Below are 72,089 nucleotides of genomic sequence, written 5' to 3'. Positions count from 1 at the left end.
GAATCAATATGACTAGATAGCTGGTGTTGGGATATAAAAGAATAATGAGGAGCTAGCTCGAAGGTGTCTTCATATTTTTCTATCAAAGTTTAATGGATTGGTAACTACCCTAAACACTTAGGTGAGACCCCAAGATTTAACACTTGAGGAATTTAATGAAGGAGGAGTTGCATCTTAAAGCCGGAGAAGGTAGTGTCAAGATTCGTGTGGTGGGGCGACTTGCTTGAGCTGTGGCGCCAAACACAAACTGTGTACACAAGAGTAAGCTCACTCAAGAGCACAGGAAGAGAGATGGAGGCCAAAACATCTTCTTGCTGATTTCTTCATCTTCTTCCACACACTATACAATGTACACAAAGTATAGATAAGATATAACATAAAGGAAAGTGGCCTTCTAAGTCAAACAATGCATAACCGACTACACTAGTTGACTAGCGCTATAACTATGCCAGCTGTAAATAGGTGTAACAACCTGAATATAATAAGTAATGAGTCAGTGGCCATGTGAGAGTCATAATGACCACCGATGTGCTAAGTGTAGACATGTGGACCCATCTAACCAGGCGGTCCATCATTAATGTCCGCATGTGTTGAGCTTGTCATCTCAACACTCCTCCTCAAGCTCAACTGCATCTCTGCAACTCCAAGTAAGCTTCAAAACTTTTGAAGCTTCTGTGTACACAATGCCTTCATGAAGATGTCAGCTATCTGATCCTATGTGCTGACATACACCAAGTCAATCTCACCTGCTAGTACCTTCTCTCTCACAAAGTGGTAGTGTACCTCAATATGTTTTGTCCTGGCATGGAACACAGGGTTCCTAACCAATTGTATACTGCTCATGTTGTCACAATAAATGACAACTGGACCTTCCACATGTCCATCTAAATTAGCCGATAACTTTTGCAACCATACTACGTCACATGCTGCAATAGCAGCACCTCTATACTCAGCCTCTCTGCTCGACAAAGCAACTGTAGATTGCTTTTTGTTGCTCCAAATAACTATTGCACTACCACGAGAGAACATGTATCTGCTGGTAGATCTTCCACCAGACATACTACTAGCCCAATCTGAATTTGTGTATCCAAACACATGTACATCTGTACCTGCCTCATAGAAAAGTCCATAATGTAATGTGGACTCCACATATCTCAATATGCATCTGACTGCATCCAAATGTGGCTTTCTAGGTACTTGCGTAAACTGACTCACAAGACCAACAGCGTAGCTCAAGTCTGGCCTTGTAATGGTCATGTAGATCAAACTCCCCACTATTCTCCTGAACATAGTAGGGTCTTCTATCTCATCCCCAACATCAGCACTCAACTTTACATTCTGCTCCAACGGGACTGAAAGTGGTTTGCATGTTGTCATACCATACTTGGACAACATATCCAAGCTATACTGTCTTTGGGAAAGCCATATACCATCATCACATCTTATCACCTTAATGCCAAGGAAGTACCTTAGCTCATCTAAATCCTTCATCTCAAACTTCTTCTTAAAAAATTCCTTGACTTCAGCAATCCCACTATCACTATCACCTGTAATAATCGAGTCATCCACATAGATGACTATGATGACCAAACCTACATCTCCCTTTCTCACATAAAGTGAGTGATGAGCATTAGAAACATAAAAGTCGATATTGACAAGATACTCTCTGATCTTGTTAGACCATGCTCTAGGTGCTTGCTTGAGCCCATAGAGTGCCTTCTTCAACCTGCACACATATGTGGGATGCTCTAAATCTTCATAACCTGCTGGCTGATCCATATATACTTCTTCCTGCAAATCACCATTCAAGAAGGCATTCTTCACATCCATTTGCTGCAACCTCCAACCTTTGGCTGCTGCCAAAGCAATCACACATCTGACAATTGCCATCCTAGCAATTGGACTGAAGGTTTCTTCATAATCTATGCCACATGTTTAAGCATAGCCTTTTGCAACCAGCCTAGCTTTGTACCTACTAATAGAACCATTTGCATTGTGCTTAGTCTTATGAACCCGCTTACATCCAATAGCTTTCTTGCGCTTCGGCAATGATACTAGATTCCAAGTCTTATTGGCCTCTAATGCAGCCATCTCCTCATCCATTGTTGCATCCCAATGAGTATGACCAACAGCATCCTCAAAACAAGTGGGCTTAACATCCTCAACTCGTTTCACCATATAAGCATAATGGTGAGCTACATAACCTTCAAAACCAAATCTTTTAACAGGGTATCTGACCCTGCTAGATTTGCGTACCATCGGATCACTCAATGGAGCATTTACATTACTATGAGCTCTTTGTACACCTGGTGTCCTGACAGAAGGAATACCAAGATCATCATCCAAGCTCTCTGAGCCACTGGAGTCTCCATCAAGAACTGCATCAATTCCATCTGATACTTTATTATTTCCTTTGTCTTTACCTGTAGTGCTACTAGATGCACTTGAAGATGTAGAGCTACTTCTTAGTCTCCCAGACCAAGGACTACCAGATGATGTCTCTGGTCCACTAAGAGTCCGTGATTCTTGCTTTTCAGCATGCACATGAGTGTCATGATCATCATAATCATCCAATGCATCACCACTAGATGCATACCAAATGCTCATTTCATCAAAAATGATATCCCTGCTCACTCTGAACTTACATGTGACAGGGTTATTACAACGATACCCTTTCTACTCTAAGGAGTATCCAATAAAAACACATTTTTTTGCTTTGGATCAAGCTTCTTCTGTAGCTCATCTGGTACATGAACGTATGCAACACAGCCAAATACCTTCAAGTGCGATACATCAGGCTTCTTGCCAGTAAAGCATTCTTCAGGAGCCATACCGTGAACTGCAGGTGTGGGAGTTTTGTTCATAATATAAACAACAGTATAAAAAGCCTCAGACCAAAAATTCTTAGGCATATTCTTTTCATCCATCAAGGTGCGTGCAACTTCTGCAATATGCTTGTTTTTCCTTTCTCCAACCCCATTTTTTTGTGGGGTATACCTGGATGTGAACTGTCTCTTTATCCCATGAGACCTCAAAAAATCACTGAACTCATTCGAGAGGTACTCTCCCCCTCCATCTGACCTCAAGCACTTTACTTTCAAGCTTGTTTATCTTTCAACTGCAACCTTGAAAGTTCTAAAGTGCTCAAACGCTTCACTCTTTTCCTTCATAAAATATACCCACAGCTTTCTAGAAAAATCATCAATGAATGTGACAAAGTATGAACTGCCTCCGAGAGATACATTTTGTGTAGGCCCCCAAATATATATATGCACAACATCAAGGATATTTTTGCTTACATCTCTGTCATGTGAAAAGGGTTGTCTTGCCTGCTTACCAAACTGACATGCTTCGCATACCTTATGAAATTCTGCAACTCTAAATGTAGGCAAATGTGTAACCAACCCTTTGGATTGCATTAATTTCAGCCTTTGTATATTTGCATGTCCAATGCATTTGTGCCAAATTTCAATATCTACAACAACACCTTTTCCTTTAGCATACATAGCAGCATTCATAGTAGGAATTCCAACATCCAGAGTAAATATACATCCAACTCTACTTCCCTTTGCCACCAACCTGCACTTGTCATTGAAGTCTTCTACAAAGCAGCCCTTTGCATTAAATCTGACTTGCAGCCCTTGCTCTACCATCTGATCGACTGACACCAAGTTCTTTGTAATAGATGGCACATGTAATATATCTCAAAGACTCTTTGTCTTACCATCATGCAAGGACAATGGAAGTTTTCCAATGTGTGAAAGTGGATGGCATGAATCATCACCCGTCAACACATAGCCCGTATTTTGCAAATATCTTGCATCTCTCCAAACCATTCTGCATGGTGGTCATATGATTAGATGCACCTGAATCAACATACCAAACATCATCATGTGTTCCATTTCCTGTAATAGCATTCAGCATATGCTGCATAACAAACAGACGTTCATTTTTGTCTTCATTCTGTCGTGAAGACGATGCATAGTTTCCTTGTTGCAACTCACCACTGCGAATATCATCTTTCTTAGGATAACATTGTGCTGCAATATGACTTGTTTTGCCACAATAGTGACACACAATACCAGAGTTGTTAAAGCCTCTGTTTTGCCATCCACCTCTTCCTCTAAAGCTCCCCCTACCTCTTAAGTTTCCTCTGCCTTGAGAAACCTACATTTCACCAAACTATTGATTGAACCTATTTTGCTGGTTATCGCCAGCACGTCCCATACGACGGCCTCTTGAAGAGGATCTTCCACGTCCTCTTCTTGAACTCGAGTAAAATGCTTGGACCTGTTCACCATTTCTTTCAGAGGAATCACCCTGCATATTGATCTCTTCAGTAATCATGAGAGAGATCAGCTCATCAAAATCTGGAAATGGCTTCCGTACATATACTGAAGTAACAAATGATTTCCATGCCTTCTCATTGTTAAGGCCACTCAGAGTGGATGAAACCAAATCATCATCATCTGGCATTGCATCAATCGTTGCTAAGGCATCTGCAATGCTTCTCACCTTCAAAACATACTCATTGACAGACATTTTTCCTTTCTTCTCAAGGAATTCAACTCTTGCTTGAGTTGAATCTTTTGTGCCTTTGTATTTACTGAAAACATGCTCTCAAAAATTGTCCAAGCTGCATGTGAAGTTTCTGCATTCTTGATATGTCCCAGTATAGTATTATCAATTACCACAGATAGCTAGTACATCATCTTTTTGTCTTTCACATTCCACTCTTTCCATGCTTTTAACTCATCTACAGTCGTGGAGGGATACCCAGCTCTGGCTCCTTTTCTTCACCTGAGACAAACTCATAAATGCCCTTTCCAATGAGGGAGTTCATCACACGGAACTTCCATGAAGGGTAGTTGTTCTTGTCGAGCTTCTTAATAATGGGATTTCCATTGTTCTCTGATATTATCACAAACAAGGATATAACACAGCAAGCTAGTCTTCTGCAATCTTCCACAACATGTGCACAATAATACACGAAGCAACCTTTTTCACCGATTGCTCAACAGTTTATGTAATCTGCAACCTGTTTGCAGATAAACCTTATGTTTTCTTCATGCAAACACCTCAAAAATTACAGATTCGCAATCTATAACCTGTGCACCCACTTTCGGTCAAAATAGCCGAATTCACAGTGTACCCTGAAACTACTGTCCACAATCTTGCGGCTCTAAAACGGGGCTTGAAACGGCCTCAGACGCCCAAAATAACTGCGGAAAGCCTTGAAGGGATAATCTGCAGAATATATAGTGATCTACTCACACACCAAATCTCACAACAATCTGAGATTTTCGTTCGACCATGCTTCCGGTGCCTCCACAGGCACTATCCCAGAGAGAGAATTGAAGAATGGGAGAGCTTCTTACCCATTGCTTGCTTGCTCAAACCTTGCTTCTTCTCCTTCACTTCAGCCTTCGAAATCAGCCTTTCTCAGTGGCACGGCTCTGATACCATGTCAAGAATTGCGTGGTGGGGGGACTTGCTTGAGCTGCGGCACCAAACACACACTGTGTACACAAGAGGAAGCTCACTCAAGAACACAAGAAGAGAGATGAAGGCCAAAACGTTTTCTTGCTGGTTTCTTCTTCTTCTTCCACACACTATACAATGTACACAAAGTATAGATAAGATACAACATAAAGGAAAGTGGCCTACTAAGTCAAACAATGCATAACCGACTACACTAGTCGACTTGCGCTATAACTATACCAGCCTAAATAGGTGTAACTACTTGAATATAATAAGTAATGAGTCAGTGGCCATGTGAGAGTCATAATGACCACTGACGTGCTAAGTGTATATATGTGGACCCATCTAACCAGGCGGTCCATCATCAATGTCCGCATGTGTTGATAAAAAGAAGAAGGGTGGGAAGAAATTTTTTTAAGGAGAGTGCTTCTATAAGAAAGGCCTATATAGTTCTATGAAGCCTCTGCAAGAATCAATCACTATGACTTTTGGAGATGATGCAAAATTCCCTATTGAGGGCATAGGTACCTATTTCCTTTATTGCTGCAAATGGTAAACTCAAAAATCTTTCAAATGTATTGTATGTTTCAAAGATCAAGAGGAATCTGTTATCATTTGTTTCTATATATCTTGGCCATGAGGTGAGGCTCATTAAGAGAAGTGGATAGTGCTTGCAAAGTTATTAGCAATGGATAAAGAAGCAAAAACCTATATGAGTTAAGTGCTCTTACATCCACCATTGGTATGGGCACAAGTAAACTTTGGTATGAAAGATTTGGTCACATTGGTTTTGTAGTATTAAAGGAGATACATAAGCAAGGTATGGTTATTTACCTACTAGCTGCCAATAACTAAAATAAAGGAACCATGTGAAGCCTGTATGATGGGCAAGCAATAGAGAAGAATTTTTCACAAGAAAGAAAGAATAGAGTGAAGGTTCCCCTAGGGTTAAGGCATGCTGACTTATGCGGTAAAATGCATGCAGAGGCCTTGGGGGGATCTTCTTGTTTTATATTGATCATCAATGACTACAGTAAAAAGATGTCGGTGTACTTTCCTTATGATAAGGATCAAATTTTGGTAAGTGTAAAGAATGGCTAAAAGTTCTTTTGAGAATGAAATAGGGCAAAGTGTGTGTCAAGAATCGCGTGGTGGGAGACTTGCTCAAGATGCTGCACCGACGAACACACACCGAATGCACAAGGAGAAGCTCACTCAAGATACAAGAAGAGAGATGGAGCCCAAAACGTTTTCTTGCTGGTTTCTTCTTCTTCTTCCACACACTTTACAATATACACAAAGTATAGATAAGATATAACATAAAGAAAGGTAGCCTACTACGTGAAACAATGCATAATCGACTACACTAGTTGACTGGCGCTATAACTATGCCAGCCGTAAATAGATATAACAACATGAATATAATAAGTAATGAGTCAGTGGCCATGTGAGAGTCATAATGACCACTGACGTGCTAAGTGTAGACATGTGGACCCATCTAACCAAGCGGTCCATCATTAATGTCTGCATGTGTTGAGCTTGTCATCTCAACACTCCCCCTCAAGCTCAACTGCATCTCTGCAACTCCAAGTAAGCTTCAAAACTTTTCAAGCTTCTTTGTACCCAATGCCTTCATGAAGATGTCAGCTATCTAATCCTGTGTGCTGACATACACCAAGTCAATCTCACTTGCTAGTACCTTCTCTCTCACAAAGTGGTAGTGTACCTCAATATGTTTTGTCCTGGCATGGAACACAGGGTTCCTAACAAACTGTATACTGCTCATGTTGTCACAATAAATGACAACTGGACCTTCCACCTGTACATCTAAATTAGCCAATAACTTTTGCAGCCATAATACCTCACATGCTGCAATAGCAGCACCTCTATACTCAGCCTCTGTGCTCGAGAAAGCAACTGTAGATTGATTTCTACTGCTCCAAGTAACTGCTGCACTACCAAGAGAGAACATGTATCTGCTAGTAGATCTTCTATCGGACATACTACTAGCCCAATCTGCATCTGTGTATCCAAACACATGTACATCTATACCTGCCTCATAGAAAAGTCCATAATGTAATGTGGACTTCACATATCTCAATATGTGTCTGACTGCATCCAAATGTGGCTTTCTAGGTACTTCCATAAACTGACTCACAAGACCAACATCGTAGCTCAAGTCTGGCCTTGTAATGGTCATGCAGATCAAACTCCCCACTATCCTCCTGAACATAGTAGGGTCTTCTATCTCATCCCCAACATCAGCACTCAACTTTACATTCTGCTCCAATGGGACTGAAAGTGGTTTGCATGTTGTCATACCATACTTGGACAACATATCCAACCTATACTGATTTTGGGAAAGCCATATACCATCATCACATCTTATCTCAAACCTCTTCTTCAAAAAGTCCTTGACTTCAGCAATCCCACTATCACTATCACCTGTAATAATCAAGTCATCCACATAGATGATTATGATGACCAAACCTCCATGTCCCTTTCTCACATAAAGTGAGTGATCAGCATCAGAAACATAAAAGCCGATATTGACAAGATACTCTCTGATCTTGTCAGACCATGCTCTAGGTGCTTGCTTGAGCCCATAGAGCGCCTTCTTCAACCTGCACACATACATGGGATGCTCTAAATCGTCATAACCTGCTGGCTGATCCATATACACTTCTTCCTGCAAATCACCATGCAAGAAGTCATTCTTCACATCCATTTGCTGCAACCTCCAACCTTTGGATGCTGCCAAAGCAATCACACATCTGACAGTTGCCATCCTAGCAACTGGACTCAAGGTTTCTTCATAATCTATGCCATATGTCTAGGCATAGCCTTTTGCAACCAGCCTAGCTTTGTACCTACTAATAGAACCATTTGCATTGTGCTTAATCTTATAAACCCACTTACATCCAATAGCTTTCTTTCCCTTCCGAAATGATACTAGATCCCAAGTCTTATTGGCCTCTAATGCAGCCATCTCCTCATCCATTGCTGCATCCCAATGAGTATGACCAATAGCATCCTCAAAACAAGTGGGCTCAACACCCTCAACTAGTTTCACCATATAAGCATAATGGTGAGCTGCATAACTTCAAAGCCAAATCTTTTAACAGGGCATCTGACCCTTCTAGATCTGCGTACCACCGGATCACTCAATGGAGCGTTTACATTACTATGAGCTCTTTGTACACCTGGTGTCCTGATAGAAGGAATACCAAGCTCATCATCCAAGCTCTCTGAGCCACTGGAGTCTCCATCAAGAACTGCATCAATTCCATCTGACACTTTATTATTTCCTTTGTCTTTACCTGTAGTGCTACTAGATGCACCTGAAGATGTAGAGCTACTTCTTAGTCTCCTAGACCAAGGACTACCAGATGATGTCTCTGGTCCACTAAGAGTCCGTGATTCTTGCTTTTCAGCCTACACATGTGTCATGATCATCATCATCATCCAATGCATCACCACTAGATGCATACCAATTGCTCATTTCATCAAAGATGATATCCCTGATCACTCTGAACTTACATGTGACAGGGTGTGGGAGCTTTCACTCAACCGCCAAGACCCACGGACCGCTTATTGATTCAAGCATTCCAAGCCGAGCACTAATGGCTACCTCTCACATAGCCGACGCGCCATCCATATCTACGGGCGTAGTGAGCTTACCTTGATGCCGTTCGAGTTCCCTCCTCTCCCACGCACTTCGGTAGCTCCACGATCCAAGTGCAAGCTTCAAGCAAGCTCCATCCTCAAGCTCCATGCTCCAAGCTCCATTGCTGCGAGCAAGACAAGAGAAGAGAAGAGAAGAGAAGAAGAGAGGAGACGATGGAGAGCTTCTCCTCCTCGGTCCCTCACCCCCACACACTCACTCCCTCACACTCTCACACTCCCTCTCTCAAGCACAAGCTCAAGCAAGCAAGAAGAAGAAGAAGAAGAAGAAGAAGAAGAGGAGAGCTACTTTTGGCCACACACAAGAATGAGCTTCTCATTCACTTTTCAACTTTATATACAAAACCCTAAATCCCTTTTGGACGGTCATCCCCTTTTCCCCTTTTTACATGGCCGGCCATAACCTAGGCCATTTTTCCCATTGTCCTTCTATCTTCCTAGCTTCCTGTCCACCGCCCGTCTACATTTACAAATTGCACGGGTGAGAGCCCGGCGCTCTTTCACAAGATTTCAGGGTGCACCTTTTTATTTTAAAATGCGCCTTTCCCCTTTTGCCTTTGCCTTGGACTTTTAAGGTTGCCCTTGCACTTTCGGCCTTTTCTCCTTTTCTTTCTTCAGTCGGGATACCTTTTTTCGGCCTTTGCCCTGCGTCTTTTCCACTTCCTTTTGCTTTCTTCGTGTTGGGGTTAACATTACCCCCCTCCTAGACGAGTGCCAGTCCCATGGCACTCATCGTCGTAAGTAGCAGGTTGTAGCATGCACTGAAGACGTGGGTGACAAGGACGCCAGTGGTTTCCGTGGAGGAGTGTTGGTGGTGGTGTGGCAGAAGGTCCTGGGGGCCTCTTGGTGGCCAAGGTGGCTGGTGGAAGGTTGTTGGAGTTGGTGGTAGGGCTATGCTGCGTTGGGGATTGCATTGATGGCCAGCACAAGTGTTGGTTTGTTGGGGATTTTGCACATGACGATTCTTTGCGGGCTTGTCGGATGGTAAGGGACAAGCATTCAAAGTTGAGTGTTGATGAAGAGCGAAAAACACCTTATACCTGCAATTGGAAAACCTCACATGTGGTCTCTCCTTAAGGGGTAGTGCTAGGCTTCTCATCGTGCACAAGATATATTTTGATTAGTTTGGGAGACAGGTCGAACTCTAAGCAAGCCTAGAGTATTGTCCTGCACTTGAGGACCCAAACTGTGGATATACTTCGGTGCAGATATTATGTGAGTGCTCGTGCATACTTAGATATTACATAGTTAGAAGACTGTGGGCTAGTTTCTCATAACAATGCGTGGATGAAGCAAAGTTGTCCATGTGGAGAAGGAGTACACGTGAAGGTATATGAGACATCCTTTGCATTGTGACTACACGATGTAGCATAATTGAATACAAGGACACCGCACTTTCAGTAGCTGGAAACTATTGGACTTGCTTGATGAGTACGGTGTACTTTTCATGGCCAATCGTGTGGTGCTTATCACCATTGATTGCAATGGTACTAAGGCAGAGTGCAAAAGAAAATTGTGCAAGTGGGTCAGGGTGATAGGTCTAACCCTAGGCGAGACAAGCTCCCCAGGTATGTCCTACCCTTGATGTGCCCTGAACAATTGTAGGTGATTGTAAGGGGCTAGGGGACTAGGGACGAAGCCGGTCGACCAAGGTCACCAGACGTACCTAATTTGAGGACCCCTAGGTGTTGTGCTATGATCGTGGGTGCTTCTTATCTTTCCATTCATTTCTTTTTCTTTTCTTTTCTTTTTTTTTCTTTTTTTTCTTTTCTCTTTTAAAAAAAAAAAAAAATATTTACCTGAGTACAACCATTACAATATGTTGAGGCTATTAGCCTTTCAATGGGCTGGAAAATGTCAAGCTTCGAAGGCTCAGAAAATGGATAGTACAATGATGATTGTGCCCTAGCCTCGTCGTTAGAGAAGCAGTTGGCGAAAGGGGGAAATACACTTGAGATATTGCAACCCTCCTTGTGGCACATGCGGTGTGGGTACAATTGAGGTAACGACTGTCGTGAGCCAACTATAGAGCTTGACCCAGAAAGGGGGCGTGGCCCAGGAATGTGTTTTGGGCCATGCAATGTGGGCGGTTGGCAAGGGTGCTTTCGTCAGTGTGGCTTTGCCGCGGCTCGTTGTGGGGTTGTTGGTGTTGTAGTGATTGGGCATTGAACATTTTCGCACAAGGACCTGTATTATACTGCATCCACTTGTCGCTTCATGAGAGTACAAGTATGGCATATGCCGCAACTATAATAAGCCAGTGCGATGCAATGAGACATCACTGATTTGAATTCTATGGTGTTGACTTAGACATTTATCACCTGCGCTTGATTAGCTTTTTCTTTTGCTAAAGGCGTAGCATATATTAAACGCAGATATAATAAGTTCATACAAGTCAGGAACATGTCAACACTTAACAAGTCGGGAACACTTAACCATTTAAAAACAAAAAGTCATGGCTAGTTATCATTTGATAAGCCCTTTATGCATTATGGGCTACTCGATTTGTACGAGGCGGGGCGAGTCTGGATGGCCGGGTGATTGGGGCTCTGCTGGTGTGGGGCTCCTGTGGGGGTGAGCAGGGAACATGTCGGCCGGGACATGAATGGTATAATCCCATCCCGCTACCATCTCCAGAATGTCTTTAAATAATTCATTAAATTCCTCTCTTTCTCGAGCTGCCCTTTCTGCCCTAGAGCATCTGGGGCCCGAGCGGGAGCTGGGAGTTTGTACCACTAGTGCTGTCACTGTTGCGCGTTTCGAGTCTCGACTTTCTTGACTCGAGGATTCTTCGGCCTTCGCCCTGGGCAGTGCCACTTAGGGCCTTGCTTCTTGGCATACCTCTTGATGGTGGGCACATAGCGCTCCGGTGGAGGGGCGCGTGCCACATGCTCCCGCCTTCTGCAAAGAGCGTCTTTGCATGCTAGATCTCCATGATTCTCCATGCGTTCCGCCACAAAAGGAAACCTGCAAGACACAATCCAAGGGTTTAGACCTTGATACAGGATACAACTGTTTGCATGGAGGGGATTTCAATGTGGTTTATGAAGGGCATATGACAAGAAGGGGAGGGGTGAGGCATGCAGTGTTTCGTCGTAAAGGGATGGCCCCCATGATGATGTTTGTTTTGCCTCCAGCCATTAGCCAATATTGGCTTATGCTAAGTTGTGTGGCCCGGTTGTCATGGAGTGGGATAGGGCATATCCTCGGAAGGATAGACCAAAAAGGGAAGAAGGTGTATAGAAAGGGACTGCACCCTGTCTACACCATCAATGTTTTTGGTCAAGGCTTCCTATGGTGGTAACATGGGTTGCATGCCCTTCACTTGGAGGTGGAAATGGTCACACAGCTTTTAAATGTGTGATGAGAAGAGGACTTGAGGAGGTTAGCATGTTAGAACCAACTCTTCTCCCTGCGCTTGACTATCATTACTTGTGTGTGTTGACATTGTTTATACACGCTGACACAAAAAGCAGTGTTTATTTATATACATATTTATGAATCCATGTCACTTTACGAGGATAAGAACCAAGTGTAGAACTCGAGGTTGTACCGGAGCGTGGCACACACATCTAGTATTCGTGGTAGCTGACTTAATACTGATAGATATTTTGCCACATCGAGTAGCATGGAACCTTGACCGAGTCTACTGGCAATATGTAACTCCTCTTCAGTGAGAACCTTATCAATCAAAGGGCCCTGTAGCCTAGTCCCAGCTAAGTTCGTACCCCGAATGTTAGTGAGCACTCGAAGGGAAGTTGGTGCCACGTAGATTGGGTCTCTTTGAGACCGCCATTTGGCCAATCGCTCTTTTGAGACCATCATGATCTGAGCCCCTAGTTCAGCCATTACAACGCGGCTTTCGCACCAATGCTGCTCAAATTGACTCTAGCCTGCTGACAGTCGCTTTAGTAGCTCTATGTCTACGAGATTCGGTCGGCAGAGCACTTCATTGAACGTGACGGTTAAGCGTAGTTCGTCAGCCTCCTCGTTAGGGATGAGTCGCATATGTTCATGCAGGAGCCTGTCGTAGTGCCCGTTAAGATGTTCTTGTTCTTCCCATGATAGAGGAAAGGTCAAGTAATCTCCAAGCTGCTCCTTGGGGATCATGCCCACGTCAAGGCATGTGCAATGCTCCTTACCTTCAGTGCATACTCATTGATAGAAATCTTTCCTTTCTTCAATGTATTCAACTCTTGCTTGAGTTGAATCTTTCATGCCTTTGTATTTACGGAAAACATACTTTCAAGTATGGTCCAAGCTGCATATGAATTCTACACATTTCTAATATGTCCCAGCATATTATTGTCAATTACTACAGATAGCCAATACATGGCCTTTTTGTCTTTTTCATTCCATTCCTTTCGTGCCTTTGTCTCTTCTGCAGTTGGAGGATCACTCACCTTCGGCTCCTTTTCTTCACCTGAAACAAACTCGTAGAGGCCTTTTCCAATAAGGAAGTTCGTGACACGGAACTTCCATGAAGGGTAGTTGTTCTTGTCAAGCTTCTCAATGATGGGGTTTCCATTGTTCTCTGCCATTATCACAAAACTAATACCAAACAGCAAGCAAATCTTCTGATACCCTCGACCTGTAGTGCACAGCCATACAGCAAACAACCTTTTTCACTATCTGCTCAACAATACATGCAATCTGCAACCAGTTTGCAGATAAACCTTGTGTTTATTTGCTAGTAAACAACTTTGAACTTACAGATTCCAAATTTGTAATCTGTGCATCCACTTTTGGTCAATATAGCCGAAGTCATAGTGTACCCTGAAACTGATGTCTGCAATGTTGCGGCTCTAAAACAGGGTGTGAAATGGCCTCAGATCCCCAAAATAACTGCGGGATAGCCCTAAAGGGATGATTTGCAAACTACACAGCGCTCTTCGCGTACACTAAATCTCACTACAATCTGAGATTTTTGCTTTGCCATGCTTTCGGTGCCTCCACAGGCACTGTCCAAGAGAAGAAGTAGAGAATGGAAGAGCTTCTTACCCGTTGCTTGCTTGCTCGAATCCTTGGTTCCTCTCCTTCGCTTTAGCCTTCAAAATCAACCTCAATCAGTGGTGTAGCTCTAATACCATGTCAAGAATTGCGTGGTGGGGAGACTTGCTCAAGATGCTACGTCAAACACACACAGAATGCACAAGGAGAAGCTCACTCAAGAGACAAGAAGAGAGATGGAGGCCAAAACGTTTTCTTGATGGTTTCTTCTTCTTCTTCCACACAATTTACAATATACACAATGTATAGATACACATAAAGGAAAGTGGCCTATTAAGTCAAACAATGCATAACTGACTACACTAGTTGACTGGCGCTATAACTATGCTAGCTGTAAATAGGTGTAACAACGTGAATATAATAAGTAATGAGTTAGTGGCCATGTGAGAGTCATAATGACCACCGATGTGCTAAGTGTAGACATGTGGACCCATCTAACCAGGTGGTCCATCATTAATGTCTGCATGTGTTGAGCTTGTCATCTCAACAGTGTGAGGAAGTTTAGAATAGATGGCGGTGGTGAGTTTAACTCATAGTGCACCATTGTGAAAATGGCAAGGTGTATGCTTAAGGGAACTAGTTTTGGATAGAAGCCATTAAAATTATAGTCTATATTCTCAATTGGAGTTACACAAAGGCTCAAAAGAGAAAAACTCCTCGTGAGGAGGGCTCTTATGGTAAGAAACTATCTATCTCACACTTTGGAACTTTTGGATATGAATGTTATGATATGTTCCAAAGGGTAAGAGAAACAAGTCAAAATCAAAAAACACAAAATGTATCTTCTCGGATTATAGTGATGATAAAATGCTTACAAATTGTATGACCAAGATGTAAATAAATCATAGTGAGCCATGATGGTTGGCATTCAAGGAGGAGCCACATACAATGGAGGAGGAGAAAATAAGTTCTTCTAGTGAAGCATCTAGTGAAGAAGTTATCTACTATAAACCTATTCCAAGAGCTATCCCTACCCTCAAGGAGGAGGAAGTATCATCTTTGAGAAAAAAAGTTAATCAACATGCAATTGGAAAAGCCATTGCCCTGATAGGTGAAGCAGATCTATGATCACAATAATCCTATACCTATCATTGTTGAGGAAAAGGTAGGTGGGCCAAGGAGGTCTCAATGATGAATAGAAGGGCAAAGGAAGGCTTACACTCACATAGTCAATATGGCCCTGATGGTTGAGATTATGAGAGAAGACAAGGAGCCAATAGACTTGGAAGAAGCACTTATCGATCTAGCATGGAGAGCAACTATACAAGCTTAGGATGACAACAATATAAAGAATGATACTTGGGAGCTAGTGGATCAACCAAAAAAGAGGAAAATTATTGGTATCAAGTGGGTTTGGAAGGTAAAGTACAAGGATGATAGAAGCTTAGAAAAATACAAAGCCAAATTAGTTGTACAAAGATTTCCATAGGTTGAAGGACTTTATTTTCAAGAATCATAAGCTCTAACTGCTAGAATGGCCACTATTCACACAATACTTGTGGTGGCCACTCATATAAAGTGGCTAGTTTACCAAATGGATATTAAATTTGCGATCTTGAATTGTAATCTCAACAAGGAGGTATATGTGGTTCCCTATTGAGAGAAGAAAGCTTATAAGCTAAAGAAGTGATTGTATGGAATGAAACAAGCCCCTAGAGCATGGTATCAGCAGATAGATAAATTCCTTTTAGGCTTGAATTTCAACAGATGTGCCTTAGATGCTAGCTTTTATGTTTATAGGGATGATGAAAAGTATATAGTGATTGTCCTCTTTGTGGACGACCTTCTTATTATAGGTGACTATAAAGATATGATCCATCAGACTCACAAGACTTTGAGCTTTGAGTTTGAAATGACAGACTTGGGCCTATTACACTATTGCTTGGGGATTGAAGTTTGTGGGATGAGCTTGGCAAAATCTTCATATCTTAAAAAAAGTATGCATCAGATATCTTGAAAGCATTTGGCATGAGTGAGTGTAATGAGATAGCTACATCTATGGAGGTCAATGTAAAATTATCCATTGAGGATACATCAACACTAATAGACATTGGGAGGTAGAGGAGGTTGGCTAGTAGCCTCTACTTATGCAACACTAGACTAGATATTAGTTTTACCATTGGTGTTTTGAGCAAGTTTTCAAAAAAACCACGAGAAAGTCATTAGAAAGTTGGGATGTAGGTGCGAAGATACTTGAAGAGAACTCTTGACTATTGTATCACATACAATTCTGGAAGTGCTCTTGTGGAGAATTCTGACTCAAATTGGACAAGTGACAGTGATTCCAAGAGATCATTTTCTAGATATTTTTTCTCTTTAGTTTTAGGAATCTTCTCTTGGATCAGCAAAGAACCAAACAACTATGGCATTGTTTTCTACCGAAGTAGAGTACAAGGCAACTTGTTTTGCTACATATGAAGTAGTATAGTTAAGGAGGATCCTATGGCATATGGGAGTATAGTATAAAGATCCAATAATGCTAATATGTGTCAATTAGAGTTGCATCGCCATTGCCAAAAATCCAGTTTTTCATGTACACACCAAACACATTGAGATCCAATATCACTATGCACGTGACTTGATCGAGGATGGGATAGTAGAGCTTGTCTACTATCCAATAGAGAAGAATGGAGTGTATATATTCACCAAAGCTCTTATGAAAGATTTTCTTCAAGTTCATCTTTACTAAGAGACTCAATGTTGGGTCAAGGATGTAGTTCACCTATCGGCGGACATTGAGGAGGGGTGTTAGGTATGCTAAATACTCCACCCTTGTAAGATGCCACCAATGATTCATGGTGCTCTAGGTTGTAAGACTCCTATTATGAGAAGAAGTTATATGTAAGCATGGATAGGTCTTGACTTGTATGTCAAATTAGGTTTATGTGAACTGATGGCAAAAATGTGATCTTTGTGGATCTAGCCTTTGGGTTAGATAGAGTAGTTTTCTCACCAACCAGGGAAGGTTCATAATGGACATGCCAAACAGATAAACCTTCTGGGATATAGAAGGAAGAGCCCTCCAAAGCCATTGTCAATTTATTTGTCACCCAGTCAGAGTTTTTCCTACTACCCTTAAGTTCTTTGCCCATCATCTATCTGGATTACCATCTAAGCTTCATAGTGGAAGCACACTGGTGGATAAAGCCATATTTATATCAGCTCATTTGAAATCAAAGTAGTTTCTATTCTTCTAATTATTTGTTGTGTATTCTCTACTCCTTGCTCAAATTTTGTCCACTACATCATGTAATTTTTACATTGATTGCCCTCCTTAAAGAACACACACACACACACACACACGCACACACGCACACACGCACACGCACACACGCACACACACACGCATACGCACATGCATACGCACATGCACATGCACATGCACACGCACACGCGCACGCACTGAAAGAAGAGAGGAGACAAATAAAGGATTCAAGTCAAGAGGTTCATTGATGCTCGTGGGCTTGAGAGGCTACATTAATTCTTTTTGTACTCATTCCCATTATCCTCATTAATATTTCTTCCTTCCCACTTACCTCTACTATCTTCCATTTCTTGGATTCATTATCTACTCCCCTTAACTTTGAATTGAAATCGCCATCAAATTCCACCTTCCTATTCCCTTGTAGCTTACCCTCCACTCTCAACCAAGGTATATTAAGCTTCATTTCAATATCTAAGAAGTACACTTGCTCTCCCTCTCGAGTTTATTTTCTATTTCTCCCTATTTGTGTGTTTTTTCTCTTTATTTCTCTCCCTTCCTATTATTATTATTCTCTCTCTACTAGAGTAAGAGAAAGAGTAGGGGAGTCTCATATGTTCTTTGAATGTAGGTGTGGTACCACACTTGCAGAGAGAGAGAGAGAGAGAGAGAGAGAGAGAGAGAGAGAGAGAGAGAGAGAGAGAGAGAGAGAGAGAGAGAGAGAGAGAGAGAGAGAGAGAGAGAGAGAGAGAGAGAGAGAGAGAGAGAGAGAGAGAGAGGTAGGGGGTACTGCCATACCCTTACTCAAGGGAGTCTTTAAACAACTTTGAATTAGAGTGTGGTATCAACCCTCATTCAAGGGAGTTTAAGAACTCCCCTAACTAAGGATATAATGCTACACTCTTATTCAAGGGAGTCTTTTATCTCCCATGTATGAGAGTGTGGTGCAATGTCAATTAGGAACCTTTATTGGAGGTTTATCCTTGTGAAAATGAGGTAGAGCTTTCCCTACGAGGGTAGAATCAAGTGATCCTTGGCTATGAAGTTAAGATATTCCATGGGATTTTTGGATAGAATTGCCTAGGTATCTTACTTGATGGACTACCAAATTGCTATGGATTCATTAGATAGGCATGTCACACATGGTATTTGAGTGAAAGAAATTTGAGAGGGAAGCAATGGTGGGATGCAAGGTATAAGATATGGAGTGCAAGAGGGTTGAGAGAGAGAGAAGAACACAAGAGTTATATGAGTATAAAAGGAATGGTACCCTTACTCTTTGTTATCTTCACTTACATAATATGACTCTACAATGTGTATATATAAAAGGAGTATCCACTTGGCTATTGGCCATTGGCCTTTACCACAACAAACGCCCACTTAAAGGCCAATGCACATTTATGGATTTATAAAAAGAAGGTGCACTATCTAATGCCTATTAATACTTTGTAGTGTACAAAGTACTCAGAAGTAAACTCTTAGTGAGAAGATCTACATGGTTATCATCCATATGGATCTTGACAAGCTCAATGCACTTATTCACAAGAACCTTCCTAATGAAGTGATACTTCATCTCAATGTGTTTTGTCTTTGCATGAAAGGGTTCTATGCCAACTGAGTGGAACTCTAATTATCATAGTGCAATGTAGGTACCTCTCTTGCAATACCCAAGTCTCCCACTAGGAGAGTAAGACATATAGCTGTAAAAAATTACACAATGCAGGGAATAGAATCTGAGAAAGAGATAGAGAGTACACAACAGATAAGAGGAGAATAACAAAATTTATTTATCTCTAAACAACTGATACAAAGATGGCTTTGTCCACCTGTGTGCTTCCACTATGAAGCTTAGATGGCGATCTAGACCCCGCAACTCGATGCAATGTGCCTCGAGTTACTACCAGCTTAACTACTCTGTGTAACCCAAAGATTAGACCCAGAACGGTTATCTTTTTGCCATCCGGTCACATAGACCTCATCTGACATACAAGTCAAGACTCAACCAATGTCCGGGCTCACATATGGCTTCTCCTCATAATGGGGGCCTTACAACTTTGACCACCATGGATCATTGGTGGCACCTTATGAGGGTGGGGCATTGAGCATATCTAACACCCCCCCTCAATGTCCACCCGCAGGTGAACTATATCCTCAGCCCAATGCCAAGTCTCTGAAGATAAACTTGAAGCAAATCCTTCATAAGTGCTTTGGTGAAGATATCTGCTCCATTCTCCTCTGTTGGACAGTAGATTAGTTCCACTATCCCATCCTCGATCAAATCACACACATAGTGATATTGGATCTCTATATGCTTGGTGCGCGCATGAAACACTGGATTTTTGGCAATGGCGATGCAACTTTGATTGTCACATCTCAGCACAGTTGGTTCTTTATCTTGCACTCCCATATGCCATAGGATCCTTCTAAACCATACTACTTCACATGTAGCAAAACAAGCTGGCTTGTACTCTACTTCGGTAGAAGACAATGCCATTGTTGGTTGCTTCTTACTAATCCAAGAGAAAATTCCTGAACCTAAAGAGAAACAATAACCACAAACAAACTTCCTGGAATCACTGTCTCCTCCTGCCCAATCTGAGTCACAATTCCCCAGAAGAGAAGTTCCAGAACTGTATGTGATACCATAGTCAAGAGTTTCCTTCAAGTATTTGAGCACCCATATCCCAGCTTTACAATGACTCTCATGAGGTTTGTTTGAGAACCTGATCAAAACAACAACAACAAAACTGATATCTGGTTTGGTATTACACAAGTAGATCAGACTGCCGACCAACCTCATGTACCTCCCAATGTCTACTAGTGCTGATGTATCCTCAATGGATAACTTTGCATTCACCTCCATAGGTGTAGCTATCTCCTTGCACTCGGTCATGCCAAACACCTTCAAGATCTCCCATGCATACTTCTTCTGAGAGATGAAGATCCTTCCTGGCTCTTGCCAGACTTCAATCCCCAAACAATAGTGCAGCAAGCCTAAGTCTGTTATTTCAAACTCAAAACTCAAAGCCTTTCAAGTTTGGTTGATCATATCTTCATAGTCACCTGTAATAAGAAGGTCGTCCACATATAGGACAATCACTACAGACTTTTTACCATCCCTGTAAACATACAAGTTAGCATTTTTGCACATCTTTTGAAGTTTAAGCTTAAAAAGAACTTATCTATCCGCTGGTACCATACTCTGGGGGCTTGTTTTAGCCCATACAATGCCTTCTTCAGCTTACACACTTTGTTCTTAAAATGGAGGGCCTCAAACCCTGCTAGCTGAGCCATGTACACCTCCTCCTTGAGGTCACCATTTAAGAGTGCTAACTTAACATCCATTTGGTAAACTAGCCACTGATTTTGTGGGTGGCCACTGTAAGTATTGTGCGAATTGTGGTCATTCTGGTAGTTGGGGAAAATGAGACTTGAAAATCAAACCCTTCAACTTGTGAAAATCCTTGGGCAACCAGTCTGACTTTGTTCTTTTCTAAGGTACCATCAGCCTTGTACTTTACCTTCTAGATCCACTTGGTGCCAATAACCTTCTGCTTTGCTAGCCGATCCACTAGCTCCCAAGTGTCATTCTTCACTATGTTGTCATACTCAGCTTGCATATCTGCCTTCCATGCTAGATCTACAAGTGTTTCTTCCAAGTTAGTTGGCTCCTTTACTTCTCTCATAATCTCAGCCATCAAGGCCATATTAACTATGTGAGTAGAAGCCCTCCTTTGCTCCTCTATTCTCTGAGACCTCCTTGGTCTGTCTTTCTTCTCCTCAACATATGCAGGCATAGGATTATTGTGGTCATAGAGTTGCTTCACCCAACGTGGCAATGGCTTTTCCGGTGGGGTGATGTCAAGCTGGTGAACTTGACAGATGATTTTTTATGCCGAGAAGTGCTTAAAAATAGCCAAAAATTTTGAATTTCAGGGGAAAAATAGACTTCGTCGAAGGCGACGGTGGCAATCAGTAGATTTTAAGCGGCAATGCTCGGAAATGCTTAAAAGACCCACTAGACGACAATTGGTGAATTTCCATAAATTTTTAGAGTGTTAGATAAGACCCTAGGATATGCTCAGTAGTGGAGGACTTCAATACGGACGCCCAAGATTTTTTGGACTGCAATTTGGATACCGGACGTGGAAGAGGGAGTGCCCGGGAGGCCAAGGCCAAGGTTAAGTGTGAATGGGACTTAATAAGTCCAAAAAGCATGCCTTTTGGGGAGCCAAAAAATGAAATCGTGGGGGGGGGGGGGGTGCTGATTTTTCACGCGGGCAGAGAGAATGAAGGCGCCATTTTGTCAATGATTTGATGGAGGGGCTATAAGGCCTGTAAGCAACCCCCCTAATCGATCTTATGGCTGAGATACCCTTGATCTTCACTCTCCATTGCTGCCTTCCGGGCATCAAATGGCTGCCCAGTTGTGGAGATAAGATTTCATTCTTTCTCTCTCCTACAAGGGGCAGTTCCTGTGTGTGAAGAAGAAAGAAGCCTGGTTGGTGAATGCTCGTTCGGTGCGGTATCGGACCGCTTCCAAACCGAAGGTGAGCTAAAGATGATAGTGTGGAGGCAGGATGAGCATCAAATGGGGCCTAGTCTACAAACCCGCAACAAGTTTCAAAATCCGAAATAATAAAAAGATACATGGTAATGGCATTTTTACAAAGAAAACGGCTCTTTTTTCGCATTTGATGAGGCTAATCATGTTCTTTTGGATTGAAAACTAACAGACATGTTTTTGTTGCTGGTTTTATTCTTTCCTAATAAAAAACCCTAGAAAACATACACTTAAAGTGTGGGAAATAAATGGAAAAACCCCAAAAAGCATCGTTTTTAGAGGAAAATTGGGGTTTTTTGGGCTTAAAATTGGAAAAGCATGAAACAAAACACCAATAAAATCTACATGTTTGTTGTTTAAAGAATCAAGAGCCACAACTTTGAAATAATGCTAATTTCCTTCCATTTTTATTGATAATAAATAAGGAAAAATAGGGAAAATTAGAGAAAATTGGGGAAAAATGTTTCTTAAAAGGGAAAAAAATAGGGAAAGGACGAGGAAAATTATGGATGTCTGTGAGTATATAATGAGGATAAAGCATGAGGGTTTACCTCAAGTTATCCCCATTTATATATTTTTGTGAGTATTTAGTGCTTATTTCTTGCGAAATACACATGAAATCACCCCTTTACCTATCCAACGTGGCAAAACCTTAAACGGTAGGGGAGGAGGGAAGTTTGAGTGCTGAAATATAATATTAAATTTGATGCATTTGCTACATTATTCATATAGGATGACGTTAAGTTAAATAAAGGGAAGTACATCACGAGTGTAAGGCTCGGTGTCTTCTCTCATTGCAGCAATTACGCGTTAGTGTATGGAAACATGAAAAAAATGAATTTGCACAATGCACGAGGCTATTTTTTCAATTGTTTGAGCACTTAATCATATTCACATTTTCATCAAGCATCGTTAAATGGTATCAATTACAAGCTCGTGGATGCATAGCACTTGGTTTCTTTAGGACTTGACCCACGTAGAGAGAGTGAGCAACCCGACTGTAGGTCTAGATGGATTAGTGAGGATAAGTGCATTCCCAGAATGATAAATATATTGGCACCAAGGGGACGGATAAGTGAGGATCAGTGCATTCCTGGAATGATAAATATATTGGCACCAAGAGGGGAGTTTGTTTCGAATGTGTCTATATGTGGAAGCAGTGCATCGAGGGGCCAATCCCCAAGATGTAGGAGAGTTGCAGTAGGGCCATGGAAATTAGCCGATGGGGTGCCCCTTATGTCTGTGATATGTGGCATTTATCACGAATATGTGTATAGTCTCCCTCTGAGGAGACGAGAAAGGAAACATTCGTTGGATTACATACTATAAACGCACATGGATTAGTGTTTAGGATAGTGTATCCCTCCACAGACGCTCCTGGCCTATGAGGCTGTGTGGTGGGGTTGTTTGTTGAGTACATGAGGTCCAGCTAGTGCCTTAGCCAGTGTCAAACCATTTTAGGTCCCATTAGTGGTGCATTTGCCCCGCTGGGAGCCGCCAACAAGTGGTGATTCTCAAATCTAGGGTTTCTAGGGACCAAATAGTTGGTTTATGTTCTCTGACAAGGAACGTCAAGCCAAAATACAAAAAGCAGAACGTGTTGAGAGGGCTAGACGGCGGTTAGATATTGTAAGTCATTATTCTTCTCAAAGGAGCAACCCGTTGTGCATAAGTGGTAGTGGTTCTAGCAACCTAAGTGTTATGAGTAGCTCTTCGAGTGCAAGTGGAAGTCTTAGTACTTCCCTACTTCCAGTTAATCAACCCACAACAAGTGGGGGTGTAGTTTTACCTACACAAACTCCTGTTGTCAATCCGGTTGTAGCCATGGCACAACCCATCACAATTTCGGCAAGTACACCGGATTTACTGGCATTACGAGCACTGTTGCCCATTTTCCATGGGTTAGCAGAAGAAGATGGAGAACTCCATATTAAGGAGTTCCAAATGCTCATGTTCAACTATCGGATTCAAGACGAATGACACCTAATGATGTTCTTCAACATGACGTTAAAAGGAAGAGCGGCAGTGTGGTATCATAGTCTAGAAGTCGGAATCATAACTAGTAGTGCCCAATTCTTTACGGCTTTCTGTAGAGAGTTTGCTCTTGAGAAGGGTGGACAATATTGGTTGCGTGTCTTGAATGTAACACGCTAAGAGCCAAATGAGAATGCCCAAGCCTATGCCAAGAAATTAAAGCAAGTTCTTAGTAAACTAAATACTTATATCCCCATTCCAATGGCTGCCCAGTTACAATATTTCTTACATGGATTGGATTTTAATATCTAGGTGCAGCTGAGTAGTGTTGCTTTGACTGACATTGACACTGTTATTACCCAAGAAGAAGGAGTAGAGTCCTGCTTGCAAGCGGCTTATGCAGCAAGGATAAATTGGAATGGTAATAACTTGGCCTTAACTAATGGGAGTCAAGGGGATCCCATGTCAAATGCGAATGGGAGAGGAGGTATCATGCCGAATTTGCCTATGTTACCAGCTCCTCCTAGCATGACTATGCCCATGGCTAGTCAGGCGGCCTCACTAAATAGTAGGGGACCAAACAATGAATCCTAATGTTGTCCCAATAGGTCAACGGCCAATCCCTAATCAAGTGGTTAGGCCCATGGGACGACAAACTGACGATCGTGGCTACGAGTCAAGTGCCTCATGTCCTTGGTGAAGTTAAGGACATGATGAAGCACTACACTGATATGATCTTTGAGTAGTATCGACAAATAGCTATGGATGCCAATTTTCTTAGGAAGCAACAAAATTTGATAGGGAGTCAATGCCCTGAAGAGGGTGGCCCCTCAAGATTCAGTTGTAAGTGGTGTGATGGCCAACATTTCCCTAGGAATTGCCTGAATGTCAAATGTGATATTTGCGAAAAGTCTGGCCACTTAGCTGCTACCTGTTGGAGTAAGATCAGTTCTCTCCAACAAGGGAGTAAACTACCTTGTCTAGTTAATCATCGCGCACAAGGGAATAATCTCCAGCAAGATGAGGGACCAAGACAAATATTGCAACGAGGAAAGGTTGTTGTAGAGGAGTTGCCTCATGGCCGTGGAGTCAGCCTTATTGAGGCTGTATGTGTCAATGATGTTGAAACTTCTAATCTACAAGTTGTAACAAGAGGGAAAAAGATTAAAGAGGGTGATAAAGGAACTATAAAACTTGTCAAGGAAAACCCTAAGCAGGATGCTAGGGAAAAACGAGTCCTGAATCCGGATATGGAAGGTGGACCTCTAAGGCCTGTTGACGGTAAAGTGGATCCCGAGAAGGATAGACAGGTGCCAAGAAAGAAGACAAAACTCAAAAAAGAGGCACTAAAGCCGGCGGTCCAATGACCAAGGAAAGAATGGTTTGGTGCGAGAAGAGAACTTTGGCTAACTACCATGACTTTGACCTAGCAAGTTCTCTTTGTGAAGTCAAACCAGATGTGAATCTCTTGCAATTGATTAAACTTTCTCTAGGAGTACGCAAGGAATTCAAGAAAATCCTACATATCGGGTATATAGTAGAACCTTTGGGCATAGCTAGAGTGGGAGAAGATTGGTTTGATCATGCTGAAAAGCATTGCCCTAGGGCTCCAGCGTATATGGATGGAATATTAGTGGAGCACGCTATCGTGGACATTGGATCCTCCGTCAATATCATAAGTTCAAACTTGATGGAGCGGCTAGGTCTTGAAATTCAAAAAGACGGCTCCACACTTCTTAGGATGGTGGATGATAGTCTAAGATAACTGGAAGGTTGCATCACTAAAGTCCACATTACTATTGCAAGCATGGAATGCTATTTGGACTTTAGGGTGATAAGGTTTGCAAGACGTCCTAGCTATCGAGTTTTGCTATGAAGGCCCTGGATTTTATGAACAAACTGTCAAGTCGATATACCCGCTGGTCGAGTGATTCTAGGTCAAGGTGCCCATCGTGTAATAGTGGATGCTTACCCTGAGTCTCCTAGGAGTGAGAGAGCTCCTTTATCCCCCACTTAACTAGAAACAGTAGATGATCCATCTAATAGTGAGACGTCATCGAGCGATGGATCTAAGAAAGGGTCCACTACAGAGGATATTTATCAAATAACCTTGAATGAGCCGATAGAGCCTCATGATCGAATAAGAGACACGGATGTTATTGAGTTGGACCTTGGTACACATAATGATTCATGGCCAATAAAATTGGGTTCTATGCTTAGTTTGAAAGAGAGAGAGGACTATGTGTCCTTGATTCAGGAGTTCCGCGACATCTTTGCTTGGAGCTATGACGACTTAGGGGTATTCCTCCCAGTCTAGCTGTGCATACTATTCCTGTAAAGGAAGGTACTTGCCATGTATGTCAAAAAGTAAGGCGTATGCCTTTTGAATGAAGGGACGAGTTGTTTGAGGAACTACAGAAGTTGCGGAAAGAGGGTTTGATTTTCCCTGTTCAGCATACTGAATGGTGCTCACCTGTTGTGATCAGGAAGAATAATAATAATTAGATCTGATTTTGCGTAGATTTTTGAGAGTTGAATAAGCAAACTGTTAAAGATTACTACTCGTTGCCATTTATTGACCAAATTTTGGATCAACTAGCAGATAGGGAAATCTATTCGTTTATGGACTACTTTGTAGGGTATAACCAAATGGTGATTGCTGAGCAAGACAAGCTAAAAACGACATTTATTACTATCTTCAGTATCTTTGCGTACCATGTGATGGCATTTGGGTTATGTAATGCACCAGCTTTGTGGTAGAGAACAGCCAACAAGACCTTTGGTGACATTTCCCCCGAGGAATCGAAAGTATTCATTGACGATCTGGGGGCAGCCACCATAAGGGATAGAAAGTTAATTATCTTACGGAAGTGTTTTGAGTGTTGCAGACAATTCTGCATAGCTCTCAACCCACAGAAGTGCGCCTTCGAAGTCCCTTATGGGCTCTTGTTAGGCCATGTGGTCAGTTCTGTAGGGATTGCGACTAATCCTGAAAAGATCAAGGTCATAGTCGCCATGAGTCCACCGTGTACTCCAAAGGAAGTGCATAGCTTTCTATCATTGGTAGGGTATTATCGGAGGTTTATCAATGCCTTGGCAGAAAGAACCTTGCCACTGACAAACCTATTGTCCTTTAATTATCAGTTTTCATGGAGTGATGCTTGCGAAGTATATTTTGACAAAAAGTAGGAGCTTGCCAAAGCACCAGCTTTAAAAGCACCTAAAAGGAGTGCAATGCTCTATATATTTTCAACAGCAACTATGTATAGTATTAGTTGCTGCTTGGCTCAAAATTGGGAGGAAAAGTGGTACCATTTGATAGCTTTTGCTAGTCGAAAGTTGGGCATATCGAAAATTAACTACACCTATATGAAGAAATTGTGCCTTGCGATGGTATTTGCGACCAAGAAGTTCAGGCACTACATTCTTTATGAGAGGGTGGTTTTTTATACGAAGGCGGAAGGGCTTCGATTGTTGTTGAATAAGTTATAACTGCCTGATTGTTTAGCAAAGTGGTTAATCACTTTGTAGGAGTTTGATTATGAGATTAAGAGCAAGCCCCCAAAGCTTCAGGGCATTGTCGAGTGTCCTGTGGATTTCGGAGAGCCAAAAGAGGTCATGGCTGAAGGAAGTGACATGGAAGCATTGTTTAAGATTGATACATCATCTATTGCCTCCTAGTATGCTACTATAACACACTATCTTTCTATGAGAGAGACTGGAGCTACTCTATCAAAACCCGAGAAGAGGAAGATTAAACAGCATGCATTGAAATTTGCCTTGATCGCAGGGACATTATATCAACAAGGTGTTGATTATATCTATCGCCGATATGTGATGCATGACGAGGTTTCCTTTATTTTGGAAGAGTGCCATGACTCTGCTTGTGGAGGACCCTATGCTGGGCGTTTGACGGCACAGAAGGCTTTACGAGCTGGTTATTGGTGGTTGTCCATCTTCCAGGATTCATTTGACTATGTTAAGAGATGTGATACATGTCAAAGACATGACAGTCAAGAGAATAGGAAGTGTCCACTTACGCCTATTATGGCTATCCTTCCATTTGAGAAGTGGGGCATCAATTTTGTGGGACCTATTACCCCGTCGTCTACTACTCAGAAAAGATACATTATAGTAGCAACTGATTACTTTACAAAGCGGTTAGAAGCATAGGCGATGAGGCAAAACAATGCAAAAGAGACTGCTAGTTTCCTACTTGAGCAGATCATCTGCCGTTTTGGTCCCCCAAAGGAAATAGTATTAGACCGTGGAACTCATTTTTTGAATAAGGTAATTAAATGCCTGACTGAAGCATGGAGCATTAAGCATAACAAGAAAACCCCCTATAATCCGCAAGCCAAAGGACAGGTTGAAAGTACCAATAAGTAGCTTGTGGGTATCCTTTCCAAGTTAGTCTCTGAAAAGAAACTATATTATATGTGACTGGGATACAAAATTATATGTGGTAGTTTGGGCGTATAATACGACATTTAAATGAGCCACTGGCCACACCCCATTCAAATTAGTTTACAGGGAGGAGTATGTCTTGCCCTTAGAAATTAAGTTGTTGACCATTAGATTCGCAATCAATCATTCTTTGGGTAATGAAGATGCCTTATTTGAGCGGTTTACGACTATAGCCCACTTGGACGAGCTCAAATTGCAAAGTTTGTTGCACCAGGAGGTAGCTAAACATCGGATGAAGCAGTTGTATGATCTAAAGGCGAAGAAGTATACCTTTAAAAAAAGGCAATTAGTTATGTATTACGATGCACGTAGAGAGCTATTTCCAGGAAAGCTGGAACATAGATGGGATGGACCTTACAAGATAGTTTGGATAGGTAAAAATAAGTCCACGGTTTTATTAGTTGATCTACAAGGAGTGGAATTTAAGAATAAGGGTAATCTTAATAAGATTAAACCTTATTATTTCTAAATATGCTAATGCACTAAATGCATTGCAGGTCCATATGCTGGGGCTGATTTGAGACCTGCAGGAGAGCTTAAACTACTCGATGGGGCAGTTAATCCCTTATTTGGAGCACCCATATCAAGAGCAAAGATATCATCAGGGGAGGCTTATCTGGTTGAGCAAGGGATATAAAGTGGTTGAGCAAGAAGAAGGTACCTTTGTGTAAGAGATTAAAGTTTTTTGCCATCACTATTTACAAATATTGACAAGCATCCCTGTTGAGTTTAATGAAGAAGGTGGGATGGAGCCGTTCATTCATCCTCTAAATATGTTGAATTTTGATTATCATAATTATGAATAGAGGAGTTCCTGATGGTAGCTGGTTGTGTAAGCCCATTGTGGACGTACATGTTATACTTTGATGGAGTGTGTAGGCGGCCTAATAGAAAAGGGAGTGTTGCAGTAGTTATCTGAGATCCCCGACGTAGAGTTACAATGAAATTAGCTGCTTATCTCAGGGTGGGATTCACTAACAACATGGCAGAGTATAAAGCCCTGATTATGGGATTGAACATTGCCAAAAAAGGTGGCATTAGGCAGTTGTTAGTAAAAGGGGATTCCCAGTTGATCTTAAATCAACTTAATGGGACATATACAGTCCGGAATCCTATCCTTCATATGTATCATTGAACTGCTATAACCCTACTTGATGAATTTGAGAGCATATCTCTTTAGCTCATTCCACGTTATTGGAATCAGTTTGTGGATTCATTAGCCAATTTTGCTTATGATGAGGACCTCTTTTTCAACTGTGGTCCTAGTCCGGATGTTGTTATTGATAATGAGACAGGTTCTGGTCGCTTGTGGGGAATGTTATCAGACCATGCGTTATATGGCAGGTGATGGTTGATATGGGTAATGAGAAGAGTAGTCGAGACCCATCTACCATTATTATCTTGGACCCATAGGTTGATTCAATGACATGTTATGCATATGCCTCTTACTGTATATGCAGGAGGTATGGGTCATAACTTGATGCATTTAGTTTAGGGCTGAGCGCCCTGTCTTTCCCCTTGGAGTGGAGCGTGTGTTTGTATATCTGCCTTCTTCCAAGAAGGGATCTATATGAGTAGGTTTGTCTGCTTTCTTTAGGACAAGAGGGCCAGCTAGTTTGCAGTGCAATGTGCTATTTCTTTAGGCCAAGAGGGCACTATGTCTGTTTGGTGAAGGTACAGTTACTGGGTTTTGTTGTAGTGATTGCATCATACAGGTTGATGAAGTCGCTGGAGGGAGCCTTTGTTGCGAAGGAGCTTCTTGTGGACATTCTAGGCAATTTCGTCCCCTTTCCTAGTCTTTTCCCTTAAGCAATTAATGATATATGTGCATGTAAGGGTTACTTTCTTTTGTTTGTTGGGGACTGGCACTCAAGGCATGAAGTCCGAGGATTAGGCTCTGTATGTCTGGGGGAGATCTGAGTAGTCATTGTCTCTTGCAAGACATTGTCAACCATTGTAAGACCTATTTTAGATGGGAATCCTAGTGACCCTGTTTTGTTGACCTGCTAGGCGACCGTTCTAGGAGTTCTTGTTAGTTGTGAGGCAATTAGAGAAGCCTACTAAAATAATGATGGAAAGAGACAAAACCCTAAATATCTGAAAGATAATATATGAATATACAGAGGTGTGTAAAAAGGGGTTCTAACCCCTATAAAAATAGAAATGGAAAGAAAGAAAAATCCTTAAGCTGTTGTTTATCGCCTTACGAAGGCCTGGTAGGTTCCTGGGGATGAGTTAGGGCCAATGCCTTGTCTTCCTAGGGGTGGCATCTAGCTAACAATACGAATAAAGAAAGGTTGGAGCGAAAATAAAAGTGAGCGTCAGACAACGATTAAGTGTCGCCTTGCGCGGGCTTGGTAGGTTCTTGGGTACCGAGACAAGACCTAAGGCCGATGCCTTGTTCTCCTTAGGTCACTATGCTCAGCTCCCTCCTTTTTACATGCCCGAGTATGGAAAATAAGAGGCTAAAGACCCAATGTGCTAAAAGATAATATTTGTTGATTAGGCTATAGGAGTCCTCACCTAGTAGGAGCTCCTAGTTGAGTTGTACTTAGTTAGGTAGGTAGTTCAGACCAGCACTAAGGATGACCTCTTTGATGGTTCTTGTTAGCTTGGTTGCGTTGGAGCAGTTGGTTAGTGACTAGCTTTCGACTTTCTGCCAGATTATGCTAGGCCTACTCCTCGTGGATTTTATGCCTCGATTTTGATAAGGGGATAGGGTGAGAGCTGTGATGTGTTTTGTTGTGTATCTATTTTGTATTAGCGTGGTGCTCTTTATGATTGTGTTTATGTGCAGACTTTTTCGTGGGATTCGACGGACTGAGTCACCCTATCCCATGGTTGCCAATGACAGATGATTTTTGATGCCGAGAAGTGCTTAAAAATAGCAAAAAATTCCAAATTTCAGGCAAAAAATAGACTTTGTTAAAGGCGGCGGTGGCAATCGGTACGATTTTAAGTGGCACACTAGACGGCAGTTGGTGAATTTCCATAATTTTTTAGCATGTCAGACGAGACGCTGGGAGATGTTCATACTGTAGGACTTCAAAACGGATGCCTAGGATTTTTTAGATTGCAATTTGGACACCGGATGCAGAAGAGGGAGTGCCCGGGAGGCCAAGGCCAAAATTAAGTGTGAATGGGACTTAATAAGTCTAAAGGGCATGCCTATTGGGGGATCCCCTTGGGAGCCCCAACTAAAAAATGAAATCGGGGGGGGGGGGTTTCACCCGGGTAGAGAGAATGAAGGTGCCATTTTGTCAACGATTTGATGGAGGGGCTATGAGGCCTGTAAGCAAGCCCCCCAATCGATCTTATGCCTGAGATACCCTTGATCTTCACTCTCCATCGCCGCCTTCCGCACGTCAAATGGCTACCGGGTTGTGGAGATCAGATTTCAGTCTTTCTCTCTCCTCTCTCTCTCCTGCAAGGGGCAGTTCTTGCATGTGAAGAAGAATGAAGTCCGGTTGGTGAATGCTCGTTCGCACGGTACTGGATCACTTCCAAACCCAAGGTGGGCTGAAGATGGCAGTGTGGAGGTGGGCTCAGCATCAAACATGGCTTGGTTTGTAGACCCACAACAAGTTTCAAAACTCAAAATAATTAAAATATATACGGTAATGGCATTTTTACAAAGAAAATGGCTCTTTTTCCGCATTTGATGAGGCTAATCATGTTCTTATGGGCTGAAAACTGATAGACATGTTGTTGCTGCTGGTTTTAGTCTTTCATAATAAAAAAACTTAGAAAACATACACTTATAGTGTGGGAAATAAATGGGAAAAACCCGAAAAGCATGGTTTTTAGAGGAAAATGGGGTTTTTTGAGCTTAAAATTGGAAATGCATGAAACAAAAAACCAATAAAATCTACACATTTGTTATTCAAAGAATCAAGAGCCACAGCTATGAAATAATGCTAATTTTTATTGATAATAAATATGAAAAAATAGGTAAAAATGAAAAAAAAAAGCTTTTTAAAAGGAAAAAAAAAAGGGAACGGACAAGGAAAATTATGGATGTGTCTACGAGTGTATAATGAGGATAAAGCATGAGGTTTTGCCTTAGGTTATCCCCATTTATATGTTTTTGTGAGTATTTACTGCTTATTTCGTGCGAAATACACATGAAATCACCCCTTTACCTATGCAACATGGCAAAACCTTAAACGGTAAGGGAGGAGGGAAGTTTGAGTACTGAAATATAATATTAAATACGATGCATTTGATGCATTATTCATATAGGATGACGTTAAGTTAAATAAAGAGAAGTATAGCACGAGTGTAAGGCTCGGTGTCTTCTCTCATTGCAGCAATTACGCGTTAGTGTATGGAAACATGAAAAGAATGGATTTGCACAATGCATGAGGCTATTTTTTCAATTATTTGAGCACTTAATCATATACACATTTGCATCAAGCATTGTTAAATGGTATCAATTACAAGCTCGTGGATGCATAGCACTTGGTTTCTTTAGAACTTGACCCACGTAGAGAGAGTGAGCAACCCGGCTGTAGGTCTGGACAGTGGGTCCAAGGGGACGGATAAGGGAGGATTAGTGCATTCTTGGAACGATAAATATATTGGCACCAAGAGGGGAGTTTATTTCAAATGTGTGTATATGTGGAAGTAGCGCATCGAGGGGCCAATTCCCAAGATGTAGGAGAGCTGCAGTAGGGCCACGACAATCTACCGATGGGGTGCCCCTTGTGTCTGTGATATGTGGCATTTATTGCCGATATGTGTATAATCTCCCTCTGAGGAGACGGGAAAGGAAACATTCGTTGGATTACAGACTATAAATGCGCAGTGATTAGTGTTTAGGATAGTGTATCCCTTGATAGACACTCCTGGCTCGTGAGGCCGTGTGGTGGGGTTGTCTGTTGAGTGCATGAGGTCTCGCTAGTGCCTTAGCCAGTGCTTGACCATTTTAGGTCCCATGAGATTAGTGTTTAGGATAGTGTATCCTTCAATAGATACTCTTGGCCCGTGAGGCGGTGTGGTGGGGTTGTCTGTTGAGTGCATGAGGTCTTGCTAGTGCCTTAGCCAGTGCTTGACCATTTTAGGTCCCATGAGAACTTTTTCCTCATCATCTGAAGATGATGCTTTCTCCTCCTTAAGGATAGGGACAACTCTTGGGACAGGTTCATAGAAGACTACTTCTTCACTTGATGATAAAGTGGAAGAACTTGCCTTCTCCTCCTCCATTGTATGTGGCTCCTCCTTGAACACTACATCACTGTAGGTAGTTGAGCAACCATGCCTTGCTTTTGCATCTCCTTCAACATTGCAAATCTGATGTGTCCAAACCTTTCATGCCAAAGCTTACTTGTGCCCACTTCAGCGGTGGCTATAAGAGCACTTAGCTCATACAGGTTGTTCTTTCTTTCTCCTTTGCCAACAATTTTTCCAGCACTGTCAAGAACTTCAGCAACTATCTTCTTGAACCTCACTTCATGGCCAAGATCAATTATGGCAGCTTCTCCTAATTTCAGGAATATACAACACATCTAAAAGCTTTTTGACCTCACCATTTGCAGCAACAAAAGAAATAGTATCTGTGCCTGCAGTAGGGCATTTTACATCATTTCCAACCATCATAGTGATGGATTTTTGTAGAGGCTACATAGAACTATATAGACCTTTCTTGTTGGTCATGTGATAGGAGGCCCCACTATCCAACACCCATGAGTTAGTGGTAGATTCTTCGTGCATCGAGGAGCACACTTTCTCAATGGTCGCCATGAATAACTCCAACTTTGCTTTAGCCATATTGCCTGTCTCTTTCCCTTTACGTTTAAGGGTACCATTCTTTTCATCTACCTTCTTGACATGACAATCTGTGATTGCATGTCCTTTATTCTTGCAGTAGAAGCACTCTCCTTGAAACTCCTTCTTATTACCGCCCTTCTTCTTTTTATCCCCATCATTTTTGGTGGAGAAACCACCTTTGCCTTTTGCATTGGTAGAGAATGCAACATCTCCATTGTTGCTTCCTTCTTGGGCTTTTAGCCTCAACTCCTCCTCCATCAATAATGCACAAAACTCCTCAAAAGTCAAAGCTTGAGGTCTCACCTGAGTATTAAGGGCAGTTACTAGTCCATCAAACTTTTGTGGACAAATCCAAAGACACATCCGAGCTAGCTCTTCGCTAGTCTTTTGTATCCCAGCGCCAACCATCTGGTCACGCAGATTCTTAATCCAAGTGATGAATGCTTCAACCATCTCTCCTTCAGCAAACTTCTTCGCTGCTAGTTGACTCTCCAAGTTTTGAATCCTTGTTTGGTTTCGTATTTCATACCGACTCCTCAGTACATTCCAAGCCTCAGATGCTTTGGTTGTATGTTGAATCAAAGTCAAAACATTGTCAGAATAGCTTGTAACTAAGGCACACAATGCATCTACATTCCTTCATTTCCAAGCTCGTAGAAGATCTGCATTCGGAGGAATCATCACACTAGAATTTGATGGGTCGGGGGTAAGTTGTGGTTCTATGTAAGTCCCCAGCACAGTCTCCAAAAGCTCATAAGAATCAAGGATAGTTGTAATTTTGAACTTCCACAAGGTGTAGTTTGTACCATCTAACTTGCCTTCGTTGAATGCTGGTGGATGAATCCTCAGTGTTTGAATAGCTGGTATAGCACCACCACCTCCTGCACCACTTCTTGACGCGCCAAAACCGCTTTCGGAAGACGACATTCTTCCTCTTTGCTATTGAAGCCTTTGCCTCTTGTGCACTCTTCGATCCCTAGAGCCCCCTGGGCTCTGATACCATTTAAAAAATTACATGGTGCAGCGAACAGAATCTGAGAAAGAGATAGAGAGTACACAACAGATAAGAGGAGAATAACAAAGTTTCTTTATCTCCAAACAACTGATACAAAGACGGCTCTATCCACCCGTGTGCTTCCACAGTGAAGCTTAGATGGCGATCTAGATAGAAGATAGGTGAAGAGCTTAAGGCTACCTTGAACAACTCTGACTGGGTGAAAGATGGATAATTGATGGTTGTGAAGGGGTTTAGCTTTTATAGCTTGTGAAGGGGTTCATGATGGATGACCTTCCATAAGATGCCATCGATGATCCATGGTGCTCAAAGTCGTAAGGCCCCCATTATGAGGAGAAGCCATATGTAAGCTTGGACATTGGTTGAGTCCTAACTTGTATGTCAGATGAGGTCTATGTAGCCGGATGGCAAAAATGTGACCATTGTGGGTCTAATCTTTGGATTAGACAGACTAATTAAGCTGGTAGCAACTCGAGGCACATTGCATTGAGTTGTTGCGGGGTAAGAGAGTTATTAGGGGCCCTAGCTAGTGGTAAAGGGAATATTCCCTAGCCAACTAGTGGAGGTGCACATGGAAGGTCAACAGACACATGTGCATATGGAAGGTCAACAGACACATGTGCATATGGAAGGTCAATAGACACATGGGCACATGGAAGGTCAACAGACACATAGGCTTTGAGTCTATTGCATATCAAAACATCAAGGTCTCAACCTTAAGGATCGACCTAAGGGTCATTGAAATATGGTGATTCCCTAAATAGAAATTTGATGCTCACCTAAGAAGGATTATTTTTCAACCAATCAAATGTGAGAATGGGCTAGCATCACACTTGGTTTAAAGAGAGTGAAGTTGCCTTTTGAATTTCCATTGCCATTAGGACCTTTACTCAGTCGTACTTTGGTCCCTTAAAATGGTGTTGAGCTAGTTAAGTATCCTAATTGAGGGTTACATTCTAGCAACTCTATCTACTATTTAGGAAAGTTATCCAATTGATCAAGTCCACCCAACCATAGACTCTCAGTCATTATAGGCATGATTAGAAAAGCATGCTACCACATTGTGAGAACATATAAAAGTAGCTTTGTTTTTATTATCGCATTACACAAGGCTTATTATACATAATTTAGGAAAAATAGATAAATAATTAATAAGAAAAGAAAATTATTTTATTAAGCATTTGATTCCTTTATTACAATTTCCCACACGAGGACATACAAAAGTAGCTTTCTTTTTATTATCCCATTGCACAAGGTTCATTACACATAATTTAGGCACGAGACATAAACAATAAATAAGAAAAGAAGTTTCTTTTATTTAGCAATCATTTCTTTTATTTATGATTTCCCACTATGATCCCAACTTTCAAAAAGCCATCTCAATCCCTCATGAGAACTCCCCAACCCCTCAAGGTCATTCTACCTCTTGACTAATATTTGAGGTCATCCATCCCTTAACTCAAAATGGGGATCATGAAGCTCTACATCCTTATCATAGAGCACCAAGGGATTTATTGGCTTAGAGTCCCTCCAAGCTCCTTTGCCTAAGGGCATGTAGCAACAACATGCTTGGCCTTTTCACCACTTAGCTCTTGGCCTTGGATATCAAGCAATGTTCAAACCAAGCCATGATAGCTAAGCTTAAATTAACATGAGACGTGTGACTATGATGGAAATAGTGATGTTGAGCCAATGGAACCTCAGAATTGGCTACCATTTGAAAATAGTTGAAGGATGCTACATATGAAATGTACCTCCCACTATCTTATTGTAACATGAACATGAATGAGGTCTTCGCCCTACACCAGATGGGGTTGATCTTGAAAGCTTACTTTCATGGTTTGTTACACTACACAAGTATACTCCCTCCATAGATACCAACCAATAGGTAGCCAGATTTTGCCAAGAGCTGAATCCTCCATTAAACACCCAATTGGAGGTGATGCAACCCTCAAATATTTGGAATATCTTACTATGATAAAAATCCATTTACTAAGGTATCCAATCCAAATCCAAAAGCAAAAATTATCAGAAGCAAGGTCCTCCAAACAAAGGATCACATACCTTCACTAAAAGAATCCAAATTCAACTGACACAAGGAAGAAATCCAAGGTAAATGTAAACATAAATTTTATTCCAATAAATAGAACCAATGACATTTGGAGATGCTTCCATTTCAATGAGCTAGTGTACTTTAAAAGATACTACCCAAAGCCAAACTAACCTCTTTGTCAAGGGAAGTTTCATGGGTAAAATAGAGGAGGAACAATTAAAGAAAATTGTTGCAGCTATCTATAAAGAAAAAGAAGGAGAGGAATATTTGGAAAGAGAAATGATTCATATCACTCTCAACAAGAAGCGATAGCCTTTGACTTTGTCACAAATGTAACCAAGTCCAAATTCTGGTTGTGGTCGCCAAGTGCAAGCGGATTGCACCAACTCTATGGGTTAGTAGAGTACTAACATACAAACCTTTTGTGGGTACTTTTCACACAAAGCTTCTAACTCGGATGATGATCATGAAGGAAAGAGAGTTAAATCTAGCTTAAGTGCAAAGCTCATTGAGAGATTTCTTGATGCAGTTGAAAATCTCAAGGATAAGGCTGTTGTTGAAATAGAAACAAGCTTGAAAGTTAAATGATTGAGATTAGATGGAGAGAGAGAGTATCGCTCTAATGAGTTTAGTGACTTTTAGAGGTCTCATGGGATAAAGAGATAGTTTACTTGTAGGTATACCTGATAGCAAAATGGGGTTGTAGAAAGGAAAACTAGACATATTACAGACGTTGCACGAGCATTGATGGCTAAAAAGAATTTTCCAAATTAAATTTTTTTTGAGGCTATTCATAATTCTGTCTATATTATAAATATAACTCCCATAGCTTTAGTTCATGAGATGACCCTTGAAGAATACTTTATAGGCAAGAAACCTAATGTGTCATACTTGAAAGTGTTTGGTGTATTGCATATGTTCATGTGCCAGATGAGCTATGAAAGAAGCTTGAGCCAAAAGTTGAAAAATGTATCTTTATTAAATACTCTTTAGAGAAAAAAGGATATCATTATTATAACCTTGTCATAGGTGAGTTTAGAGTGAGTAGGAATGTTATTTTTGTTGAGATGAGCAATTGGCATGCATCTAGTGGTGATGCATGGATGATGATGATCATGATAGTAATGTGCAAAAAGAAAAGCAAGAATCACAGAGTCGTAGTGGACCAGAAACATAATCTAGTACTACATTTATAGTTAGCCCTTGGTCTACTAGGAGACTAAAGAGTAGCACTACAACTTTAGGTGCATCTATAAAGTGGTGCATGTAAAGACAAAGGGAAGAAGAAGTGTCAAATGGTAATGATGCATCTGCTAGTCATTTGGGATTTTGATGGAGATTCTAGTGATTCAAGGAGTTTATATTATGAGCTTGGTATTCCTTTAGTCGGGACACTAGGTGTATAGAGAACACATGGTAACGTAAAGGTTCCGTTGAGTAGTCTTGTGGTACATAGGTCTAGCATAGTCAGATATCCTATTAAAATATTTGGTTTTGAAAGTTATGCAACTCACCATTATGCTTATATGGTAAAGGTGGTTGAGGATATTGAGCCCACTTATTTTGAGGATGCTATTGGTCATGCTCATTGGGATGTAGAAAATGGATAAGGAGATGGTTGCATTAGCCAATAAGACTTGGGATCTAGTACCATTGCTTAAGGGCAATAAAGCTACTGGATGTAAGTGGTTTTACAAAATCAAGTATAATGCAGATGGTTCTATTAGCATGTATAAGGCTAGGCTAGTTGCAAAAGGCTATGCTTAAACATATGGCATAGATTATGAAAAGACATTCAATCTAGCTGCTAGAATGGCAACTGTTAGATATGTGATTGCATTAGCAGTAGCCAAAGGTTGGAGCTTGAAGCAAATGGATATCAAGAATGACTTCCTGCATGGTGAATTGCATGAAGGGGTGTATGTGGATGAGCTAGTAGGCTATGAGGATTTAGAGCATCCCACATATATGTGCAAGTTAAAGAAGGCACTCTATGGACTGAAGCAAGCACTTGGAGTATGGTCTCATAAGATGAGAGAGTATCTTGTCAACATTGGCTTTTATATTTTTGATGTTGATCGCTCACTTTATCTGAGAAAGGGAGATATAGGTTTGGTCAACATAGTCATCTATGCGAATGACTTGATTATTATAGGTGATAGTGATAATGGGATTGCTGAAGTTAAGGACTTTTGAAGAAGAAGTTTGAGACAATGGATTTGGGTCAACTGAGGTACTTTGTTGGTATTGAGGTGATCATATGTGATGATGATGTATGGTTGTCCCAAAGGTATTATGGCTTGGATATGTTGTCCAAGTATGATATGATAGCATGTAAGTCTCTTTTAGTGCCATTGGAGAAAAATGTGAAGTTGAGTGCTAATGTTGGGGATGGGATAGAAGACCATAATATGTTCAAGAGAATAGTAGGAAGTTTGATTTACATGACTATCACAAGGCCACTAGACTTGAGCTATGATGTTGGCCTTAGCCAATTTATGCACATACCTAGAAAGCCCCACTTGGATATAGTTAGACCCATATTGAGGTATGTAAAGTCCACTTTGCATTATGGAATTTTTAATGAGGTAGGTAAGGATATATAGATGTTTGGATACATAGATTTAGATTGGGATGGTAGCATGTTTGACATATGATCTACTAGTGGATTCATGTTTTCCCTTGGTAGTGTAGTAGTTACATGGAGCAGCAAAAAGCAACCTACACTTGCTTTATTGAGTATAGAGGCTAAGTGTACTATGGAGGTGCTGCTATGGTAGCATATGAGGTGATATGGTTGCAAAAGTTATTGGGTGATTTGGATGTGTAGGGAGATGGTTCAAAGTCATTCACTACAACATACAATTAGCTAAGAATCTAGTGTTTCATGCTAGGACAAAACACATTGAGATGCATTGCCACTTTGTGAGAGAGAAGGTACTTCCAGGAAAAAATGATTTGGTATATGTCAGTACACAGGATTAGATAGCTAACATTTTTACAAAAGGCATTGGGTGCAGAGAAGCTTCAAATTTTTTGAAGCTTACTTGGAGTTGCAGAGATATGGTTGAGCTTGAGGGGGAGTGTTGAGATAGCCAACTCAACACTTGCAAACATTGATGATGGATTACCTAGTTAGATGGGTCCACACATCTCCACTTAGTGCATTGATGGTCATTATGATCCTCCATGTCCACTAACTTATTATATTTAGTTAGATGGGTCCACACGTCTCAACTTAGTGCATTGATGGTCATTATGATCCTCCATGTCCACTAACTTATTATAGTTAGAATATTTCACCTATCTACAATTGGCATAGTTATAGCACCAATCAATTAATATAGTTAGTTATACACTATTTGACTTAGTATGTCACTTTTCATTATATTATATCTTATCTACACTTTGTGTACATTTTATTGTGTGTTAGAATATGCAAGATCTAGAGCATGGCAGATGAGGAAGCTATGGAGGTTGAAAGAGAAAGAAGAAACTCATGAAGACATTGACCTGGACAAAGACAAATTGTCACACAAGTGCATTAGGTTCCAAGATTGAGACTTGGACTCATAAACACAATCTTGTGTATTGACAATGACAATACACTTTATTGGAAAGAAAAGAGCACTATCATTGCATTAGAAAAAGAGTGCAAGTATAATGTTTTATAGGAATTGCGTGGTGGTACTTTCTCCTATTGTGCATATGGGATTCTAGTCCTGAGCCCTCACTACTCCTTACAAAGGGACTGAAGTAGGTGTGATTCCAAATCTCTCAACACCCCTCCTCAATCACAACCAGAAGTACAAAGTGTGTAGAGGCTTTTAGTGAAAGCAACACCTGCAAAGTGTGGGCACACCATAAACATGGCAAAACTCCAGAGGCTACTACAAAAAAGGCTAAGTGTGGGTATTACAAACATGATGGATATCTAGAGGCTGTATCAAGGGCCTCACAAAGTGTACAGAGGCTATAGTATAAGGCTAACTAGGGAGTCTACAAGTTTATGTCTGAGGCATTAGGGCTAGAAAATACAAAGCTAAAAAAGTCTATTTGAATAGAAGGACTGATGAGGTTTGTCCTTCTCCTGGTGGTCTTCTTCTTCTTCTTCTTCTTCTTCTTCTTCCTTTGCTCCGTTTTCTTCTTCTTCTTCTTTGATTGCAACTAGATAGGCCTTTTGGGACCTCTTTCTGAGACTGGCAAAACTTCTTGGTGTGTCCGATCCTTTTATAGAATTCACAAAAGAGCTGATCCTTCCTGCCTTTGTACCTGTTGCCAACATATAATGCATGTTCATCTCTAGAGGTACTTGGCTCTTCCTTAGTTTTTAGCTTATTTTCCTCCTCTAATAGTGATGTCTGGATATCAACAAGTTTAGGGTTTGGCATGTTTATTAAAGTTGTTAATACATTATTATATTCAGGAGGCAAACTCTTAAGTAGAACACTGATGCAAACATCTTCTTCCATTTTAATGTTGATTCCTGCAAGTTGGGTTAGAAGCCCTTCCATGTAATTTAGATGTGTGGCAAGTGATGTGTTGGACTTCATTTCAAGCCGAAAAAACTCAATCAGGAGACCATACTTTGATGATTTAGATTGTGCACCGAACAAAGTGTCAAGTCTCTTCCGTGTATCTTGTGAAGTCCCACAGTTATCCACATGATGGATATAGTTGTTGTCTAGCTCCAGTTTGATAATGGCCTATGCTTTGTCATTACCTTTCTACCAGGTAACTTCTAGGGTGGCATCTCGGGGCTTCTTATCTTGTCCATTAGTAATGGCCCAGAGACCCCTCTTCATTAGGATGAGTTTGATGCGGGTCTGCCAGGTATGAAACCCGACTCCTTTGAAATGGGAAGTTGGAGAGTCTTTGCCCATGTTAGACTTGTGGGAATAGTAGCAAATCAGCTTCATAATTATTAGATTTAAGAAGTAGAAGAGTTGGTTGAGATGTGTCAAAAGACACAAGTGTTTAGAGCACTAAAATGAGTGTCAATAAACACTATGTTTCTTCCTTGAGTCTTCCAAATCTGCAAAATCCTTCAAGTTCTTTTAGATCCAAATCTCTTCCTTCTTGATTTGATGCTAGGATCTTCAGGTCTTAGTCATAGTGGGTTGTTCCAAGTGGCATGAGGGAGAAAATGATGAGATTTTTTAGCTTGGTGAAGTTTGGCTATGGAGTCACAGTTAGGGTTTTTGAGGGCAGCCTGATTTTTTGACATTGCAGGAGCTACACTTGATCATTTTGAAATTTTTTTGAATGGAAATGAAGCTCTCTTCATGCTCTACCAAAGCTCCATTTGATGGTCATGATTGATGCCTGATTTAAGTGCACAGGGCAGACAACAGCAACAGTTACAATTTTCGTCAGTTTTTCACATTTTCGTCAATGCTGGTCTCAGTGTGCATCAATCTCGATGTTTGTTGTGATAGGATGGAGCGCTTGATGTTGAGAAAGATCTCCCTAGAAGACATCATGATCAATGGTGGCCTGTAGTGTGAGATCCATAAGCTCCAAGATGCTTAGGTACTGCCTCGCTATGGAGGCCACAGAACAAAACCTGAGAAAATTGACAATGTTGAGTAGTGGATGGGGCAATCTCAAATTCTGATATGATACAAAGAAGCATCAGTAGGGGGAAACACTTCTCTAGAAGGAAGCTCGGTAAGATTTGGCTTGTGGAGTGAGATACAATAGCTTCAATCTGATAGGGTGTTGCTGGCTATGGCAGCCATGAAGGAAAGCTTGAAGGTGGAGATGGAAAGTGAGTTCATAGACTGAGATTGAGCTGAGTAGAGATGGACCAGAGGTGAAGAGCTACTAAAATGAGCTAAGCCATGCTTAGCTGAGATCTGATACCATGTTAGAATATGCGGGATCTAGAGCATGGTAGATGCAAAAGCTATGCAGGTTGAAAGAGAAATAAGAAACTTGTGAAGACATTGACCTTGACAAAGACAAATTGTCACACAAGTGAATTAGGTTCCAAGATTAAGACTTGGACTCATAAACATAATCTTTTGTATTGATAGTGACAGGACACTTTACTGGAAAGAAAAGAGTACTATCATTGCATTAGAAAAAGAGTGCAAGTACAATGTTTTATAGGAATTGAGTGGTGGTACTTTCTCCTACTGTGCATATGGGATTTTGGTCCTAAGCCTTCACTGCTCCTTACAAAGGGACTGAAGTAGATGTGATTGCAAAATCTCTCAACATTGTGTGAGGAAGAAAAAGAAAAATTCTAGCAAGAAAAAGTTTTAGCCTCCATCTCTTTTCTTGTGTTCTTGAGTAAGCTTCCTCTTGTGTATGGTGTGTGTTTGGCGCATTAACTCAAGCAACTTCCCCCACCATGTGATTCTTGACACTATGGCAATGAGCAACTAGAAATAGACTAGAAACTCTCTCTCTAGACCTTAACACATTGTGTTGTAGTCCAATCTCCTAATTGCCTTCCTTGAACTCCAATTAAGAGAAACCAAACAGAAGGTTTCTCATATACCACATATTGCTGTGGCCTTTAGGTACGAGCAACCTATCGATTTATTAAAGATTTGATCCATTGGTCCTCATCTTTTAACACAAATATAATACTTAATCTCCACTCTTCCTCACTAGAATCCCCTTTGAACCCTTGAAACTAATCAATGTGGATCTTCTCACCCACTCGATTAATAAAGAAACCAATTGCTATACAATGATGAATGCATAAAAATGCTTCAATGCATAGTCTTTATGAGAGTGCATAATCATTTTTAATATGAGAAAACAAGAAGTGGATGGTTATAGCAAACAATCCTTTATATCATTTCATGAGTTTCAACTACGTATTGCATTGATATTATAGATGTTCCAAAAGCACCAGGTGTTAATCTCTCATGCTACTTTTGGGTACATAGTCCACATATATCACCCTAGATATGATCTACAAATAGGAAAACACTATTCTCAATGTTCTTTATCAAAATTTGACATGTTTGATGGGACATAAAATGGGCCGGCATTGGCTCTAGGACCTTTGACATGCACAAGACAATCCCACGGCCTCATCGTTAGGAGCGTCTATAGGACACAATGCCTTGCCATCGTACGTACATTTTGCGTTTGTATCGTGTTTATAGTCCAATCCTTAATCTTCTTAGACTCCTCAGAGGGAGACCCTACACATTTTGGTGTAATTCACCACACAGAACAACATAGGAGGCACACCTCGCGACTGATTGCCGCAGCCTTGCGGCGACCCTCCTACACCTTGGGGATTGGCCCCTCGATGCGTCGCTAACACATATAACACATACGAAATAGACTCTGCTCTTGCTACCAACATCATATTGTTCCAAGAATGTATTAGTCCTCACTTGTCCGCTTGGACCCACAGTCTAAACCTACAGCTTGGGTGCCTTACTCTCTCCAATGTGGGTCATTTATACTGCAACCAATTGTTATGCATACTAGGAATAGATACCATGTGTATAATTCATGTAAAAGTGAATGCCTTATTGTGCATAAACAATTATGGTTTAAAATTAGCCTATGTATCGTGCAAAAACAACCCTTTCAATAAATTTCTGCTAATACGCAATGCTTTGTTATAGGAACCTAGCACCAAGGCTAACCTCATGCTACTAGATCCATAATTTTCAAATAAACCACATCCTAAATGTTATGCATAAAGAGAAAAATCAAAATTTTTATCATTTCAGCGTTTAAACTATTATATACCACCAACCTCCCCCTCACCTTTTAAATTTTGCTGTGGTGCATAGGTGGAGGCTCTTTTATGTCATTTTTTGTATGTAAAAGTAATAAATTTGCACTTTAACACAAAGGACAAGACCAAAATGAGGCTTAACCTCATGCTTCAGCCCCATCAGGCATTCACATATATAGATCTTATTTTTCTATTTATTTCAAATGCAAGAAACCCATTTTTTTCTATTTTTTTCTATTTTTATTTATTTTTAATAGAAAATAGGTGTTTTCTAGTTTTTTTAAAAATGATTGATCATTGGAACTAAGACTCAACATTTTTTCTTATTTTATCCCATGCCCACTCATTTTTTCCCACTCAAAATCAAAGAAACTATCAATTTCCATCAAAATTAGTGTTTTTTTGAGTTTTAAAAAATTATAATTGCTATAAATCAATATAGGTTCTATATAATAGTGAATGTAGCCCTCAAACATAATGCAAGGAACATTCAAATAAAATTTTAGCCCATGTGCACACCATTTAGACCATGAATGATAAAAAACAAGCAAAATTCTTTCATAAAATAGAGCATACTGTCTTTTTGTGTGTTTCAGGTTTTTTGAATAATTGGGACTGTATATCAACCAGCCAGCCATGGATTTCAGCATAGATCTTTAGCCTTCAGCCTCCTCAGCCTCTTGGAACAATCTGTTGCCTCCCGAACAAGCATCCATCACTCGATTCTCTTCTTGGTTCTCGCCACATGAAGTGCCCCTTAAGGGGGGAGAGAGGGAGGAGAGAAAAAGATTGGTTTTTGATCTCCACAACCACGCAGCCATTCCACGAGTGGAGACCGGCGATAGGAAGTGACAATTGAATGTATCTCAGGCAGAAGATCAGTTGGGGGTTGTTTACAGCCCCCATAGTCCATCTCTCAAGCATAAGAAAAAATGTCACTTTCATCTGCTTCAAGCCGAAAAAAACGGCACCCCCTCCCACAAAGTTGTTTTTTTTTGGGCTCCCTAAAGGGAGCCCCCAAAAATCATGAATTTTGGGCTCTCTTAAGTCCTATTCACACTTGGCCTTGGCCTTGGCCTCCCGAGCACTCCCTCTTCCGCGTTTGATGTCCGGATTGAAGTTCAAAAAATCCTGGGCGTTCGTCTTGAAGTCCTCCACTGTCGGGCATCTCATAGGGTCTTGTTTGATATGCCAAAAAATTATGAAAATTCACCAATTATCGTCTGCTCCAACAACACAGCCAAGCTAAAAAGAACTATCAAAGAGGTCATCCTAAGTGGTGGTCTGAACTACCTACCTAACTAAGGACAACTCAACTAGGAGCTTTTAATAGGCGAGAACTCCTATAGCCTGATCAAGAAATAGTTTCTTTTAGCATATTGGGTCTTTTAGCCTCTTATTTTCCATACTCGGGCATGTAAAAAGGAGGGACTGAGCATAGTAACCCAAGGAGAACACGGCATCGGTCTTAGGTCTTGTCTTGGTACCCAAGTACCTACCAAGCACTCGCAAGGCGACACTGAATCCTTTTCTATCGCTCACTTTTATTTTCGCTCCAACCTTCTTATATTCTTTGTTTTTCAGCTAGATGCCACCCCTCAGAAGACAAGGCATTAGCCTCGGGTCTTGTCTCGTCCCCAGGAACCTACGAGGCCTTCGCAAGGTGATAAACAATAGCTCAAGGATTTTTCTTTCTTTCATTTTCTATTTTTATAGGAATTAGAACCCCTTTTTACACACCTTCGTATATTCATATATTGTCTTTTAGATATTTAGGGTTTTGCCTCTTTCCATCATTATTTTAATAGGCTTCTCTAACTGCCTCACAACTAATAGGAACTCCTAGAACGGCCGCCTAGTAGGTCAGCAGAACATGGTCACTAGAATTGCCTTCTAAAACAGGTCTTTCAATGCCTGACAATGCCTTTGCAGGAGGCAATGACTACTCAGACCTCCTCCAGACATACAGAACCTAAACTTGGAACTTCATGCCTCGAGTGCGGGTCCCCAACAACCAAAAGAAAGTAACCCTTACACACATATATATCATTAATTGCTTAAGGGAAAAGACTCGAAAAGGGGACGTTACCACCTGGAATGGCCACAAGAAGTTCTTTTGCAGCAAAGGTTCCCTCTAGCGACTTCGTCAACCTGTATGATGTAATCACTACAACAAAAATCATTAACTGTACATGTACCAAACAAACATGGGGCCTTCTTGGCCTAAAGAAATAGCACATTTCATTGCAAACTAGCTGGCCCTCTTGGCCTAAAGAAATCAAACATAACACGACAAAACTAACTAGCCCTCCTGGCCTAAGGAAATAGATCATTAAAACCTTAAAAAAACTGGCCCTCTTGGCCTAAAGAAATCAAGCAAACTAACTCATATAGCTCCCTCCTTGGAAGAAGGTGGATATACAAAAATACGCTCCATTCCAAGGGGAAAAATAGGGCTCTCAGCCCTAAACTAAATGTATCAAGTTGTGACCCATACCTCTTGCATATATAGCAAGAGGCATACGCATAACATGTCGTCTGATCAATCTATGGGTCCATGATAATAGTGGTAGATGGGTCTCGGCCACTCTTCGCATTACCCATATCAACCATCGCCTGCCATATAACGCGTGGTCTGATAACATTCCCCACAAGTGACAAGGTCCTGTCTCGTTATCAAGAGCGATATTCGGACTAGGACCATAGTTGAAGAAGATGTCCTCTTCATAAGCATAATTAGCTAAGGAATCCGCAAACTGATTCCAATAACGTGGAATTAGCTGAAGAGATACGCTCTCAAATTCATCAAGTAGGCTTATAGTAGTGCAATGATACATACGAAGGATGGGATTTCGGACTGTATATGTCCCATTGAGTGGATTTAAGATCAGCTAGGAATCCCCCTTTACCAACAACCGCCAAATACCACCTTTCTTAGCAATATTCAGTCCCATAATCAAGGCTTTATACTCTGCCATGTTGTTAGTGAATCCTACCCCGAAATAAATTTTGGCTATTTTTAAGCACTTCTCGGCATAAAAAATTATATGTTAATGTTCTTTCATTTAGATCACTAGACATGGCACCAGAGAGCTAACCCTCTTTACTAATACACATGTTTTGTGCTTAAAAATCTTAATTTTTCAAAAATCTAAAAAGAAAAGTATGATATTTTTGTATTTCCAAGCTTATAAGACCATTCTTATTATTTTTCTATATATTAATATTTTTAATATTTTTTTCTATTTTTCTTAGGTTTTAGCTATTTTACTCATAAAAATTTAGAAAAACTCAAAAGAGCCACTTACTTATTGACCATCTACACATCTTGACATGAAAGAAAATGTTGAGTGGTTTCCAAGATTATTAATGGTTACCATATCCATTGATGCACTTGAGGAGCCCTCCACGGAGAGGAGTAACATGCCATGAACCATTTGTTTCATATAATTCTCATCTCTTCCTCTGTTTCACCCATCTCCCTTCTCTTATAAGAATAGCCATTATACAAGAGGAAATGGAGGGGAGAGAAATACTAAAACATCAATATTCTTATTTATTTGATTCATTGAGTGAGAGTGGTATCATTGCATGGAGCTCGGCAAGTAGGCTCTGATTATGTATTTAAAAGAGTGCCATATGGTGAAGATTCATGAGGAGGAGAATAAGAAATCAAGTGTTGTAGTTTCGTTTTTTGCAATGTGCACATATTTTCTCCTTCTTTCTCTCTTCAAAACAAATAGGTACATTAAAAAATTGCACCCCTTTGAAGCCTACCCAAGTGCCCCTTCAAATTGGGCATGCTCACTTGATTTTGGGGCCTTTTTGGCCTCCTTAGATGCGTGGAGTATATTCCTCTAAAAATTAAGGTCTCGCAGCCTCAAATTCCATCCCAACACATGAAATTAATGCCCAAGTGATGGTTGGATACTCCATCATTTGTAGAGTCGACTTGGCACATTGCTGCGTCTCAAACTTCAAAATGCTCCATCTCTTACACCTTGACCGCTTTGCATCCATGGACCACTTTGGAGTCTAAAATCTTCATTTTTGCTCACAAACACCTTGCGGATCCACCTATAATTTTCAATAATATTGAAGAGCATGCCTTTAAATCCACCTCTCATTGGCAACCATGGGATAGGGCAACCTAGCCTGTCAAATCCACAAACAAATCTTGCTAAGAAGAAACAACATGTGAAAGAACAACTATTGAGAGTAGCATTTAAACACTCGTGAAGTGCCAAAAAGAAGCGGACAAATGCAAACTTTATGCAGGAATTCAAAACCGATGGAAGAGGAACATGAGGATTCGACAATTTTAAGAGGCCGAGGAAGATGGAAATGCAAAAATTTGGCCGTTTCAGTGGTTGCGAATTTTTCATAATTTTTTTGACAGTTGGTTTGAAGAAAGATAACTTCTCGGCCGTTTGGGATGTCAAGTCAGACACATGCATGATTTTTCATATTCATCACAATCATCACTGAACGGGAGAAATGTGAGAAGTCAGACAATTCAAAGGTCAAAAAATGGACCAAAAGAGAGGAAACATTGGGCATGGCCTTTAAGGGGCCCAAAGGCCCCTAATTTTTTTTCGGGGGGGAGGGGGGTTTTCAAAAATGGCACGAGCAGACACCGCCTCCCTCATGGCGACGTTTTGATAGATGAGGGGTTGGGTGCCTAAGAACAACCCACCAAACAGATCAATCCTAGGAATCTCGTGTTTTTTTCTCTCTCCATCACCACTTTTTGAATGCAAAATGGCTGCCCGGTGGAGAAGATGCAGAATCGATATTTCTCTCTTCTCTCTCCTCTTGCTACTTGTTCACATGTGTGATTCTATAGGAGAAGGGGGTGGAGTTTGATGAAAGATATTGATGGAATGATGGTGCTGGAGCAAAGAAAATCGTAGATTGGGCTATGAGAGAGTTTTAGTGCTCAAGAACGAGTATCAGTAGCCTCCCAACCATGAAATATGAGTCTTAAAAAGCGTGTTTCTATGCATAAGTGATCAATCCATTTATTTTATGATGGTAGATGTTTGATGAAATTGTTTGGAAATGGTTTCCTTTGGGTCTTAATGTTGAAATCTATCAAAAATCTTGAAGAAAACCAAAAAATTTAGTAATATAATAATCTATACCAAAATACACAAAACTCACAATTATGCAATTTTCATAGAAATGATACTTTTTGTGAGTTTTGTTGTGATTTTGGGATTCATGTGAATTAGAAATGAATATAAATAAATTCTCAGTGATTTTGATCAATCCAAACCCATAAATAAAAACTATTAAATTTTTTATCTAAATAAATAAATAATAGTAAAAAATAGAAAAAATTAGGTTTTTACATTGAAAATTTATAAAAAAAATATGCTTTAGATTCGTGGATGTATGACATGACTAGAGCATGAGGGATAAGCCTCAGTTCATCCTTGTCTTTGTGTTAAAGTATAGTTTTTATCACTTTTACAAGAAAAACACATGAAAAAATGTTTTCTACACCTACCAACCCATGAATAACCTAAACGGTAGGGAGGAGGGGCCTTGAGGGTGATTAGTTGCTGATAACATTCAAAATTCTGATCTATTTTCTTGTGCATATCATATAGGATGTTTATAATTTAAGTTTAAGAGGGTCTATCAGCACAAGAATTCTCGGTGTTGACCCTTATCAATGCAGCATTACATGTAGGCTGAAATCATTGAAAGAAATGCCTTTGCACTTCACAATGCTAATTTCTAAATCATAAAATTATTGAGTACTATGGTTCATACACACTTGTATTGCACGCAACTCATGTTGTCATTCGTGGATGCATTGCAATTGTATTTATGCATATGACCTACGTTAAGTATGTGAGATACCTAAGCTGTAGGTTTAGATGATCTATATCTCTTGGAACGTTTGAAAACAAGAGTGAAATTTGTGACATACGTGCTATTTGTGTTAGCGGAGCATCGAGGGGCCAATCCCCGAGGTGTAGGAGAGCCACAATGGGGCCGCGGTATTTAGTCGAGGGGTGTCTCGTTCTGTCTATGCTTACGAGGTATTTTACACAGATATATGGGTAGGGACTTCCTCTAAGGAGTGTGGGAAAGGTTTTAAGCATTGGACTAAAATCTAAAACAAATGTGAAATTTACGATAGAAGTTAGGGCAGTCTATCCCTTAGACGCTCCTAGCCTTCTAAGCATGAGGAGGTGTATTCTTTGAGTGTAGAGAGGCCCCGCTAATGCTTAGAGCCTTAGGGTTTCCTCTACCCATTTTTAATGGGTAGCAAAGGAAGATATAGAATTGCATATCAATGAATTCCAAAAGTTAATGTTTAACTATAGAATTTAAGATGAGGGACACTTGATGATGTTCTTCAACATGACTCTGAAAGGATGAGCTACAGTGTGGTATCATAGCTTAGAGGCTAGAACCATAACTATGATTGACTTATTCTTTGCGGCCTTTCGAAGAGAGTTTGCCCGTGAAAGGGGAGGTTAGTATTGGCTATGTGTCCTCAATGTTACACGTCAAGAACCTCACAAGAATGTCCATGGGTATGCCAAGAAACTAAAGGAGGTATTTTGTAAGTTGTAAACTTATATTCCTATTTTCTTAGTTGCAATATTTTTTGAATGGGCTAGACTTTAACATTCAAGTGCAGTTGAGTAGTGTTGCTCTTGCCAACATTGATATGGCTATTACACGACCATAAGAGGTAGAATCGTGATTGGAAGCAACTTATGCCTCTAGGGAAAATTGGAATCCGAGTTTAGGATTTGGAAATACTTTAGCACTTATGAATGGAGGCCAAGGGATGCCCATGAGTCCTCCTAATTGGAGAGGAAGAATAATTCCAAATGTGCCCATGTTGCCAACTCCTCCTAGGGTGACCATGCCTATGACTAGTCAGATGGCTCCATGGCAATTGTTGGAATCCCAATGATAAATTCTACCGTTGTTCTAGGGAATCAACAGCCAATCCCTAATCAAGTGGTTAGGCCAATAGAATACCAGGTAGATGATCATGGCTATGAGTCAAGTGCCTTAAATGTCCTTGGCGAAGTTAAGGATATGATGAAGCACTATACTGATATGATTAGCGAACAATATAGACAAATAGCCATTGATGTCAATTTCCTTAAGAAGTAGTAGAATTTGATAGGGAGTCTATGCCCTGAAGAGAGTGGCCCCTTAAGATTTAGCTGTAAGTGGTGTGGTGGCTAACATTTCCCTAGGAATTATCCAAATGTTAAATGTGACATATGTGGGAAGTCCGGCCATTTGGCTAGTACTTGTTGGAGTAAGATTGGCTCTCTCCAGCAAGGAAGTAAACACCCAGGTCCAGTTAATCATCGAGCACAAGGGAATAATCTCCAACAAGATGAAGGACCCAAACAAATATTACAAAGAGGGAAAGTGATGGTAGAGGAGCTACCTAGTGGCACTAGAGTTAGCCTTATAAAAGTTGTTTGCATTAATGGCTCTAGAGCTTCTAATCTACGAGTTACTACGAGAGGTCAAAAGGATAAAGAGGTCAACAAAGCCAAGGTAAAACCTGTCAAGGGAAACCCCAAACAAGATGATAAGGGGATACAAGTCCTTAATTCCAATATGGAAGGTGGACCTCTCAAGACCATACATGGTAAAGCCGACCCCAAGAACGATAAGGAGTCGCCAAAGAAGAAGGAAAAGCCAAGAAAGAAGCACTAAAGCCGGTTCAAAGACCAAAGGAGAGAATGGTCTCGTGAGAAAAATGGGCTCTTACTAGCTATCATGAATTTTATTTAACGAGTTCTCTTTGTGAAGTTAAGCCAGATGTAAATCTTCTACAGTTGATTAAGTAGTCTCCAGGAGTGCGCAAGGAATTTAAGAAGATTCTATGCACTGGGTATATTGTTGAGCCCTTGGGAATAACACAAGTAAGAGATGATTGTTTTGAGCATGGTAAAAAGCATTGCCCGAGGGTAGCAACATATGTTGATGGAATATTAGAGGACCATGCTATTGTGGACACATGATCCTCTGTCAATGTTATGAGTTCGGAATTGATGGAAATATTGGGATTAGAAATAACAAAATATGTCTCCACGATTCTTTGAATGGCTAATGACAATTTAAGACAAACTGAAGGTTCCATTACTAAAGTCCATGTGACCATTGCTAATGTGGAATGCATTTTGGACTTCAAGGTCATTAGGTTTGCAAGCTGACCTAGCTATCAAATATTGCTAGGCAGGCCATGGATCTTACAAGCAGACTATCAGGTTGATATACTTGCTGACCGATTGATCTTTGGCTGAGGTGCTAGATGTGTATTAGTAGATGCCTATCTTGAATCTCCTCAGAGTTAGAGAGTTCCTTTATCATCGTCAAAGTTTGATATGCTAGATGCTCCATCTACTAGTGAAACATCATCAAGTGACAAATCTAATGAGGGGTCCATTACAGAGGATATCGACCAAGTGACTTTGAATGAGACAATAGAGGCTCAAGAGAGGATAAGGGATGCGAATGTAGTTGAGCTCGACCTTGGTACGATGATGAATGATTCATGGCCAATTAAATTAGGGTCCATGCTCAGTTCGAAAGAAAGGAAGGACTATATGTCCTTGATTCAAGAATTCCGCGATATCTTTGCTTGGATTTATGATAAGCTGAGAGGCATTCCTCCTAGCGGTTGTTCATACGATTCCTTTGAAGCAAGGAAGCTGCCTTGTGTGACAGAAAGTAAGACGTATGCATTTCAAATTAGGGGATGGGCTATTCAAAGAATTGACAAAGCTACAAAAGGCTAGCTTGATATTTCCGGTTCAACACAGAATAGTATTCACCAGTTGTTATTAGGAAGAATAAGAACAATTAGATTCGACTTTGCGTAAATTTCAGAGAGCTTAACAAGCAGACGGTTAAGGATTACTACCCATTGCCATTCATTGATCACATTTTGGATCAGTTAGTGGGTAGGGAAATATGTTCATTTATGGATTGCTTTGTTGGATATAACTAGATGGCTATTGTGGAGGAAGACAAATTGAAAATGACATTTATTACTATCTTTGGTACCTTTGCATATCATGTGATGGCCTTTGGTCTATGCAATGCACATGGGTCTTGGCAATGAACAACTAATAAGACATTTGGTGATATTTCCCCAGAGGAGTTAAAAGTCTTTATGGATGATTTGGGGGTAGCCATCATAACAGAGCGATAGCTGATTATTCTGAGAAAATGTTTTGAGAGTTATAGATAGTTCTCCATTGCTCTTAACCCTAGAAAGTGCGTATTTGGAGTGCCCTATGGGTTGTTACTTGGGCATGTGGTTAGTATGGCTAGTAATGCGACTAACCCTAAAAAGATAAAGGTTATAGTCTCTATGACCCCGCTGCGTACTCCAAAAGAGCTGCACAGCTTTTTGTCATCACAGTGGGATATTATCGAAGATTTATCAATGCATTGGTAGAAAGAGCATTGCCATGGATGAACCTTCTATCTTTTAACTGTCTATTTGAGTGGAATGATGCCTGTCAAGTATTCTTTGAGGATGTGAAGTAGGAATTAGAAAAATTTCCAATCCTAAAAGCACCCAGAAGAGGTGAAGTTTTCTATATATTTTCAGCAGCCACAATGCATAGTATTAGCTGCTACTGTTTGGCTCAAATTTGGGAGGAGAAATGGTATCATCCAATTGCCATTACTAGTAGGAAGCTTGGGGTATGTGAAGTTAACTATACGTACATGGAGAAATTGTGCCTTGGAATGGTCTTTGCGACGAAGAAATTTAGGCAATATATTCTCTATGAGAAGGTAGTATTCTTAACGAAGGCCGAAGGTCTTAGATTGTTGTTGAACAAGTTGTAGCCGCCTAACCGTTTAGCAAAGTGGTTAATCACTTTGTAGGAGTTCGATTATGAGATTAGGAGCAAGCCACCAAAGCTGTAGGGTATTGTGGAATGTCTTGTGGATTTCGGGGAGCCAAAGGAGATTCTGATTGAAGGAAGTGATATTGAAGGTCTATTTAAAATCAATACAACTTCCATCCCTTCCTAGTATGCGGCTAAACACATTATTTATCTACAGGAGGATTTAGGGATGTATCAAAGTCTAAAAAGAGAAAGATCAAACTATTCCTCCCAGCCTAGCTGTTCACACCATTCCTCTAAAGAAAGGTAGTCGTTTTGTGCATCAAAAAGTAAGGCATATGCCTTTTGAACTAAGGGATGAATTGTTTGAGGAGTTATAGAAATTATTGTTAATGATGCGAGATCTAGAGCATGACAAAGGCGGTAGCTATGGAGGATGGAAGATAAAGACACAACTCATGTTGATATGACAATGTAGACAACTGTTACACAAGTGAATTAGGTTTCAAGATTGAGACTTAAACTCATAAACACAATCTTGGTTATGGACAACAATGACATAGACACTTGACAGAAGAGACAAGTACTATTGCATTATCATCATATGAAAGTGATAGTTCAAGTACATCATTATATAGAGTTCTTTGGTAGCACTTAACATCTACTGTGCATATGGGATTTTGTCTCTCTTCCTAGAATGGATTGCATCTTCCTAGCCTAGCTGTCCTATACAAAGGGACTAGAGTAGGTGTGATTGCAAGTATCTCAACAATTATGACAAAGCTGGTTTGATCTTCCCTGTTTAGCACACTGAATGGTGTTCACCTATTGTTATCAGGAAGACAAAAAATAATCAAATCCGACTTTGCGTAGATTTTAGAGAGTTGAATAAGCAGACAAGATAATTAAGGACTACTACCCATTGCCCTTTATTGGTGAGAACAGTTAATGGGTAGAGAAACATATTCGTTCATGGATTGCTTTGCGAGATATAACGAGATGGAAATTGCAAAAGAAGACAAGCTTAAAATGATGTTCATTATTGTCTTTGGTACCTTTGCGTACCATGTGATGGCATTTGGTTTATGCAATGCACCTGGTTCATGGCAATGAACAACAGACAAGACCTTTGGTGACATCTCCCCAGAGGAGTTGAAAGTATTTATCGATGACTTGGGGGCAGCCACCATAAGAGAAAGGCAATTGATTATTTTGTGGAAGTGTCTTGAGTGGTGCAGATAATTTTGCATAGCTCTTAACCCACAGAAGTGCATCTTTGGGGTGCCTTATGGGCTATTTTTAGGCCATGTGGTTAGTTCAGTAGAGATCGCGACTAACCCTGAAAAGATCAAGGTCATAGTCGCCATGAGTCCACCATGCACTTCGAAAGAAGTACACAGCTTTTTGTCATCTGTGGGGTACTATCGGAGGCTCATAAATGCACTGGCAGAAAGAACATTGCCACTATCAAATCTATTATTATTTAGTTGTCTATTTGAATGGAGTAACCCTTGTAAGGTGGCTTTTAATGATGTGAAATAGGAGCTAGTAAAAGCACCAGTTTTAAAAGCATCTAAAATGGGTGAAGTATTCTATATATTTTTAGCAGCCACCATGCATAGTATCAACTGGCTGCTTATTCCAAATCTAGGAGGAAAAATGGTAGTTGATTGTCGATGACTACAGTAGGAAGATGTGGATATACTTCCTTTGTGACAAGGCTCAAGATTTTGGTAAGTTTAAAGAATGTTTAAAACTTATTGAGAATGAAATAGGACAAAGTGTGAAGAATTTAGAATAGATGGTGGTGGTGAGTTTAACTCAAAGTATTTTGAATAATTTTTTAAGAGCAAAGGGATTAAGTGTGTTGAGAGTGGAAAAATATTGAAATTTTGATTAATTTTTGTTGTTTTTGAGGTCTGAATGGTTGATTTTATGGATTTTGAGTGATGTATGGTTGTTTTTGGGAATGTTTGAGAGTTTTTTGGATGATATTGATTACGTTTTGGAATCTCATGATGATTCTTAGTAGAAATATGAGGCTCTGTGATGTTCTGATAGGTTTTGTTGAGGTTCTGATACCTTCTGCTTAGCTTCTGTTTTGTTCTGATTTTCTTCTGTATATGCAGCATGGATTGATGATTGATGAAGATTGAGGTCTTTTGAAAGCTTATTGAATATTTTTTGCTAGTTTGGAATGGTTTTAGTATGAATTATGAGGTTCTGCTATTCTTTGATGACCTTCTGTAACCCTTTGTAGACCTTCTATAAAGTCTCTATCTCTGCTCTGTTCCTGTTCTGTTTTGTTCTGTAGATCTTCTATAAGTGTTTTGTAGAATGTATGTGTGACTTTGGGAAAGTTTTATAACTTTTGGAAAGGATGAATCAAAGTTCAAAGGAGCTAAAACAAATGTAAGAAGTAGCTGTTGAAGACTGAAGAGAAGACTAGAGTGACAGTGATAGTAGTGAGCTATGAAGAGGCATGGTAGTGGCTCTGGTGCCCTTTCATACCTCCCATACCTCTTGGGAGGTGCATCCACGACCTAAGAAGGATTATTAAGTGTCATTCTTGAGTATTTTAGCGAGGAGATTATGTACTATTGATAGATAGAGAGAGAGTCAGAGATAGCCAATTCTATCAAAACAATGTATTTACTATGAGAGATTGAGAGAAGAGAACTATGAAGACATTGAAGATGAATACTATGTGATTGATTTCCATTAAAAAGTGGTGTATTCCTTTGTGTTTCTATTTTTTATGATGGATTCTATGAAGATGTTGAATATTATGGTTGATTCTATCAAATCTGTGGTGGGAGATATCTACTATGTTGCTGTGTGAAGATTTGCTATTTTTCTTGCTTTGGTTATCAAAAGAATGAAATGAAAGCTTGTTGATGTTACAAGATGGATTTTCTTGCAGTAGAAACCCCTTTTCCTTGGTGTTCCTCCTGGGGCTCCAGAGTGTCAATTGACGATATCTTATATACCTTAATAGAATGGTATTATTGAATGATACTGAAATCGTATCATTGTGGAAATGGCAAGGGATATGCTTAAGGGCAAGGGATTGCCTAACCAGTTTTGGGCAGAAGATGTTAATACTACAATCTACATTCTCAAACGGAGTTACACAAAGGATCTTAAGGATAAATCTCCTCATGAGGCCTATTTTGGTAAGAAATCATTTGTCTTATATTTTAGAACTTTTGAATCTGAATGTTATATACATGTTCCAAAGGATAAGAGAAACAAGTTAAATCCAAAAAGCACAAAATGTATCTTCTTGAGTTATAGTGATGAAAAGAGCAAAAGGCTTATAAATTTCATAACCAAGAGGCAAAGAAAATCATAGCAAGTTGTGATGTGGTGTTCAAGGAGTAGCCACATACAATGGAGGATGAGAATATAAGTTCTTCCACTTTACCATCTAATGAAAAAATACTCCACTATGAACCTATCCCAAGAGATGTTCCTACTCTCAGGGAGGAGGAAGTATCATCTTTAGAAAATGAGGTTCACCAACCTGTAATCACTCTACTGGAAAAGCCATTTCTGTGATGGGTGAAGTAGCTCTATGATCACAGTAATCCTATGTCTACCGTAGTTAAGAAAAAGGTAGATGGACAATGAGGTCTTTGTAAATAGAGAAGCAAAGAAATACTTCTATTCACATAGTCAATATGGCCTTTATGGTTGAGATTATGAGAGAAGTAAATGAGCTAGCAAGCTTGGAAGAAGCACTTGCCAATCTAGTATGGAGAGCAGCTATGCAAGTTGAGTATGATAGCATAATGAAGAATAACACTTTCAAGCTAGTGGATTGGCAAAAAAAGAGGAAGATTATTAGCACTAAGTAGGTCTGGAAGGTAAAGTACAAGGTTGATAGTAGCTTAGAAAAGTACAAAGCCAAATTAGTTGCATAGGGATTTTCACATATTGAATGATTTGATTTTCAAGAATCATTTGCTCCAGCTACTAGAATGACCACTATTTGCACAGTACTTGCAATGGCTACTCAAAAGAAGTGGCCAATTTAGCAAATGGATGTTAAATCAACATTCTTGAATGGTGAACTGAAGGAGGAGGTGTATGTGGCTCAAACACCAAGGTTTGAGGCCCCCCCATTCTGAGAATAAATTTTATAAGCTAAAGAAGGCATTATATGGGCTAAAACAAGCTCCTAGAGCATGGTATTAGCAGATAGATAAATTCTTTTTAGGGTTGAATTTCAAAAGATGTGCCTCAGATGCTAACTTGTATGTTTATAGGGATGGTGAAAAGTCTATATAGTGATTGTTGTATATGGGGATGACCTTCTTATTATAGGTGACTATGAATATATGATCCATTAGACTTGAAAGGCTTTGAGCTCTGAGTTTGAAATGACAGACTTGGGCTTGCTGCACTATTGTTTGGGAATTGAAGTCTAGCAAAACCTTGATCTCTCAAAAGAAGTATGCATAGGAGATCTTAAAAGCATTTGGCATGACTGAGTGCAAGGAGACAACTACACCCATGGAGGTCAATGTGAAGTTATCTGTTGAGGATACATCAACACTACCAAACATTGGAAGGTGTAGGAGATTGGTTGGTACCCTCATCTACTTGTGTAAAACTAGGCCATATATCAATTTTTCTATTGGGTTTTTGAGCGAGTTCTCAAACAGACCCTGATAAAGTCATTGGAAAGCTAGGATGCGGGTGCTTAGATACTTGAAGGGAACTCCTGACTACAGTATCACATACATTTTCAGAAGTGCTCTTATGTGAAATTGTGACTCAAATTGGGTAGGTGACTGTGATTCCAAGAAATCAAATTTTGGGTATTATTTCTCTTTAGATTTAGGAATCTTCTCTTGGATTAGTAAGAAGCAACCAAATAAGGGATTGTCTTCTACTACTGAAGTAGAGTACAAAGGTAGCTTGCTTTGCTATATGTGAAGTAGTATAGTTAATGAGGATCCTATGGCATATGGGAGTATAGGATGAAGATCCAATAGTGCTAAGATTTACAATCAGAGTTGTATCACCATTGCCAAAAATCTAGTTTTTCATGTGCACACCAAAAACACATTGAGATCTAATATGACTATGTGTGTGACTTGATTGAGAATGGGATAGTAGAGCTAGTCTATTGTCCAATGGAGGAGAAGGGAGAAGATATCTTCACCAAAGAACTTATGAAGGATCTCCTTCAAAATCATCTTCAGAGACTTGATGTTGGATTGAGAATATAGTTAGATTGAGGGGGAGGTGTTAGATATGCTCAATGCCCCACCCTTGTAACCCCCCTTGATGGGGCTTCGTGGACATCAGCACCCCCTAGATGGTAAAGGAAATTCTACAAAATATTTCCTAGTCGATTAGGAGATATTCATAATATGGTCAAACATGCCGACCAAACTACCTTCTTGGGCTATAAAAGAAACACCCCTCTAAAGCCATCGTAAATCTATCTTTTATCCAGTTAGAGTTTTTCAAGCTATTGTGGGAGCTCTCGCTTGATATCTAAGACCCACGGACTACTTATTGCTTCGAATGCTATGGCTACCTCTCACATAGCTGTGTGCACTCTCAACCCTACGAGTGTAGTGAGCTTACCTTGAGGCTTGATTGAGTAGCCTCCTCCCTCAAGCACTTTGGTAGCTCCACGATCCGAGATGCAAGCTCAATCCTCTACCTCCAAGCTCCATCCTCCATAGTCGTGCATGAGACAAAAGAAGAGAAGAAGAGAGGAGAAGATGGAGAGCTTCTCCACCATAGTCCCTCACCCTCACACACTCACACCCTCACACCCTCACACTCCCTCTCTCAAACACAAGCACAAGCACAAGCACAAGCAAGGAGAAGAGAAGAAGAGAGCCACTTCAGCCACATACCAAGAATGAGCTCTTCCATTCACTTTTTGGTTTTTATACATGTCCTTATCCCTTTGAGCACCCATTTCCTTTTTACATGACCGACATCTTGTCAAGGTTCTCTTTTTCTCTTTCTTTCTATTTATATTATCCCTTCACCTATGCCCATTTACTATTTAGAAATTGTACATGAGGGAGCCTGGTGCTCTTTTATAAAATTGGGGGTGCCTTTGCATTTTAAAATGCCCCTTTTCCCTTTGCCTTCTTTGAGGTTATCTTTGTGCCTTTTTCCCTTTCTTCTCTTATTTCCTCCATTCGATCCACATTTCTAAATTTTCTTGGATTTATTTTTGCTTTCTTTTTCCTCATGTTGCACTGGGGTTAACATTATTCCCCTCTTAGTTGAGTGCCAGTCCCATGGCACTTGTGGGTCTTTGTTGGTGAGGGCTTAGGGATTGAATGGTTGTCAGGTGTATGATGATGGGGCTCTTGTGGGGATTTAATATGGAAGCGAAACATGTCAAAATGGTCAAGGCTTTGGACACTGAGGGTATATTGAGTGGTTGATGGGGGGCTTGCAGGATGTCAGTTGTTGGTGGTTTTGTATTTACTTGAAAAGGAAAAGAAAAGTGCACTGCCTAGGGGGGTGTCTACCATACCATGTGGTGCATTGTGTCCATGCTAGTGGAACTAGGAGTTGGATCGGAACCATAAGCAAGCCTAGGGTGTTGTCCCACACTTGAGGACCCAGTTCGTGCATAGGTGAGGTGCGGTGAGTGTAGCGTAGGGAGATAGGTCTAACCATATGAGAGTATGACCTCCCTAGGTATATCCTCCCCTTGATGTGCCTTAACCATGAAGTGGGGAAAAAGGGTGGGGGGTTAGGAATGAAGCCGACCAACCTCGGCCACTGGATATGCCTAAGTTGAGGACCCCTAGGTGCAGTGATTGTGGCACTCATCAAGTGAGGTGTGTTTTCCTACCTTGATCTTGTCTTCATGCTTTGGGAGCATGCTAAGGAACATCCTGTTGCGGCCGGGGAGGCCAAACTACATGGTGGCTTAAGGGCTTTGCTGAGGAATGCCCTACTTTGTAGATACTCCTTTAAGTTGGTTTTGACATTGAGTGGAGTAGAGGACAAAAATAGGTGGTTACACCCACTAAATCTATTATCACTCATGTCCTCTAAAAGGTTCATGCAAAATGCTCGCAGGAGGGTGGCTCTCATCATGAGATGCACCATTTCAGAGCTAACAATCCTAGTGTTGAGGTAAAAAAAGAGGGATTGTAGCCGCTCTTCCTCTGCAGTAGGCTTTTGTTTTAATAATACTCGAAGTAGATAAAGGTAATTACAAGTGGTGATGAAAGAAGGGTCAAGGCATGAGGAGAATTCATTTAGAAAACTTGTTATAGAGGGGCAAATCCCTTTCAGTAAAAACTAGGCTCTTTTTAGGGATTGAGGCATTTACATTATAGATCAATGGGAAGTCATATCTGCCATGCACTTTTGGGTTGAAATAAACTCCAATTCTTCTTGGATAGGGCATGTAGATAGGATCACCCCACTCATAAGATATTGTGATGTAGAAAGAAATCCATGCTTCAAAGTTGGAGTCCTAGATGTTATGGCACCTCCTTGGTTTGGCCTCATATCCCTTCACCCTATGGGGTACCTTTGCTACCTTGTCTTCCCAATAGTTGGTAGGCTCCTACTGCCACCTAGTGGGGTGCATCCTTTGGTCCTTTAGCCATCTCCTTCCTAGACTAGTTGAAGCTTTATGACATCCACCACCACCCTAGGAGATAGTACTCTATCCAATGAGAAAGGGAAGGTGAAGGAGAACTCAAAGGGACTGAAATTTTCCCATTGCTCCCACACCACAAGTTCTTGGCCCCAGTTGATGGGATTGAACTCTTCTCTTTGAGGGATGGCCACTTGAGGAGCTTGTGGTGTCCTAGCTCCAAATTTCTTGCGGGCCATTTCCAATTGCTCCTTGTGGCTATGCCTTGCCTCCACCATTTGTTTGGGTGATTGAGGTTCCTCCCCTTGTTCTTCCATTTTCTCTTGTGATTGCATAGGGGGGTTTGATTCCTTCATTAGATCTTCCTCTTGATGATTTTCTTTGAAGTCAGGTCCCTCCTCTTCGACCAGCCCTATTGGCTCTTGTTGCGGTGGTTGTATTAGCCATTTTGGATCCTAAAGTCCTAGCAAAGTAAGTTCTTGTGCCGTTAAGCCAGTTGAGAGTAGGTGAACACATTGTTCCTCTAGTCCCAAAGTGGTGCCAGTCTCGGGTGCCCTATCATGTAATCCATGCTGTAGAGCCCTTCTTGCCACTTCTAATTTTCTCTTGAGCTATTCTGTTGTCTCTTCTCCTCCTAGTTGCATGACATTCAACACTCTTCCCCCTGGAAGGATGAAAATACTTTCTAGGATTGTGGAAATCAAGGTGTATGGGACTTCAACGTATAAGTGTGTGTCTTACTATCTCAAGAACTAGTCATAAAACTTGGGGTTATATTCAAGGATTGCATAACTGTCCAAATCCTATGGACGAATCCCTACTTGTGTGATGTACATCAATACGTCAATCAAGAGGTCACCTGAGTTGACTCAACTTACAAGGTGTAGTTCCTCCTCTGTCAGAATCTTATCCAAGCATAGGTGAAGCATGACATTATCTTCTAAGGGCCGATTCCTAGTTATGGCCAACACCCTAAAGGAGGTGGGGGCCACATAGGTTAGGTTGTATCTGAGGTCTTGATGGCACATCTTTGCTCCGCATTGGTCATGATTTGATGTCCCTCTTGGGCCCATGAAAGGTGCAAATTATACCACTTACGCATGAAATTGGACTCAGATTCAATGAGTTGTTGGAGTTTAGAGAGTTCCTGGAGTGGCATGGGAATTTTTCTTTTTCGATAAGATGTGATTAGATGTTGGCTTTCAGCCTCTCTCATGAAATTTCATTGCCGATCATCTCATTTGCAATAGCGGAAGTTCTAATGAAGATGAATTCGTAGTCCTCCCATGAACACGATAAGGAACATACTTCAGTTGCTATAGGCTCATCAAGTAGACCTAGGTCTTAACATTCATAGCTTCTAGCAAACAATGTGAAAGTCAAATCTAGCAATTGGATGCATGTGGCCAAATCATCCCAGGTGGCCATGGCCATGTTGGATGCCACCTCTAGAATTGATCATCGTGGTGGTGGAGGCTTAAGGTATTCGAGTGGTTTTGGGCTTGGTTGGGCAAGATAGGTACCTGGGGCCCTTCCACTAGAAGATCTGTAGTGGGTGTGGCAAGCTCAGATTGCAACTCTATTGATGTGTAGCAGTCGAGGGTCTTGGTGATTATCTTAGAGCCTTTAGGCAAGACTATGTTCAATTTTACTTGGATTGTGGGTTGCACTTTAGGTCGGTAGACCATTCAAGTGCTCAAGTATTGAGTTCTCTCTATCCTAGTTCCTCTCCTCTCTTATTTTGATTGAGGTTGTGGAAGCCTAGTGTGTGGGGCCTAAGATCGGGGGATCCAAATTAGCATTTTCCAGTTTGAGCAACCATAGTGGGATGTTACCGTCATAGTATCCTTGGGCTCACAACAAGACCTTTAGGACCCGACGTTGCTCAATCACATGTGTACAATGGGAGTTCAAACTCTAGCATTTAGGCCTAGCATAAGAGGTATGGAAATTACCCACACCTAGTGCTTGACATTTATAAAACTATGTTTTATCCTTGGGAATCCACTTGTGTGTTTGGCCCATGTTCCTTTGATATGATAGGTTAGGCACTATGAAGAATGTCAAAACACACCACTCCCCTCATTAGGGTGGTCACTAGGTCTATCTATCTATAGCACTACATGATTTGGGATAATTGTGGTGCTCTTGCAGAAAGCTATTACAATTCTAACATGTCCGATGGCAAGGTGGATGTGCTGCGAGTCGTAGGCTACATTGCAATGGACTTGTTTTTTGAACACTCATCCAAGCAAGGTTTCTTTGCCAACACTTTGCTTGTTTGGTAACACGTAGAAAGTGAGAAGTAGACTCTCAGTCTCTTGATAGAAACCATCAATTTGTGTTTTCCTAATAGTGGGTAGGATTGCCCTCCAAATGAGCACAAATTTGTATTGGTTGGTTGCAATTGGGGTTGACCCAATGTGATCCAATGTTCATGTGTCAAGATATTGGTGTTGGATCCCTCATCAATTAGTGCATCAAGTGTGCATGTCATTTGGGAGGTCACAATGATCCGCAAGTAGGATGGTGCTATTGCTTCCTCATTTGCATCCTCGAGCTTTGTGATGGTCACAACTCTTACACTTGATGAGGTTAGTCGGAGTGCCCTAGACATGTATTGTGAGAAGCTTACAAGTGATGGCACTCTTAGAGTTTCTTGGGGAATTCACAGAGCCTTGCCTATACTCATCCTCTTCCTCTAAGAGTGGAAGGTCGATGGTTGCCAACATGTGCGTCCAATCTTGCTCATCCTTAGGGCAAGGGATGTACATTGCTAAAACCCCATAATCACTTCTTGCTTTTGAGTTCCCCTTCAACAAATTTGAGATAGCCTCTAAATCCATGAGTGAGGTCTTCCAAGTATCCATTTCTACTCAGACTGATTCAAATCTATTGCCCAATAATATTAGACCATTACCCTAGTCCTCTATTACTTTGGCATTTCTCATCCATGGCAGTCCCACTAGGATATCATGATCCACTCCCTTCATGACTATGAAGTTTACAGAGAATTGGATGCCTGCTATCTTTTGTGGCCAATCCTTTAGGACTCCAAAGGGTCCAACCTTCATTTCATTTGCTAGGGTGACATTGAATCTTGCATTTTCCATTGGTGGATTTCCCCAAGTTTGCAAGACTACATGACTAAGCATGCTAACCCTTGCTCCTGTGTCCACTATCCCCTTTTGTGTGGTGTCTCCTAAGGCAATGATATGTAAGACTGCATGCAACTCAGTGCCCTCCAAAAAGGTGTTTATTTGTGGGGACTTAGACATGGGATTCAGTGTTAGGCTAGGTATGGGTGCCATGACATCGTGGTTTGGAAAGTTTTGTGGCTTATGGTCATCACTGTGTTCTACCCATTGTTTGAACTCTTGCTAGAGTGCGGGGTTTTGTCTAAGAAATTTCCTTATCACAGGAGTTGTTATGAGTGTTGTGCTAGCAAGCCGCCATCCTTCTTTCCCTCCTCAGTTTTGTGGGTTTGTTAGGGCTCAAATTCCATCGTCTATTTAGTACTATTTCATACCTTACTACTTTTATCTATGTAGGATTTTTGAATTAGCATGTGTAAAACAACTTTATATGTCATATGATGTTTCACTTGAAAGTTAGGCGCAGGTCCTAGACATCAGACATTTGTATACAATTAGAACTTATGTGATTATGGATGATAGATGATTCAAGACAACACTTTAATATGGTTACTAATGTTTGATCCTATTAGTCTATGCTTGTTTCCTGAGTAATACTACTATTTTCTTTCAACTTATTCAATTAGGAATGGTTAATATAATGATAATAAATTGTGTGATATTTCTATGGATAGCAGTTCTATGTTTTTGAATATGATATGTGTTTTATATCTGAGTGCCTTTCTAAATATTATATGCTTATAATGGCTGTGAACCTATTAAAAACGTTTCATGCAGTATTTGGGTCAATTTAGACAGATTAGTGTGTCGGGTTGTTGTGGTGTTTAGAGGGTCCATAGCATTTTGGCGATCCCTTCCATTTTCATGGAAGTAATTTCCTAATTTAGGCGCAAGCCTAGAACCAATTTTTGTAGAATTAGGCTACAAGATTACGCAACATGAAGGCTAATGGCATTGATGGTGTATCATTAGGTTATTATGAACACACTATATAGAAGGGGAGTAGATAATGTCTTAAGAAGGTATGTTCCTGAATTTGAGCAACTGGCAGTTCTTCATGAAGCTCATTCCCAATTGTTTTGTGGTAATTTCTCAGGGGAGATTACAGGCAGGAAAATACTGCATTCAGGTCTATGGTGGCCTACTCTGTTGAAGGATACTCATCATTATGCTAAAGAGTGTTTGCAGTGTTTGAAGGAGGGTTAACCTCTTGACAGGGACATGATGCAAGATCATCCTAAACTACCACTTTAGCCATTTCAGAAGTGGGGGATTGATTTTTTTGGGCCTATTAAGCCAGCTACAAAGAGAACAAGAAATCGATATATCTTGGTTTGCACTGACTATGCTACAAAGTGGGTGGAAGATCAAGCCTTGAAGGATAATAAAGCATATACTGTAGCCAAATTTCAATATTCTAATATTATGACCAGGTTTGGATGCTCTATTGAGTTGGTCAATGATAGGGGTAAGCATTTTCTAAATTAGGTTATCTAGGAATTGATTGTTAGGCACATGATTTTGCATAAGAAGTCTACCCCCTATCATCCTCAGGCTAATGGTCAAGCTGAAAGTTCCAACAAGATTTTACTCCGCATTTTGAAGAAAATTGTTGAGGATAACAGGGAAGATTGGGATGCTAAACTTGATTCAACATTGTGGGCTTTCAGGACAGCATACAAGGTCACAAGAAGGCTTACACCCGTCAGACTTGTCTATGGATTAGAAGCTGTGGTCTCCATGGAATTTGTGGTACCAATTTTGAGAATTGTTGTTATACATAGATTGGTGAGAGTAGATTCTAAAGACCGTAAAGTGTGGAAAAGAAGCTGATATGTGCAAATTTTAGGTGGGAATTTAAAGCTGACAGACGCAGAATATGAAGATCTGACAATTTTAGTGACCAAGGAAGATGAAAATGCAAAACTTTGACACTTGTGGTGGTTGCAAATTTTTAGTAATTTTTTCAACAATCGAATTGAAGAGGGAGAGCTTCTCAACCGTTTGGGATGTCGAGTCACTCAGGCTGGATTTTTTAGAATTGAATTCGGGCACAGGACAATTGAGACGGGAGGCCGAACAATGACAAAATCAAAATTGCCAAAGGATTTAAAAGTTTTTGGGCATGGCCCTTTGGGGGGCCATTGGCCCCCCTAACTAAAATAAACAAATTGTGATGGGGGGGCATTTTGAAACGGCAGCTATAGAAAAACGATGCCCCCCATAAGGCGGTGATTTTTTGAGAGGGAGCATGGAGGCTGCAAAGCATGCCACTAATCAAACAATGCCAATGTTCTTCAGTAAATTTTCACTTTCCGTCTCGCCAGTCTCTGATCATGGAATGGCTACCTCATGAGAAAGATGAAAATCTCATCTTTCTCTCTCCTCTCTCCTCTTGTAACGTGTCCACCCATTCGCTTGCAGGACACGTCTTAGCAGCCCATCGGAAAGAGGGTCTAGAAAGCTCCGCCCGGCACTCCCATGGAATGTTACGGGGTTTGCGATCTAGGATTTTCTGAGTCTGCCACATAGCGGAAGTATTTCGGCTATTCCCACTTAGGACTATCAACATTTTCCTAATGGTCAAATTCCTGAAATGGCAGCTAGCGTCGAACCCTAGATGAACTACTTTATGCACAAATGTCAGGGTCTAAGTGGATTCATGCTGCAGTTGGTTCAAGGAGAATGGGAAACGAGAGGGATGCAAGCTCGACCTCTCTGCCAATAAGGCATAGTCCTATTCCGTTCCCCTAAAACAACATAAATCGGGATTCTAGTAACCTAAACTCTAGGTCAGTGCTCTTGCTGTTCATTTCCTTCGAGAAGAGCTCCTTGTTGTCCATTTCGTTTGAGAAAACTTCCCGGCCAACCAAGACCACCCATCCGTAGGACAGGCCCATGGCCATATCCACCGCACTTTCCTAAGGGTTACTTTAGTTGTCTAATTACCTACCACATTTAGTTAGCAGCTTCCTTAATTAGCCAGTTAGACACTGGTTCCTTCACGTAATCTTAGCACTTGACATAGAAAAACAATGTCAAACAAGTTCCTTTTCAACAGGTTATCTTATTTATCTTTGGAATACATCCATATAATCCAGCCCATAGGCTAATCCATAATCTGCCTGAAGGCTATCCATAATCCGCCCAAAGGCTATCGAGCAATCCACAGGGATTACTAATCCAAGATTCCGTCCCTAGACTAGTATGCGGGCCTCGAGATCCAATTTCGAGTCACGTTGGCCTCTTGTGTAGGGCTCAAAAGGCAAGGTATTTATGGCCAGAGCCTCCCCTGGCACCCAAGCGTCCTTTTGCTCCAAGTAGTGCCCAACGGAGAGACCTCTCGTGGCGGATTCGGTCCACGTTCCCGGCGCGGCTAACAACCCCCTTGGTTAGGGTCAGGTAGATAGTCGGGGGTAACTGATGCTGCCTCTCCCTTCAGGCCTTCAACCTGAAGCATTAGTTATCTTTCCATCTTTAGTTCCTTGAGCAAACAATGCAAATAGTGCTCCTAAACTGTTATAAACACAATCAATCCAGTGGTCGTTTATTTGGCCAATTGCTAAAGAGTGAATCCTTTTCTCCGAATGCATCCAGCACTTGATCCGGGATAATTGTGACTTGGCAAGATCCCCAAGGGTTTGTTTGTTCACCCTTTTGTCCTTGGGTTAGGGCCATACCCTGTTAACCCAACTTAACCATTACCTTAGGTTTCTTAAGTTAAAACAGTGAATCCCGGCGACCATGTCGCTCTAACTTGATTGATCCTTTGCTTACCAAGCAAAACACAACTTCCCTTAACTTGTCAAGTCAGCCCAAGAAAGGTGATGTAATAGGATGTCTACTCATCCTCTTGCAAGTTAGACTTGCGCTAGAACCTGCCAACCTCATTCCAAGGAATGACAAACCTATCTTGTGATTAAACCATAAGGCCGTGCGACGTTGCAAATTGTTGCACAAGTGTCGCATCTAACTCATGGGATCATTTCACCCATAGAATGGCGTTTCCTGGTTAAGGAATTTTGATTAGATAAGAAGCAGGGTTTAGGGTGTCTTCTTATCCAACCCAACCCTAATTGTACTAGGCTGACAATGTTCGGTCCTAGGGTTTCTAAACTCAATCCAAGTTTTAGCATTAGGTGGAATGATCCTTAGGGTAGAAATCCTAGATCATTGTTTGCATGAGTGTCCAATTAACCCAAACATTCCGTGAATGAGGGTAGGACCTTTGGGTTTGAGGGTTTCGACTTGGCGTCCAAGTATGATACTAGGCTACATTCCTAACGTGCCAAGCCCTAGCTAGTACTTGAGGTGTTTGTTGTACCACTAGATATGCTTATACGAATCACTAACGGGTTATAATATTACAAGTATTCTAGCCAAATCAGTCTACTTGTCTTGAGACAAGAGTGATCCTTTCCTAGAGATGATAAACTTGATCTAAAGGAGAAAAATAGTTCCAAAGTGTCACAATATATGTAAACATGCGATTCGTTGCTTCTACGCACCACAAGGTCTGCAATCACCCTATCTTTTATTGCTAAAGTCAAAATGCATGATAATTTGAAGATTAACTTACATAGGACCTACTAGGATTTACATCGAGGAATAATGCCTACAACCTTCTGTCTAAGCATTTGAGTTTCATGCTTTGATAAGCCATACAACCTTTCCTAAATGCAGCTCTTGATGAATGAATTTTTTGCATGATGAATATGTAACATGCAACCCTTAGATTCAACATCATAAATGAAGTTCAGGCAAGACTAAGGCTAGTGATGGCTTAATCCATTTTCAAGCATCTTTTGTATGCAACTTGCAATGTCCATTGTTTCATTTTCATGCCGTGCAATGGACGTTACCCATTCTTTCCATGTGAGTCATAACAAGAAAGTTATTGAGTAAATGCAAGATACTCTTTTCCTTCACGGCCAATGCACTTAACGATTTCCTCTTTAACCCTAGGCAATATGTGCTTTAGACTTCCTTTTTGAAAATGCACGACAAGGAAATTTGCGACTAAGTTCATAGGGCGAGTAAGTGATTTACATAACTTTGGAGATGCAAATGATCCAATTGCAATGTATGCACCAATCCTTATCCATCGTTTACATAGATACTTTCTCAAATGTACTTTTATCACTACTACATGAATTAACGATAAGCGTAACATGCATTCTTCCTATGGAATTAAGCTTGCTTAAAGCATTCTTTATGTGGAAATAAATTCGTGGAACCTGGGCCTGTGGATCTGTGGGAATGTCCACGTGTATGTTTGGGGAAGAGCCTCCCACGGGTGTGCCTTGCGTCTTCTTGGGAGCCATCATTGATGACTTGAACTCCGCAATCTCTTACTCGATCTCCGAATTTCCTCCGCTTTGGCAAAACGGCCTCCAAGCCCGCCTGCTTTTTGTGCAGGAATTGGGTCTTTACGAGCCTCGTTTTAAAATCGGGGAGGGCACGTAGGAACAAGGCCTAAGGGCCTTATCCTTTAGAAGCTTCCAAGAAGCTTTTAAAGAGCTTCTGACTTTCCAGGACCATGTGGAAGAGAGGGAGACCAATGATTGGAAGGAGGGGATGTCGAAGACAGGGGGAGGTGATTAGGATGATGGCGGGGGAAATATGGCAGCAGCAGCAGCGCCGTAGGTGGCAGCTGGTGGCGAATGGTGGTGGTGTCTCCAAGTAGCACGGCGGCTGTCTTCCCAGCTACTAACAACCTCTCTCCTTATGTGCCTTCCCCCAATTTCTATGGGGTGTTTATATAGGCCAAGGGGGGGAGGTGGTAGCCACCACATGGCCTATGCATGGCTCCCCCCCTCATGCAACCCACACCACTCTACCTTAGGCCATTCCTCCCTACATTCCCTCTCCTCCAGCCATGCATCGGGGTTGGGGAAATTGATAATTATAAAAAAAATTGACTTAAATTCCATCACTATCCCAATTTCCCCTTCAAAAGGGGTGTTCTTCCCCGGCTATGCAGTCTTGAACCCCTGGCCTCAATTGCTCAATGTGGAGGCGTCATTTTTGCACGTGTGGGGTACGGATTAAGCTGCCGATAATTACGATGTGGGAGATAACCTTGCACAGGTTTTACGCAGCGTGTGGGGAGTCAAGTTCAACAATATTTTGAGCGAAAATATTACACCTCTCTCCTCTTGAGAGCTGTTCACATGCATGAATTCGTGAAGGAAAGGGAAGGAGTTCGATGCGAGAGATTGATGAAATAATGGTACCGGAGCGGAGTAGATCCTGGAGGATCAGAGTTGGAGAGAGTGTTAGTGGCCATAAATGAGCATCAATGCCCTCCCAACCATTAATTACATGCCTCCAAAATCGGGTTCCTATGCGTAAGCACTCATTTCATTCGTTTTATGAAAAATGTTTGATGAAATTGTTTGTAAATGGATTCCTTTGATTGGAAATGCTGAAATTTATCAGAAATCTTGATGAGAACCAGAAAATGGGTTAATCAGCATGAGGATGCTCGAGGCTGACCCTTAGCAATGAAGCATGACGTGTAGGTTGAAATCAT

This window comes from Lygodium microphyllum, chromosome 11 (assembly GCF_053477565.2).
Source record: "Lygodium microphyllum isolate KBCC chromosome 11, Lygodium_microphyllum_v1.1.10, whole genome shotgun sequence".
NCBI classification, from domain to species: Eukaryota; Viridiplantae; Streptophyta; class Polypodiopsida; order Schizaeales; family Lygodiaceae; genus Lygodium; species Lygodium microphyllum.
This window is presented reverse-complemented; position numbering follows the sequence as displayed.